Below are 72089 nucleotides of genomic sequence, written 5' to 3'. Positions count from 1 at the left end.
GAATAATTTACAGATTTCGACATTTTCCAATTAAAACTCAGAAAAATCAATACATTCTACAAGTGCAACTACAATTCAAACAGAGAATAAATTACCTTTGTAAAGTTTAGAAAGTATGTACACTATGACAACAGCCTCTATGAGGTTCCTCTTACTCTTCCCATAATCATCTTCCTCTTCCCTTCCATCTGTTACATTTATAAATGCATACGTTCCATACATTTCAAACTTGAGATGAGAGTATCCATCTGGTTCCTTTTCAACGGCGGGAGAACTGTTCAGTTTATGCGACATGGAATGCCCGTTTCTCAATACTTCTATATCATCTTCATTTTCTTTGTCGAAATTTTCATTATAGCCCTGCAAAACCTGCTATAGTCATGTTAAACTGTATTTCCTAGCCTGTACGCTTAAGCAGCAACATTACAGATCACTCAAAAACTATAACGAAACATAAATATTGAATATCTTATGAACGTCTAAAACATTTCAAGTGCAAACCTCTGTATTAGTGCTAACTGCCTTAGCACGCATAGCCAAATTTATAGTATCATTGGCTAATTCAGGATGCAATGAATTCCAGATTCGCAACTTCATTGCCATATTACCAAGATAATTGCAAAACAATTACTTTCCATATTATTACTATTTTGCGTGCAAAAAGGATCCGCATTTGGTACATGCAATTTTACCAACCTAGTGCTATTTTCTGGTTTTCCCTACAAGTTCCCATTTATTTTCTGTGCAGAGGTGGGGTGACAAGAAATTGGAGTTCTGCAAAGATTATCTCTGAAATACAGCAAGATGATCCCACAGATTCACGGGTTGAGAAGTGTTTGGCCCATTCGCCTCAGCTACATTAAGGTCTTTGCTTCGCTGGTCATTTATCAGGGGATTCCAACTTCCAACCAAGGTCCATTTGGCTAAAAGTGGCCTCACATATGGGCTTTGCTTAGTGTGTGGCAAGCCTGAGAGAGTGTAATTTGATCAGGATCAGCATTTCGTCTTGTTTCAGGGGAATATGCATTCCAGAGCAGCACTTTTTGGTGACTCCAGGTATGTGGTACTTTTTCTGGGTTTTGGACTGCTCCAGGTTATGGTGCGCGCATGTTTTTGATACCGAGGTCATTTTCAGTATTTTTGTTGTAACTGACGGGACGAGGCAGGTATGTAATTTTTCACCGAAGGCTTTGTAATGATTAAAACTCTAAAGAAGCCAAAGAACTAGAGTCCGCAATTTATCCCGCTTTTATATGTGCTCTCATGGCACTCAGGAAGAGGATATGATTGTACATTGTCTATTAGATTCCAAGGAATATTTTACCATTTGATTAATTTTACTTTTATTTAATAAAAGATTTTTCCAATTCAGATGAATATCACTAAAATTTGTAGAGGATAAATTATATCTAGAAAATTTAAATCCTTACAAACCTGTCCCGCTTTATTTTTAAAAATTACTAAAATTCACCATCTTTACCTATTTTAGTTTTCTTTTTAAAAATTACTAAAATTCACCATTCCTACATATTTTAGTTTTCTTTTTAGAAATTACTAAAATTCACCAAGTCCTTGACACCTAAAACTAATTATTGATCCTGGGAATTTTCCATGCGCCCTTCTACCTTGAAAGTATTTTTCAAAAGAAATAATCTCACATAACACTCTGCACATTAGGTTAGAGCTTTGAGGATTAGGATTGACACTAACAAATTTTAATCTTAGTGATTTTAGTAGTACAAGTTGTATCACATGGAAACTACCTCTTTCACTTCCAAACTTTCCTAAATTTTCATCCTCATGCAGAATGTCAAAAATGGCCTTTTTCACTAGAGGCTTGTATTAGACTTGCTAAAGGCATCAAAATGGTTATTATGGCCTTAAAATCAAGCTTGATCAAGCATAAGGGTCAAATAATAGGCTCAAAAATTTGGCTTATCCTCCATAAGGGTCATTGAAATACAAGGGTGTGACCCTCAGTTTAATTACAAAAGCATCCTTACCCACCAAACCTTTCATGCGAGGTATCCTAAAGGCCTACAAACTTTATTTTAGATGTTATATCACATTAAAAAATTACTTTACCTAAGATGCCAATTGACATTTCAACTTCATCAAATCTTTAGGTTTCTCTTAATCATGATATCCATTAAACTTTTCCTCCAGAAGAGGCTTGGCCATCTAGATCTTATATGCATATCTATAAATTACTCAAGTAATATGCACTAATCCAACATGCCATTATAAACATTCTTCATGCTTGGAATCAATCTTGAACATTCATAATAAGCACACAACTCTAGTAAACCTATCATAATAAGAGGAATTTCACCTGTCGTTAAATCATGCAACCCTTTACACTAGTAAAGAGCTTGGAAAATCAATCCCATACATATACATACACATAAACAAAATCAAAACAAGGCTCGTTGAGAAAGCACATAATTTTCATCACCCTATTATAACAAGCAAAACTTCATTTTCCATTCAATCCTATATTACTTCCCAAGTTACCCTCTACCCATAATCCAACTTTATTTTCTTTTAAAGAGACTGAGAGAGGAACTGCACATAGAAAATAGCGTATAACCATAAGATAGATTTTCATATCCATAAATTCCATAATAAAATACAGGGGGAACTTATTAATCAATAAGTTGCAATCTCACATCACAAAAATATCAAAACTCATAAGCAACTTTATAAAGAAACCATGATGATATTTACACAATTTAGAGGACATATGGTTAAGTAAGCAAGCAGGTTGGCAGGACTGTAATTTGTTTATCTAATTGATTCTCAACCAAGAATCTAGCTTCCATGGGAATTGACAACTAAAAAATTATCAAACACAAGCTAAAATTTATCTAAAAAATATGTTATATTAATAAATAGAAATTAGAAACTCATGTTAAATCGCTAAGGCAATAGTTAAAAACACCCATACAACCATCCATGTAGAATTCCCTCTCAAGAAATGGTGACATAGTCATTCACCTCACACAACAACCATAAGTAATAGAAATTCATAAACAAAAGCTAGGGTGTAAATAAATTTCTAAGCATGCTGAATAAAACTTATTTGAATTTGGAAGTTATTCAACAAACGAAAGGTGAGCACATTTCCACCCAACCATAGGCTCAATTGCATTGGTTCTTCCTAAAACTAGCCATCGCCTAGCTAGACTATGACATCACTATGATGAATTCAAAAACACTCAAAGGCTAAAGGATCAATTGGAAAAGTCATTCACCTCACACAAGCAAAAGTAATAAAAATTCATAGATAACAAATGATCAAGTGATTAATATTTAGCTAAAAAATCGAAGTGCTACAAATTGCTTAAACATTGAATGACTGCATCCGTCTCGTCGATACGATCCCAACACAACTTGTTTTACTCAAAACGGAGCTCGTATGAGGAAGATATCGCATTCTGTCCGCTTTGCCAAATAAAGGAATTTTGCAAAAAAAAGTACAGTCACTACACAGTCAACAGTCCATATTGTTGATGTGGTAGGTGACTGCACAGGTCAAAAGTGGTCAAAAACACTCAAAGGCTAAAGGATCAATTGGAAAAGTCATTCACCTCACACAAGCAAAAGTAATAAAAATTCATAGATAACAAATGATCAAGTGATTAATATTTAGCTAAAAAATCGAAGTGCTACAAATTGCTTAAACATTGAATGACTGCGTCCGTCTCGTCGATACGATCCCAACACAACTTGTTTTACTCAAAACGGAGCTCGTATGAGGAAGATATCGCATTCTGTCCGCTTTGCCAAATAAAGGAATTTTGCAAAAAAAAGTACAGTCACTACACAGTCAACAGTCCATATTGTTGATGTGGTAGGTGACTGCACAGGTCAAAAGTGGTCAACATCGAGTGGGGTCTCACCAAGTGGCGCAATTTGGTTAGTCAATAGTTTGGTGAATTGGAGTTTTTTTCATTCGTTGGGGAAGGACCAATGAGAAGGTGACATGTGGCAAGCCTGGACGCTGCCACGTGTCCCTCCCCAAAGGTTTGTCATCTATTGCTGCGCAGCGAAAAAATTATGTCAAGTCAGCAGAGTCAAACCCGCGACCTCACCTGCACAAATCCGGAATCTTACCACTATGCCACCAACGCGTTACTTAACATGTAATGGTCACAACTTATATTTAAAGTTTAATACGTTGGAGTTTGGAGGTAAATCGTTAGCAGTAACTCTCGACATGTCACCACACCATGAAAATCGGCAGTCAGTATTAACGATAACGACGCACTTAACGCTAACTGCAAGTCTAACATTAATTAATCCAAGTTTATCCGTTAATTAAGCATAGGTAAGTTATCTGTAATTTTGTCAGAGCCGACAAATTCAGGATTTTCTCCAAAATTGGTGGACTTAACTAGAGTTTCTCCAGTTTTAGTGAAGATTTCCTAGGAGAAACTGTTTTGGCCATACATTTTGCAATTTTCTACCATTTTGGGCTCATAAAAAGTCATTCCTAGATGATATTGATGTTCTGAGAACATTGATGCAGGTTTCAGGAGCAATAGAGCATTGTAAACAACACCTTTTGCTATTTTGAGCTAATACATAGGCCCGAGCCATGGAAGTGAGGAGATGTAACCTAGGAGGGGTGAACTCCTTCATCAAAACACTTTATTAAGAGTTCATTTTGATGGTTTGTTGTATATTTGTTTGTTGTTGTTTATCACTTTATTTACATACTATTTTTCTCATGTATTTGACATAAAACTTGACAAATTTACATGTTACCTTCACAAACACCATAAAGGAAGCCTATGCACATAAAGCAAATGATGAGCAATTGTTTTTAATTTCGAAGTTGAAATTAGCAGAAAAAAACTGACACATATTAGCAAAACCTATGCTACAATTAAATTTTTAAGCATTCTAAATAACACATTGAATTTAGAAGCACTTCAACAAAGTAAGTGAGGGTGAGCATATTTCCATCCCAACTAAAGGAAGCCTATGCACATAAAGCAAATGGTGAGCAATTGTTTTTAATTCTGAAGTTGAAATTAGCAGAAAAAACTAGCATTCAACAACATATTAGCAAAACCTATGCTACAAGTAAATTTTTAAGCATTCTAAACAACACATTGAATTTGGAAGTACTTCAACAAACTAAGTGAGGGTGAGCATATGTGCATCCCAACTATAGGATTCAATTGCAATGCTTCTTTCTACAACTCGCCACCGCCTAGAAAAAATGATAGGCAAATTCAATAGCACCTAAAAGCTAAAGGATCAATGAACTCAAATGCTAAAGGATTAATAAGAAAACTCTTTCACAAGAAAGAGTCTAGCATAAATTTCTTTCTCCATTGGATGTAGGACCTCAAGTGGGCCTCCATGACATCCAATCTATGTTGTACGAGGACCCATCCCCGCCAAAAATCCATCGTACCTAATGTTCTGACTCTCCAAGGACTTTTACAAGTGTTGGTAACATCACCATTTTTTGGGGACATCATCTGGGACTTGGAATTCATCCCATGAAAATTTTGAGGACTTTTTGAGTACTATTCCGCTCACCTCCAAGAAAAAAATGGTTTGAATGACATGGATTAATGTCATATGAACAAATACATGGCTCAATGGGAAACAATTATCAATTATCAACACCGCACCTTCAACGAACTGGCCTCAACACAACGCACTAGTAATTAATATTTGACGTTGGTATTGGAGATTTGGTACTTCTTGTATCGCTAGACAAAACAACATCCAATTGTGGGATGGAAATTATAGTTCCTCCAAAAGTTAGTAATGAGAAAGCACCCAATATTAGAGTTAGCCTTTCCAATTCCCATTCGAAAGTCAATGGATCCTGGAGACGCAAACACAGTGGATGATGAGATTGACCCAAAAGGAGATGAAATATTGGTTATTGATTTTCTTGATCGGCCCCAAAGACGGGTTTCATGCGTTTTGGATAGGTGTAACGCTCACTCCTAAGGGGGCTCACCCTTTCCATTACAGCCACAAAACACCATTTAGAGCGTATTGAAGTCGTAGGCTTAAACCTTAAGGAACATTTTAAGACCAAAATGAAGCGGGGCCACAAGTATGATCCATAAGTTAATTAGATGGATTTGTTATTCTTTTAATGTGCCACTCTCTCAGTAAAACGCATCCACCACCATTACATCACACTTTTTTTTTTTGGACACACATTCATTTAATGCTATACTTCATCTTCTAAAATCCATCTTAATTCTTTTCCCCTATGACATATATCAAATGTCTCAAATTTTCTTTTTGATCATGCAAAATAGAACGGGAAGATGGAATATACACGTCAAGCCATGCATTTCTTCACATGAACAAAAAGCTAAAATTGCTCGATCTTGTGAAACTTGCAACTTTTAGAATGTAATAAGAAACATTTTTTAGTTTTTTTTGGTGAAAAAAAGGATTTTCTCATAACTAAAAACTTTAACTCGAATTTTAGATTTGATATTATGTATTTGGTTTTGTAGTTATTAAAGTATTTTCGGATGGAACACAATGGTGAATTTAAATTAATAATAATATTAAAATTATATATTTAATTATATATATATATATATAGATATTGGTAACATGTTGTCTCTTGGAAAATTTGGGGGTGAGCTCTAGCTATCCTAGAAACTTGTCCCCTTGTCCCTACCTTCCCCCCATCCTCATAGGAAATGTGACATATATTCCACGTGTTTCTTTGTTGGCTTGCATTACACCTAAAGGTATTTTTCATTGCTCTGAAGTCCCTTAGCAATTCCCCTCACTTAGACTTATTGTTTGCACCTAGCTATGCACCCCTCACTTAGACTTATTGTTTGCACCTAGCTATGCACCAAATAATGTCCCTCACACTCGGAAGTTCAAGAAATTCCCTACACAAATTCAAGGCTTTGCATCAAGGCTTACTTAGCTTTCATAGGAAATGGGTCACTCGAGACTTTCCCTACTTTCTCACTATTCTCTTTGCATGCACATATTACACATTTTTTCTCATACTCATGCACCATGCACATGGGATTTGTACTAGTTGAATGTCCCTCATTTTGCCATGCAAATTTCCCTTCAAAACCAGAGCATGATTTCCAAGGTCATGCTACCCAAGGAATAAGCTTCTATAGGATGACAAGACTCTACGCATTCCTCTCATAATCAAGGAAGGTGATACTTCCATTGGTCCAAATAGACCATTTGGTCTAAAACATTTCATAAATCTTTTAGGGTTTCCATGCTACCTATGAAGGTTTTGTGACCTCTTCAACAACCCATACATCCCTATAAACCCTTGGTATCCTTTGTGGCCCTATACCCTCAACGTTATGACATTCAACATTATTATAAATTTATACAACCATGCCCCAACTTAAAGACTTTGCATGTAAGATCTAGAAACCTAAGAGATCTCATTCCAATCATTTCCCAACTTACTTATATTGTTATTGCCAATATAGAATCCCAATAATGCATGGAATGCAAGGAAAAAATATGCATGTAGGATTCAGAAGCTTAGGAGGCCTTATTTCAACCATTTCTCTGCTTATCGACATTGGTATGACCACCATGTCCCTCATTTTCCCATGCAAATTGCCCTTCAAAACCAGAGCATGATTTCCAAGGTCATGCTACCCAAGGAATAAGCTTCTATAGGATGACGAGACTCTACCCATTCCTCTCATAATCGAGGAAGGTGATACTTCCATTGATCCAAATACACCATTTGGTCTAAAACATTTCATAAATCTTTTAGGGTTTCCATGCTACCTATGAAGGTTCTGTGACCTCTACAACAACCCATACATCCCTATAAACCCTTGGTATCCTTTGTGGCCCTCTACCCTCAATGTTATGACATTCAACATTATTATAAATTTATACAACCATGCCGCAACTTAAAGACTTTGCATGTAAGATCTAGAAACCTAAGAGATCTCATTCCAATCATTTCCCAACTTACTTACATTGTTATGGCCAATATAGAATCCCAATAACGCATGGAATGCAAGGAAAAAATATGCATGTAGGATTCAAAAGCTTAGGAGGCCTTATTTCAACCATTTCTTCGTTTATCGACATTGGTATGGCCACCATAGAAGCACAATAATGGATGGAACACAAGGCATAGACCTTCAACAAACTTTGTGTAGTCTCCAAAAATTCCACACAACATTTGAAAGTGGATGATAGCTCATTTTAAAGGATTTTCTATTAGCTCAAAAGAGTTTCTTATAGAATTTGATTTTATTTCCTGATTTAAGAGATATCATCGATTGAAGTCACACATTTCTAAAGCAATGTAATCTCATGCACCTTGAGTTTCAAGAAGGGTTGTCTCACTTGGACAAGAATGATTAATTACAATTTGAACATGGGGTGAAATTGGGGATGTTACAAGATAGGATCAAGAATAAATTGTTTGTGTTTTCTACATCTACCATCTATAACATCAGTCTTGAGCATGCTTGGAATCCATTTTTTTAAAACATACTTAAAACAGTGACACCATTAAGGTCATACTCCACAAATGGGTTTCCCCAAAATTCAAGTTGCAGTTACAAATATGTCCTCTGGTTGATGTTGTAGTTAGGACTGCTTTGTTACTATTGTTGATGAGTACACTAAGAATCAAAATAAAATATGTGATATAAATGAATTCTGGTTATTTTTGTTAAAATTATCTAATGCGTTATTTCTATGTATTACCCATTTCATTATTGTAGTTTATACAGGTGAATAATGTCAAGTTTATATTCTTAATATTAATCTATCCTTGCTCTCTATTCAAGATGAATGTATCCCAATCAGAGTTAGAGGACTTTTGTGCTCAAGCACAAAAAGTTTGAGACATTTCCCCTATGAAAGTGAGTGTTGAGGGGTGAATCTTTTGGTGGGAGCTTGTGGTATGTCACAATGTTAAGTTGAAGAAAGATCGGGAAATATTATGGTTCAGAAATAGAGAAATGATTTGTAGGTGGCATGGTAACAATTTACAAGAGTTTCCTGATAATAGAATTAATTAGGTGGGAGAAGACCATGAAAACCCTAAAACTAAGAAAGAAGGAAAGTTTTAGGGATTAATATTCATAGGTAGATTAATTTCTCATGCCTTTTCCAAAAATAACGATTCACCAATTTCCATTTGTTTTAAAAATTATTCACCCAAATTTTATAGTATAAAACTATTTTACCTTAAAAATCACCAAACATTTTATATTTTGCATGTTAGGGACTAAGATTCACCAGGGTTTTTAAACTTAAAAATAAAATTTCATCCTTAAAATTTTCCTTGTTAATGAATGGGTGAAGAATCAACATCCCATGGACTCAATACCATTTGAAAAGTTTTTTGATTGCCATGACATGTAAAAGAAGCCAAAGGAAGCTAATAGGCCAAATGATGTCATAAAAATTAACCTTGGATCAAAGGTGTGCCCAGAGATCATCAAGCTTAGAAAGGATTATTCCCATGAAAAAAGGAAGCAAATCAACACCGTCATCCATGAGTGTAAAGATGTTTTTTCTTAGACATATGATAATCTAAAAGCACATAAAAAACATCATTTAATGCACATCCCTCATAAGGAAGGAGTAAATAACTTTAGACAAACAAAGGCATATGAATATAAATTTGGAACCAATAATACAAAAGGATATACAAAATTTATTAGAGGCCAAAATTATAGCCCCAGAAAGACATTGAATATAGGGTTTCCACATCCAATTCCTATAAAAAAGAGACATGATATGATAATCTAAAAGCACATAAAAAACATCATTTAATGCACATCCCTAATAAGGAAGGAGTAAATACCTTTAGACAAACAAAGGCATATGAATATAAATTTGGAACCAATAATACAAAAGGATATACAAAATTTATTAGAGGCCAAAATTATAGCCCCAGAAAGACATTGAATATAGGGTTTCCACATCCAATTCCTATAAAAAAGAGACATGTTGAGGTCGGAATATATATAGCACTTGTTAATGAAGAATAATAATCCCCTATCCAAGATGGAGAATCAACTAAAAGGTAATAGGTTCAAGAATTGTCAATCATGCTAGATGCTTTTTTGGGTTATAATCAAATAGAGGATAAAAAAGATGATTTTTTATCACACCCTAAGGAACATTTGAGTATTCCATGATGCTTTTTGGATTATTAATAATGGATCAACATTTCAATCAACAATAGACAATGTTTTTAATGATACCATTCATAAAATCATCCCATGGCTACTTGGATTGACACTGAATGGGTGCACAGTTAAGGAAATCCATGCAAAAAAGTCATATGTTCAAATCCCCTATGGTTGTTTACCTCACAAAAAATTGATACCATGCATAAAATCGAGTTCTATCCTAATTTGATAGTTTTATCAAAGGAAAGAAATATGCATGTCCATCATGTTAGGTAATTATTTTGAAAGTATGACAAGCAGTAGATATCCTTGAATCCAAAGAACTCAACTTTTGAGGTAGACAAAGGAATGCTATTGGCTCACATTATACATAAATGTTATAACAGAAACCCCCAATTCTTGAGATAAAGTCCTAAATCTCAAGCAAATATTTTTTGTAGCAAGGAGGGAGGTCATTGTCACCTCACCAAGCCTCTTCTCTATTTTAGGTCATCTCTAGAGTGGATTCCCAATGATAGGATTGTTAGAACTTGTGAAACAAAGTGCAATGTGATGAGGAGATGGCTTAAGTAGAACAACTTTTTTATGAATTGAGTTAAATAAAGTGGATGAAAGAGCTATAGAGTAGTGCCTTTCCATCGTGAAATTGTGTCAACGCCAAGGATTAAATTCAAAGAGATGGGGATGATCAAGTCATTTCTTAAATGGAAAGATATCCTAACAATGTAAAGGTAACAATTTTCGATGTCAAGTTGAGACTTAAATGGAAAGAGATCTTAATGATAGAAAAGTAACAATTGAAGGTTGTTACAAAAAAACTCACACTTCTCAGGATAAAGTCCAATTATAAAGTGTGAAATCTATTGTACCTAAGAGGGGGCCAACTATCACCTCACCAACACTCTTCGCAATTATGGATGACTCTCCTTCAATGCAAGGGGCTTCTCTCTAGAAGATATTATGGATTTAATGGCCCAATCGAACCAAGTTAAGACCCCTGTTAACGCTTTTGCTTCTATCACCACCAATAAAAGGATTGAACAATTAAGGTTTAAGGAGGATCTTGAAGATAGAGTTTCCAGGGATTTTAGGGTAATTCCTAGGATATGAGTGCAAAAGGGGGGTCCCCAAACAAGAACAACCAAAAAACTACAAGGAGAGTAAAGCCTAATAACGTGGTGTTGACGATGCTAGATCTCGCAATCATATAGGGGATCTCCCCGATATGAACTCCCATCTAGACCTCACACCATTTGGTATAGGAGACCCATCTGCTTATATTGTCCAGCTACGATTTTCTTAAAGATTTTTCTTGGTTTGAACTATCAACATAAGAGAGTACCGCACATGTGCTTTTGAACAAGCAAGTGTGTCTTCTGAAATGTTCAATTGTAGAATGTACCACAGTTCTTTCATTGAAAGAAAATGGAAGTGTGTCGTTAAGAGAAAAGTATCAGTACAAATCTAGTAAAAACCCATGAGCAAATACAAGGAAGGATCGTTAGTCATCAAGTGAAATAATTCACATAGCTGCAATGATCACTAAAAACAACAACAAATATTCGGTAAGATAAGAGTATCAAGCCACCGAAATAGTTAAATTTATTTAGAACATATGAAAGTAAACACACACTATAAACATCCAAAGAATAGTCTCAAAATAGTTACAATATATGTATGAAAATGTGTTGGCCCAATGGACTTCAGATATTAAGTGAAAGTTCCAATATACATTGATACAATGAACACCACTAGATCCAATAGTGGAGCGTTAGAGCCACTACTTTCTCTTCAAAGAACTATCTTTATCTCTCTAATGCCTTACGGGAGAAGCCAAGGTTAAAATTCTCTATTATCAGTAATGAGTACCCTTTTAGAACTAGGGGAATGAATTTTCATATCCTCCTGAATTTTGAACTTCACTCGTGACTCTTTAGACTTCTATTATGACCTTTGGACTTCTAAATAACTCTTGAACTTCTAAATGACTTTTCAACGTCTAATTTTTGGACTTATCCATGTGACCCTTTTGTCCACATATGACTCTCGAACTTCCACATATTTACATTTACAATAATTACATCATCATCTCCATGTGACAACAACATGACATTTCACTAACATTGATGACTTGGACCAAAAGTGAACTATGACATGGACTTTCTTGAGAGGTGACAATGTTGCCACTTATGTCTTCAATTACTTGATGTAGATTTCTTCTTCTTGTTTTTTAATCCTCCAAAGGGTCTTGAGATCATATGGAGTCTTTATATATCACTTTGATCATCTGAATCCAATGTTGTTTCACTTGTCGCAACATGTGTTCTTCGTATTTTTGAATGCTTCCTTAGACTGCTTCCTTCAACAGATCTCCTCATGCATCCTTGGCATGTTGTTATGAGAGAACCTGCAAGTAATATCACTCATGACAAGCAACCATCAGCGCAAAAATATCCTATTTTATGATGTTTCATGCAAACCTTTTGATTTTGATTCAACAGTGCGCTCGAGAAGGGAAGAGGAAGCTTTAGGACACAAGGCACACTATCAAGAGACAAGGGTTGTGTATTGAGCACTCAAACTGTGTTGCACGCTTCGCTGGGAAGAGGAGTTTTGATGGAGGGCCCAAGGCACAGTCTCAAGGCACGGGAAGGTTAAATGTTAATTGTTGATGCCCCATGCGCTCAACTGAGGAGGCCTAAGTCACAAGCAAGCTGAAAGACGTAGTGTCAAGGCTCAAGGAAGGTTTGATGTCCACTGTTGGTGCGTTGTGTGCTCAACTTGGAGACAAGATTGAAAGAGGATGCAATTCAAAAAGACAAGGAGGACTTCGTGCTTGAGAATGCGTTATGTGCCAAAGAGGGGTGGAAGGTTAACTTGAGCACAAGGTGCAGCCTCAACAAACAAGAGGAGTACGACTAAGCCATGAAAGCATGTTGTGTGCTCTCCCTCTCCTAGTGTGCAGGCTTGCAAGGTTGCAAATTTGTCTAAGTATGGACACTGACAGATGGGAAAACACAATGAGTTGGGGGTAAAACTGAGTGCGATTCATACTAACCCATTAGTAAAACTTAGATAGGACCCAATACAAAAAAGTAACCATTGAAACCCCAATTTGCAAACAATCTCCAAGTGTGATAGACAAAGTATGTGCAATTGTGACCAAAACTATCGCTTTGTGACTAGTAAGTCTAGGACTGTGAAATGCCCTGTAGATGTTCTTAATGACTCGATGAAACTTGTATAAAAAGAATGGTGCTTAAAACATGTATATCAACATGAAATGACACTTGACAACCAAAAGTGACACTTGGTATGATAGTGTTGGCTTGATGGGGCCTGACCCAGGTTCGTAGTTATTTAGCCAAACAAATCCCTACACTACTGACCCTTTTGGCATCAGCCCGCGGAGTGCGGACTTAAATCTCACCGAAGCAATATGGGGGAAATGTTGGAACCAAGTTTCAGCACCCTTGAGATGTCTAAGGTGTCGATTTAGTCCAACCGGGCCTACCTTCACACGAGTCACTTCGCGCACTGTTCTGAGCTGCGAGACCTTCACGATCTGTGATAATCGCCTTTCACGCAGCCCTAACCAAGGGATGAGATGCTTTCGAGCTGCTATGGTAGCAATCTACGCTATTTCCCTAAATTACACAGTGTATCTTACTTATCTTCTTAAATACCTTAATTAACTTCACGTAAATAGATACTTTACCTCACATTCATTTAGTTAACACAGTCACATATGTTCACGCTTCATATAAACAGTAAAAATGCAATTCATACCCAATACATTCAATGCAGAAAACAAGAAAAGAATACACAAGAATGATATAAAACTTCTCTTTATTAATTCTTCCAAGTGTTACAGACTCTACTCGCCCTACACACTCGGCTGCAGGGGTCCGCGCAGTCAACTGCAAAGCCTTCTCCTACTCACAACCCAAAACTAGACTTTACACTTCAGATACTCTGATGTGCTTCTATTCCATGATCATCAATCGATTGATTTCTTAACTACTTAGAGCCTCGCTCCATTTATACAATCCCATGGTCCGCAGACCATGGGTAGATCTCTACAGCCGACATTACATTACAAACTTGAGGGCAGAGAAACCTGTGACTCATTTACAAGCTACACGCTCTGCGCCCACAAAATGTGGAGTCTTTACATCGAAGTTAAAACTTTTGACCAAAATCTGGGCTTTTAGCGCCAAAACTTCCCTTTGGGGGATCTCGCGCCCAACAGGCCCCCAACACAAACATTGTGACTCGCCGTCAAGTCACTTTGTCAGTGTGGAGATATTTGAGCAAAGACCTCCCTACTCTGCCTAGATCGCTGCAAGATTGGCAGCGCACTGAGCCGCTTCTTGCTGCACTTGCTGGACACGCTCTTCAAAGACCGCTATAACTAAACTGCTTCCCTGAAGCTGTTCCTGTGTTCCTTTCATATGCACAAAATTTGCTTTAATAGAGGTTGTAATGCCGAATGCCTTATCAATCCATGTTTGTAAGCGCGCCTTCAAAATTGTTTCCTTGTGTCGAGCAGCCTCCACCTGTTCCTTGAGCGCTTTCGCCTACTGCATCAACGTGAACCTTTGTGTAAGGGCAACCATCTACACGGTCCCTTTTACTTCATCATACTTTTGTTGTAGCTCGCGCGCCTCTGTTTCTAGGCGATTTATGTTTGGGTCCTCCTGCAAAGTAGTGAGAACCTTGAATGAGTCTTCGAACAACTTTGTGCAGTCTTTCACTGCACTGTTAACCTCTGCTATTGCGACTGTAATCATGCTAGCGCGCTGTTCCTTGACCTCCAGCGGTGTTGAAGGCTACGCCTTCAATTGTAGCTCGATTATCTGAAAGTTCAACTCCAGCTAAACCTTGGCCATCTCTTCCTTCGCCTCGAGCACATCTACTGCAGGCTCAAATGTTCAATGTTGATGTGCTACTCGCTCATGACCTGGAGCGTGCGACCCTCCCTGGCTCGCAATTCTGCAGTAATTCCGTTCTACAAAACATAGAGCATCTCCGGAGGGAGCGTAACCATGTTTATCCAGACTCCCTTCAGCCCGCTGACCATAGGCCTGTCGACGTCATTTTCTATCACAAGTGCGCTCTCTGGCAGGACTATAGTGTTTGTCATTAGAGCGCGCAGCATTTCCTCGGCCGTGGTCGTGCCTAGTGCGAGGATGGTTGACACAATACCAGACTGTGGAGTGCGCACCTACAACTCCTGTATATGCGCTTGAAGAGCCCCCAACACCATCAGGTGTTCCTCCGCGAACTGTTGGAGGGTCTCCGCGGTGACATCCCGTGTGGTCTCCCCAATGTCGTGCAGATCCCCCTCAATGAGGGTGATCAAGTCGAAATAAGTGTTCGAAGCCTTCGACTGCTTCCGTGGCCCTAACTACTCCCTTGGGCGCTGTCCTTTCCGCTGTGTGGACATTGTCTGCGAGATCGCGCCACCTCTCTATATCCATTTCCTGTTTGGGCGAAGGCGACTTCTGTACATGCGCTTGAAGAGCCCCCAACACCATCAGGTGTTCCTCCGCAAACTGCTAGAGGGTCTCCGCGGTAACATCCCTCATGGTCTCCGCACTGTCGCGCAGATCCCCCTCAATGAGGGTGATCAAGTCGAAAGAAAGTGTTTGAAGCCTTCGACTTCTTCCGTGGCCCTAACTACTCCCTTGGGCGTTGTCCTTTCCGCTGTGTGGACATTGTCTGCGAGACCGTGCCACCTCTCTATATCCATTTCCTGTTTGGGCGAAGGCGACTTCTGACCTCTGCGATCCTTTTCTACTGCCTTTTGCTGCTCTTTTGCCACCTTCGCAGTGTTCCGCGCCTCCTGGGCCTTGGCTGCTGCTACTTCGTTTCTTCGCTTCTCTGATAACTGCGCCATCCGCAATTTTGCCTAATCCTTTTTCCTTTGCACGGCACGGACTTCTCTGCTTCTACCGCAACGCTGGCCGGAGCGCGCCACTCCGATGACTACGACTCAAGGATGGAGAATATGACATCATCTGTCATTAGATAAGGGAGCTCGTGCTAAGTCTTCGCGAGGTCCTTCCCGCCCTGATGTGCACGTGGTGAAAATATTCCTTGGAACTCCATGAAGCTCTATAGACTATTATAGACCGTGGGCAATAACCACGGGTTGCAATTAATCCCCATTCTGATGTTCATCTCTATGAACACCTAGAATATTTTACTGTCCTCGATTCTCTGCGCTTCTCTAGTTGCCCGCAGCGAAGCATACTTCGTTGCCTCCGGAAGGTCCTACGCAATCGTTGGGAAGTAGCTATCCTCAGGCAATTCCCATGCCAGTAGCATGATGGACAACAGCAACCACGCGTAATGAAAAGTCTTCACCTGCTACTATGCCTCGCGGCAGTTCTAACTCTATGCACAAGTAGTTTGCCCAATTAAACTGGACCCCTTCTGCACATTGTGTGGTAAATGCAACCACCGACGCGAGCACCTCATCCTGGCAACACTTCCGCATAACCTTTCCGGCCAATATCTGCGTCGCAACTTTGACTACAGCGTTGTTGATGTTGGAAATCGCGTATTCTCTCTTCTTCTTCTCCAGCATGAACTTCTTCTTCATGGCCTCCGCGATGTCCAAATCATCACTTTTACCCTCCGAGATGTTAGTTGGGTCATCCCCTTTGCAAGGGAGTCAGGTAATTCTGTGAATTAAGTGGTCCGTGATGGGGATGGGCTCCTCCAACAACAAGCACACATCATGCACCGGGAACAGCAGCTACCTGACGACGAAAATAGTCACTGGGGCACGATGCTAATGCGACACCCAGAGCAAGTTTAACAATCTTGCCTTTTCTACACCTCTCAACCACTTACGCGGCTCCAACTCTATAACTCTTGTTGGCACGTCTTTCTTCTGGCACATGAGCTACGCAGTTGCCAAATGTGAGAACTTCTCGTGGTCCGCGAGATCCCAGTCTTCAAATTTCAATATAGTCACTCACCCCAACTGCGCTCTTTCAAAAATGGTGTCGTCAGGGAGCAGTGGAGTCTGCAGAGAGCTTTTGCTCTAATATATGTCTTTGGGCACCTTTGCTTTTCCCTTCCATGGAGGAACATATGCGAGCAACCTGGTCAAAGGATCTGCACCCTGGGATTCCATCTCCATCTCTACGTCATCCTCCTCCCCTATCAGGATTTCTTTAAAGTCTTCCTCCTCCTCATCGACTTCCAAGTTGATAGCCTTCCCCTTTTCTTCCATAGTAAGCCTAGTTCTGAGTGGGTGTCTAGGGGACATGCGCACTGGTGCCATAGGCTGCTTGTCTTTCTTAGTTATTGGCATGCGTGGCGATTTAAGGATTTCTGCAACTATCCCGGCACTTTCTGTGGCTTCTCCTACTGTCATGGCCTACGCGGCCTTCTCAACGGTCATTGCTCCGGTATCCATGGCTTCCTCCAGCGCTGCCATATTGTTATTCCACAATTCTCTCAGCTTCTCAAGTAAGTGCTCAAATAACGACTTCGACTTCAAAAGATCAAACAAATCTGGGTTCATGAATCTCTGGGCGCGCAACAACTCAGTTCTCGAATTGCCAAGTGTTGTTTGTTGGACACCCGTTTGTAATTTATTGTGCCTTTTGAATTTAAATTCGATCGTTCCCCCCACATTCAGTCCATTAATGCTCACTTGGCGACAGATTTTCAAAAATCTAGCCCATAAAGTTTGCCTTGAATGCCTATCGCCCGCTCCATTTGGTCTCAAACCAAGCATCACATTATGAATAGTGACTGCAATAGTCACTTTCCAGTTGACCCGCGCTGCAACGCAACTACCCTTGCACTGTCGCAGACCCTATGACACTTCGCTACTGCGCATAGCCCTGACATCGCAGCTTCCGAGCAGATTAGTTTATACTCTCGTGCCTCCTTTCAACTGCCAGGAGCGCTAAGACTGTGCCTCCTGCAGCTAGTCAAATGGTCAGGCCACCTGTGTATGCCTTTAAACGACTGCCATTGACTTTTCCTGGGAAGAGTTCTCCATTTAACTTTAACAATTGCACCGTGCCACCATTTGTGATCTCCTTAATAACATATGGTCGCAACCAATGCATTCTAAGCTTCCCTGGGAATTTATAGAACCTAATATCATACAACAACACCAAATCATTCGCCTTGAAGGTGCGCAACTTAATATGTCGATCGTGCCAGACTTTTTCGTGCTGCTTTTGCACTTGCTGGTGGAATCCAGCCAAAAATCATTCTACTTCGAGCTCCTCCAACTGCACGAGCCTCTCCTCTAGGGCTCCGCAGTCTGTCATACCTGTGAGCGCCGCTATGCATAGACTAGGAACGATGTACTCCATAGGCATTACCGCTTCTACTCCATAGACAAGCCGAAAAGGTGTCTGTCCCGTCAGTTTCTTGCATGTTGTCCTATAAGCCCATAATACTGCGAGTACACACAGGTCCCAATCACTTTGTTGCGCATTACATACCTTGTTCAGCGCGTTGCATACCTTGTTAAACGCTTTTGTGTGGAAAACCTTTTGTGCGATTGTTCTTCCTAGGTGATTGTTGTTCTTCCTACTAAAGTTCATATGCATCCGTGTAGATTGTTTTCCATTTGCCTGCACACACCTGGCTAGATGCGCGCGCGGATCATCTCGTCCATTGTACTTATATGTCAATCGCATTCTAGGCTTCTCAAATTGCATACGCATCATTCTCCTACATTCGCGCCAGTCGTTAAAGCTCCCTTTGTGCGTACCCCACCACCTCGCGGGCGGAGCGCGCAGTACCCAATCCAAGGCCTGGAAGCATTGCTTTTTCAGCACCTCCCTTTCAAATTTATTCAAGGTGTCTACCTCAATTAGACCATCATAAGTAGGCAAGTCTCTTACTTCTCTCGATACACAGTGCAACGACCTTGTCATCATATTGCAATTCAATGTAGTTACCTCATGTAACCAATTCTGCCATCGCTCCATCTCCTCGTCTGAATCTGAAGTACATGAGCTTTCATGCTCCCATGCGATCCACCCATCTACAGTGTGATTCACCCAGTACTGGTTTCGTGTTGTTATCTTATAGATGTTGTCCATATCATCATCACTTTCATAGTCGTGCACTAGCTGTATATAACGCGATCCTTCAGCAAGGTCCAAGGGTATAATTGCACTTAGTGACTCCTTTTCAAAAATCATTTTCCACTTTTTCAGATTAATCACCCCGTTCATGTTAGTGGTCCAATCAATTCCTAAGAGCACGGGGCAGGGATTATTGTCATCAACAATCTCTATCACTTCAAAGTTTGCTAGCGCCATGGGTATTATTCCCTACAATCACCCCAGTTATTCCTTGCAATCGCCCCATGGGTATTATTTTATGTTGGTTCGCCATTCGCAGTTGAATAGGTGACCATTGCAACGTAGGTCTCCCCATTCGCTCCCATGTCTGCTTCGGCAAAACATTCGCATCTGATCCTAAATCCAAAATTACTTTATCCATTTCATATTCTCCAATCTGCGCAGTTAGTCTCATTTCTCTTCCCATTCTTATCGTGTGTTTAACGATCTTCCTGACTACGTGCGGTTCTCCCGGCGTGATCCCAACGCATCTATTAATGATTTCTTGCAACCCTTTTACAACTTTATTATCACGCAATAACTTCATACATGTTTCCAAGAATGTCGTAAGCATAGATGGCTCCAGCTTCAAATCTAGTCTATCTTTGCTTCCTGAAGTGGAAGCCTCAACGAAGCTCTTCTTGGCTTCCATGAAGGTTTCTCGAGCGCACTCCAAATCAAACTCTACTTCATTCATCGGAGCTTTGCTAACCCAAGTACTATCCTTAAGTTGTTTGCCTTTGTCGTCTCTTGTTGTGATTCCACTTCGAAGCACAATATTTACATTTGGATCTTCCTCGCGCGGCTCAAACTTCATCATCTGCAGGTTCTAAGTCGGGGGAGGCGGTAGCGCTCTTTTTTCGCGTATCCTAGCTATCAGCTCTAATTCACTAAGTGCAAGAGAAATCTATCTTATTAAATTGAAAAGACGTACTATCAGAATTCAATTGTCAAGAAGACGGCTCTCACACTTTTACTTTCTCAATCTTATTCAAACAAGATATTCTAAACATCTATACTTATGGAGTAAACACAATTAGACTATTCTAGATAAAAATCAAATGAAAGAACCATGTTGTACCAGGTAGAAAGCAATTCAAATAGCAAATTAATCTAGGTATAAAGCAGATGAAAGTACTCATGCATACATCGATTCACTAGTGAACTCATCATACTGCATTTCTCACACAAAAACAGAGTATTAGAAGGAATGAAAAGAAATCTAATTGCATTTGGTTAAGGACTTGTCACTATCGTAGGGGCCCTCCATAGATCAATCCATAATCTGCAATCAACGCAATGCATACACACACAATACCAGCGCTATTGCTTGTAAACGGAATTAACAAACTGTCTCAAAATTTCGTCATTCGGTGCGCCCAGATAACAGTGCGGTCATAGATTTTATAACAAGTCTTTCACATAACAATCATGAGTAATTTAAGTCTATATATATTTATTCTAACTAACTATATCGCTAAATCTTCGATTTGCTACTCCGAAAGCAAATCGATAAGGTTTTGATGAAACTCAGATTTCATTCCAGCGATGATCCTATGGTTGACTTGGGTGTTTCACTGTGATATCATGCGCTCATTTTGATGAACTAGTTTAAGGGGATAAGAAGGGATCCATGATGGGATCTTTCCCTATCCATTTGTATACTTCATCACTGACCTAGAGATTCCGAAATCTAGATTCGCTACGAAAACAGACGAATTTTGTAGCTAATTGCATTCTTTAACAAAACAATAGGGAATATAGTCAAACATGAAGAAGAAGACATATTATTACTTACTTCTATCAAAACCTAGTGGATGTGGCATTATTTAGGTGACAAATGTAGGAAAAGAGAGGAAACATAGGCAAAAAGCGATGTCATGGTAAGACAATATTTGGACTCTACAAGAAGCAATCCTATATTTTTTAGCAGAGATGGCAGTGAGTGGACTGAGGAACCAGGACAAATTGGATGGAACATCCAATTTTGCCATCTGGAAGGCCAGGATCCTGGTAGCCTTGGACAAGAATCACATAAAGGACTATGCCTTGAAAGTAGTTATTATTCTGGTCGACGCTAATCCTCTGAAGAAGTACAAGGAAGCCCAGGGGAAAGCCAAGGGCATGAATCTAGATAGCATCAAAGATCATGTGGTCCCACACAATGTTGAGAAAGAAACAACAAGGAGGATGTGGGAGGCTTTGACCACCTTGTACGAGGGGACTTCCGTTTAACAAAAGATGCTATTGGAGAATCAGTTGAAACAGTAGCAGATGCAGAAGCAAGAAGAAATCAATCCATTCCTCATATTGCAAGTCATTTGAGACATGTTAAGTTCTGTGGGGTCTACACCAAATCCTGAATTCATGGTCAGGACTGCCCTGAATGTAGTCACAGAGGACTGGGAGACGTTTGTCCAAAGTATTTTGGGCAGAGATTCTCTCCCCAGTTGGGAGGAGATGTAGGCAGCTCTTCGACAAGAAGAGATTAGGAGGCTGCCCAAGGCAAGGAGTAGTGACAGACGAGCTAGAGTCAAAAAGGAGGAGGAGGAGGAGGAGGATGCAACTCTCACATCATTGGGGTAGCAAGGGCAATGAAAGTGGAAGAAAAAGGATATATCCAAGTTCGGATGCTTCAGCTGTGAGGAACTAGGATATTTCGCCACTCAATGCTCTCGAAAGAAGGGCAAGTTAGAGGCTTCTTACTCAAAGGCTGCTCCGGTGAAAGCTAATAGGGAAGGCATGGACGATGATTGTGCCATGAGTGCTCATGCACCTCTGCAGAATAGGTGGGGCGACATGGAATGGTAGTCAAGAGGATTACATGGAAAAGGGGCAAGATCTTGAGGTGCCCAAACTCTTGGATCACATACGACTACGGGAGCCCTTAATGACAGTAGTAGAATGATGGGAGACGATGCAAGGTATGATGGAGCAACAGTGGCAGAGCTAGAGTACCAAAGTCTAAAGTAGCACATTAGAGGTTGCAGCACTGCGAGAGGCACAGAGCAAAATGTAACAGCGCAATAGTAGCAAAGGGTCAACACATATTAGCAGTAGAGGTAGCGACAACATCACGAGGCATCCACACTGACCAGCGTTTCAGTTTTTGAGTGTTTAGTTGCTTACTTCTCAGCAATTGAGTTGTAGTGCAACAGTTAGCAATGGCAGTGCTATGGGCAGCATGATGCAGCATAATGAGAGTGAGTTGTAGTACAAATATATAAGTGACAGTGACAGTGTCATGGGCAGCAATTCAGGATGCAACAGTGCAATGGATGAAGGGCATCAGGCCATGCATCAACAACACAGAGGACCAATGTAGTGGATCAGTGTGATATTTTTGTTGGGAAGTATTGCTAGAGAACATTCCTCGCTAAGAGGAGGAGTTGATTTTGTGTAGCATCGGATGTGCTCTAGCTCCGAAATTTTGTGTAGCTGCTAGAACACACGAGATCTCCAAGACCCCGCAATCATTTGGAGAAATTCCACCCGGATGATGAGTTATTAAAATAATTAATATTTTTAATGGGTTCCTAAGCCTAGACTTGGGAAAATATAAATATTAATGTGTATTAATAAAAATATGGGTGAGAAGTGATGAGCCTCATCATTGGGTAATTATATGGGCCTTAATTCACCTCCTAGCTTAGTCAAACCAACTACTCTCACAACTTATTGCATACTTTTGATTATATTTTGTTTATGAGATGAGTTAGAATTGGATATTTTGCTTTGTGGTCTAATGTGCATTTAATGTAGGATTAAAGGATAAAAGCAAGGAATTTTGGCAAAGACCTTGGTCAAAAATTGAATGGGACAAGGGAGAGAAATTATAGAAGATAAATCCTCCTCTTTTACTACCCCTCCATTCGAATATTCCCCATCAGATCAGAGTGCAAACAACCAAATCGCGAGGACTAAAAGGCAAACAAGCAAGTTAAAGTCAAAGCACCAGTGTATCTCGAGTTTCGGAGCCAAGCCTCCCTAATTTTAAGGAAGTCGTTGGAGACTTCATATGTATAAGTAGAGAGGCCTATGACCTCAGTAGGATTCAGATTTTTTATTGCAAAACATTACTCTATTTTCAAGCTACAAGACTTGTGATAGTATTTGATGTAATCCATTGCTTTGATAATAAGAATGAGTTTTGTTTGGAGCCAGAACTGAGTTAACTCAGAGGGTTGAAACTCTTGGGTTAGGGCCCAACCCTTGCAATTGAGGCTCCTCTTTATTGTACATGTATGCTAGCGTGGATTCATGGTTTGATCATTCATTTGCTTAAGTCTCTGCATTTCCATTACAGCAGTGTAGCGTAGATTGGTTGTATTCTAGTTTGCTTCCATTTGTGCCTTCTTTCAATTAGCAGGTTAGCAAGGAGAAAAAAATCACCATAAGGTTGTTAGCAAGTGTCTCGGCCTCACCTCCTCCCTCTGGGACCATGACTCAAGGAAGAGACCCTTCAGCAACCCAAAAAACAAAGATCTCTAGTTCTTGCATGAGCTTTAGAGATTGTTGTCTTGATTCAGTACTTGGTTCATTTCATCATCATCTTTTTCCATCACTCTCTGTAATAAGATCTCACTCATAGTCTCCTTTCCTTTAAGCACGAAATGCTTAGGGAGAAGCTAATAAATCACGTCTTAGTCGGATTATACCCGTGGATTTCCTTACTGTCCGATCCACAACAAACCTAGCCAATCATCGTTAACCACACGCCGCACCGCCGATGTATTCATTTCAACGTTTGAATTTATGCACTCCAAATCTCGATTCTCCACCATCAATCTGTCTTGCTTAATCCAAGAGCTATCACATCACTCTCTCACCAACTGACTTGTCCGATCTCCACCATTGATCAATCCCGCATGATCCAATGGCTATCGCGCAATCTCACATGAATTATTGCACGACTGATACCAAACCGAGAGCACATGAGAAAAGTGGTTTTCCCATGCTATGCATCACTCACTTATGCTAATCACGTAAAATTTAGGAATTCCACTTACAGCTTTGAGGCCGCACGAGAAACTGCTTACCACCTACAAAGACCGCTCCATCGTTCTGCATGTTTTTTACCCTTCTGTCGACACTTAATCTCTGCAATAAGATCTTCGCCGCACATCTTCCATTAATCATGTTCGTTGATCGATTCATCCATCTGTTCACATAATCTCCACAATAAGATCTTTGCCGCTCATCTTCCGTTAATCTTGTTCATTGATCGACCCATTCATCTATTCACTTAATCCTAGCGATAAGATCTTTGCCGCTCATCTTCTGTTTATCTTGTTCATTGATCGATCCATCCATCTATTAACTTAAGCTCCTGCAATAAGATCTCCACCACTCATCTTCTGGTTATCCTGTTCAACCATCTATTAACTCAATCTCCCACGTTAAGATCTCTGTTGCTCATCTTTCGTTAATCCTGTTCACTGATCCAACGATTCTTGTGCACTATTGCTTCATTATGTCTCCCTTTCACTAATTTCGATATTCGATTGCTCTTTCGCTTGACTCCTTCCTGAACTGAGCTCTGAGTATGGTTTAAACGCTGCCACTCCCGAGCTTTGATTTGATTATTCAATCAGACTCCCACACTATCCAAACACTCCATAAACCTTCTAGCCATCCTCAACCACCATCCATCCACCTGTCACATCGACAAGAACAATTAAATTTCATGCTTGATTTTACCAAAAAAACCATAAAAGTGAAAACAGATTTAGTTTAGTTTCCTTGCTTACACGTTAGTTTGGTTTGATGCTCTTTACTTCTGTAACTTAGATAGCAGCATTAGGTTAATGTTGATTTAGAAATTCTCCTTAGCATAGTAGTTTAAATGTTTAATTAAGATATGGTGTGATTTAGCATTACATGTTGTTTTCTTCATTACTGCAGTAGAGTAGCTCTCTTGGAATAGATTTGTTCTTCTTCCATCAAAGAATCAAGCTTCTTCTAACCCTATAGAAGTCTAGCTTGGAACCCCTGGGGTCTCTCACCAGAGGAACAGTGACAACACACTGGACCTTCACTTTTACTTGTGAATATAGCAATGTCACCTCCAAGTTTGTACGAACCCCGGGTTGATAAGTAAATCTGGTAGCCCAAGAGTTGCAACATCCTTGCTGCAATACTAGCCCTCATCAAGAAGCTTCTAAGAGATGAGGATAAAGTCTATTTTAATCTTAGCCATTGATTAAAGACTTAATCTCAACCATTGATTTATCAACAGGAAAAATATAAGAGGAAGCATGAGGATAGGTTAGAAATACACCAAGTGATCAGTTAATTCGATTTTATTGGGGCGAGGTTTGCTGAGAAAATCAAATAGGTGATCTGAGTTGTAGTGAGAGGGGCAATAGCAAAGAGTTGGATCGGAAAAGAGTTCCAAGCCAATGAGTACTAGGAAGAGAGTCATTAGTAGCATTAGAGAGGCAACGCAGAGGCCTACGCAGTCCAGGAAGGGTCTTGTGCAGAGCTGACACAGGGCAAGAGGGTCTCCTATAGTGGTAGAGCAAGAGAGTCATGAGAAGTTTAAGATTTTGTTGGGAGTTTGACATTCTAAACCAGGAGCGTTGAAGTCGAAGCTCTTGAGAGCAAAATGATCTAGCAAATAAGTGATGCAGTCTCCCAAAGGCAAGACACTGGCCTACGCAAAGCAAATTGCGCTGGGATTTTCACAGTTCTTGCCGCAGTCAACAACTCAGTGGATTAGTTGTGACTTGGAGAACGAGGTAAACCCTCGTCTGTATTTCTTGCTGCCACTATTTCTCTGAAAGGTTAGACAGTGTGAGAGGCAACCTGTTGTACTCATATTCTTCTTTCTTAATAATACAAACCCTCTATATGTTGCACCGGTTTTCCCACATTAGGATTTTCCAGGGATGTGTTGTCCAAAAATAATGGTGTCGCTTGTGTGTTTCTCATATCTATTTCAGTTAAAGATCTGTATGTAAGTGTAGTCTGCAGTAGTGTTTTTCATTATAATTGAATAACTTGTTGAATGTAAAAACAAGTAGGATATTATCAACTAATGATTGCAGTAGGATTTCTGATGTGTAGATTCAGAAATTTTCACACAAGCCAAGACAACACAAGAAATAGCTCAAGCCAGGGAAAAACCCCAAGATGGAGAACCCCTGGATCAATCCTCCTCCTTATTAATATCAAATGTTTCGCAAAGAGAGAGAGAGAGAGAGAAAGAGTACAATCAAAGTCAAAATTGACTTGCCAATATGATGATCAATACCACTATCCAAATTTCAAACAAACACCCCAATCAAGTTTTCAATTCTTCCTTCAGATAATAGCGCACAAACTCTACCCTAAGCGTGGTCAGCAGTAATCAAAGAAGCTACAAAATAGTCTCCAAAAGCAGCTCAGTCCTAGTTCAATTAATGTGGCATCCTTTGCTAATTATAATGAACCTAAAACAATCCAATGTTAATCAGTCAAATTGGTCAATGTGATGAGGAACTCTATAATTAAAGGTCTACAATTAAGGCTTGTAGTCAAAGAGCCCATATTTCCCATATCTTGTGGCAATAAATGCGACCCTCATTCCTAGGCAATCTGCTCCAACTTCTTGTTATTTAGCCTCCTCCTAGACCTCTAAACTTCTCCAAGTCCTCCTTTGTTTGAGCACTTCAAACCTAAGACTCCTTGTTGTATGTTCTCAACCATCAAACAAGAGGAACAAGGCCTGTGACCTAACTAAAGGTACCCTCCACAAGTGTAACTTGCTCAAGGGGAGGTCTGCCACATAAAATAGTCACAAGACCTTACCAGACTGTACTGAAAAAAGTTATTCCACATAACCAGTGTTGAACCCCAAGCTAACTTGATCCTAAATGATGAAGTTATTGAACATCATGCATCCTAGACATAGGGAGTACGATAGTCCATCTGTGTTGCTATGGTACCTATCCTCTTTTCTCAACTCATTAGATAGATAAGAGGTACTTCCCATGAGTCTCAGACTACATGGGTAGTGTTATCGCTCACACTACCTGGGGTCCTAAGAGGAGATCATATGGAGCAACAACTAGGTCAAGGGGAAACAATGGAGCAACAGCCCATTGTCACCTCAGCTAATGTTTCTTACACTTTAAAAACTTTCAACGATGGGAGGAGCCCCGATATAAGGGGAATCACAAAATAAATGGAGCAACAATAAATAAGGAATGATTCCCAAAGCCTATTCTCAAGAGAGGCTCAAACAAATGGCTTACTTGCTTAAGAAGTAAGGTAACAAGGTCTTAAGGAAGGCCTAAGAGGATACTTGAGTCTAGTTTCGAGGCATATTCCTTGGCAAGGGACCTCCTAGACATAAGGATCCTAATGAAGAAATGGCCTCTGGGTAATCCTTGTGGAATTTGATTTGTATATTTGTGGGACCATAGAGAAGCCAAAGGTATGGATTTGATTAATCGATTAGGGGCTTGACCTAGTTAGGGAAGAGAATAGGATCAAAGGACTAATTTTCTTTTGAGATTTGAACGTAATGATCCTAGTGAGGACACTAACCCAAATCAGCCTAAGGGGAGAGATGTTCACATAAGTAAGGCTTTCTATATCTCGGGATTCCACCATTGGATTGTGCTCAAACTTGTAGGACCCCTTGAGAAGACACCAATAAAGTTGTAGACGAATTTCAAGGTGTTTGGATGGCCACAAATGATTTCAATTGATTCCCTAGGTGACCCTCTAGGGTTAGGGCTAGAATTAGGAAGGGTGGAGAGAAGAAAGATAAATTTGACCACCAAGAGGATGTGAGGATCAATCCCTTGCTTAGAGGGCTTAATGGAGTCTACATACACTTGGATTGAATAATTTCATGAGCTAAGGAGCCCTAATTAACCTTTGCTACCTTATTCAAGGGCAACAACTAGATAATTAGAGATCTATACTTCAAATTTTCCAAAGAGATGAAGTTTCAAGATTTTTCAACCTAAGAAGTGCCTCTAGGAACATTAACCCAATCCCTCAAAGAGCACAACATGCATTAAATCACTTATTCAAGGTCCCAAAAGAATTTTGCGTTACATTAACCCATATATAAGAATAATGATTACAATATACATGCATTTGACAAATAAGATGACAAGAATAGCATTAAAAGTTCACTTACATGAGAGAGAGAGAGTATATCCATTCATCAACTTTGCATTAAAAAGAAGATCCAAAGACAATAGCGAAAATCCAAACATCATAGTGCATCAAGAAACTCCAAAAAGCTTATCCTAGAAAAAAGTGCGAAAATATTTTTGGAGATACTAATCCAATCCAAGTGATGATGAGAGTTTAGAATGAGCCTCTCTCATATTTATACAACCCTAGAGGTCATTCAATTTTCGTAAATGGACTAATTTAACCCCAAATAATAAAATAATAAATAATAATGACATGACTTGGTGACAAGCCTATGGAGATAGCTCAATAATACAAAGAATAACCTCTCAAGAAGGCCAAATAATGAATATGATGAGTTGTTGGGCCATTAAGGAGGCCTAATGGAGTTCAAATGTGCCACGTTGAGTGAAAAGGCTCCAAACACAATGGAGAAGGGGTTGGCCCCTTGATTTCCAAGCAAGTCACATGTGGTGCTCCCAAGTGGGTGTGGGGGCACAATGACATCCTCATGGGTCTCCAAGTGGATCGATAATGCCTATAAACCATTTGTAAGGGCTAGGATGATGACATAAGCCCTCCCTTTGTCTCCTACAGTGAGACACATCCTCATCTGGACCCTAAAACATCTGCCAAGTGTATGGTGCAAGTGTGGAGCCGACTAGGCATGGTGAACCAGGTGCATCATCCTCATCCAAAAGGTGGAACACGAGCAATCACTAAATGGTGTTGGGGATCCATGAAGTATTGTCTGCTATGGTGGAGGCCCATGGCTCTCTACACTCACCCTACAAGTGCCAATGTGACCCTTTGGAGGGCTTGTACCCCGTATAGGGATACCAAATCCCAAATGGAGGCCAAGATGTAATCTTGCATAAGATCAAATGTGTCCCCTTGCCCTCCAATACAACAAATCATTAGAGTAATCTAGTAAAAGAGTTTATCATGGAATCAATTGGGATCTTCATGGTGGCATGCCCTTCCATAGTAGGTTTCGGCATGTACAAGTGTCTCCAAGCTCAATAAGGGTATTAACCAAGGAAACTATTAGGTGGTTTCAGCCTTTAAAGGGGTTGTCATGTCCATGGTACATACATCAATGGGTAGGTGGCATGTGATATAGTGATGGAACGAAGTAGGGATTAGGGGAAGGCTCTAGGCCACATGTCATAGTACAAGGGCAACTATGATGAGGGAAGCCTACACTTGGGTATATGAAAGTAGGAGGGAATAAATCGAAGTACATGAGTTACCCCGACCTTTGTTTTTCCACCATTCTTCATATGTATTTTGCCTTTGATTAATTTTTTTTGTTATAATTGCTTGGGGCTCCAAGGGATGACAACATCAAGTGTAGAATATAGTAGTAGATACCCCGTTTTAAGGTGGGGCAATTCATTACCCACTAGGGGTTGGGTCAATAATGAGTTCCATAGTGAGAAGGGGGCTCATCTAGGGCCCATAGGAACCAAGGTGATGGCCATGAGTGAGGGGTAGAGCTCATGTTTGGCTTTTGCACACATGCCAAATTTGTATGTCCCAACCGTCTTTTGCATTTTGTGGTACATCTCCTGTTCTAAGTGACCAAATTATGCTTTTCTTTTCTTTTTAGCTACATCAACCTTTGGGCATTGTTACAAGACCGACCCAAAGTGTGGACAAGGGGAGGAGGAGGCGGCTAACCCTATGTGGACCAAGTGAACACATGTGGACCCAAATGGGAAAAGTGATGAATGCAGTTAAAATGAGCAGAAGCAAGTGATATGTATGGTGTCAGGAAGCAAGACCATGCAACCAAAATTGGGATTTCCCATGTAGTGCCAACCCTAAAGCTAATGACCATTAAAGGCGATCCCGCGGGACTAGGTTACAAAGTTAAACACCAAATCGGGTATAAGAAACAATAGTACAAACCTAGCCCATGACTCTCTTTTTGTCGAATCCCCCCACCAATCCATGCCTAAAAGTGTCCATGATAAGTAAACAAAATTACTCAACTAAACCAATGAAAATTCATACCTTTGGCGTCTAGAGGCCCACCTTCAAACATATGATCATAACAAGGTGAGGTACCACATGGTAGACTCAGGTGGTAGAGATAATGGCACATCGAGCTATCTGGTGGTTGCAAGGGGTTGCTGTCTATCAGCTGAGGACCATCTTGGAAAAAAAAAAAAAACTCCTAGGGATATCACCCATCAAGTGGTGGGTAACAAGTAGGATGTATGCTGGGACATCCGCAGGACAAGGTGAACCACTCATCTTATGCATATCTCATCAACCATAGGGGAAGGTGAACCACTCACCCTATGCATGTGTCATCCACTAAATGCTCATATATATCTATATATAGATATATGTATGTATGTTACTAGGGTATATACTCACAGGGGAAGGTGAACCTCTCACCTTGTACATAGTGAACACATAGGGGAAAGTGAACTACTCACCCTAAGTCATCTCATCAACTTATATATATCATACTAGGTTATATACTAACAAGGGAAGGTGAACCACTCACCCTATACATGTGTCATCCACCAATGCATATATATATATATATATATATATATATATACTCATAGGGGAAGGTGAACCACTCACCTTGTACATAGTGAACATATAGGGGGAAGTGAACCACTCACCCTAAGCCATCTCACAATATTGCCATCCAAACTCTTCAATTTTTGGTTCACAAATGCGCTACAGTTTACTCTAGGGGCCCTCCAAATTTGAGTAAATCTAACGATAGGATCTCGAGATATTGCAAGACCTAGCTCAAGGACCATTTCTTTCCCTAGGTTTCCCTTAGCTAGTAGCCTCATAGAGGTCATTGCATTAATTTCATTGAAGATTCTTCCTCTGATCCCTTTCTCCTCCCCAACTAGGTCAAGCATACCCTTTATTGATCAACCCACCCCCTTGACCTAATTGTAGGTCCACTTCGTCCTGTGTGGTCCTGTAACCTTTCAAAAACAACTTCACAAAGACTACTTGGAATGCAAGTTTCCACAAATATTTCTTGGACTAGGCCCCTCCATTACAAGTCTCATTTGCAAAACCCTAGCCTTTGAAATCCTCTTCGCCCTTCTTAGACAGCCTTACACCTTTCTTTTCAAGCAATAAAACCAAAATTTGAGTCTCTATTATGAATAGGCTTTTAGGAATCACTCCTTTCCCTTTATTGTCTCATTTATCTAGGCGATTCCCTTCATACAGAGTCTCCTCCCATCGGTGAAAGACCGTAAATAGTAGGGAGCTTTAGCTAAGCTGACAGTGATATTTCTCCATTGTTTCCCTTGACCTAGCAGTTTCCCCTTTAGGATCCCCTACTAGTTTGAGCGGTAACATTTTAAACAAAATTACTCAACTAAACTAATGAAAATTCATACCTTTGGGGTCGGGAGGCCCACCTTAAAACATACGACCATAACAACTGTGTGAGGGACGACACGACAGACTCAGGTGGCAGAGATAATGGCACATCAAGTTATCCAGTGGCTACAAGGGGTTGTTGGCTATTGGCTAAGGATCATCTTGGAGAAAACAATTCTCCAAGGGATATCACCCAACACATGGTGGGTAACATGTAGGATGTATGTTGGGGCATCCACAAGAGAAGGTGAACCACTCATCCTATGCATATCTCATCAGTGGTAGGCGAAGGTGAACCACCCACCCTACACATGTCAACCGCCACAAGGGAAGGTGAATCGCTCACCCTATGCATGTGTCATTCACCAAATGCTCATATATATATATATATATATATATATATATATAATGGAAGGTGAACAACTCACCTTGTACATAGTGAACATATAGGGGAAGGGGAATCACTCACCCTATAGTCACACATAGCTCCAAAAGGTACCCTTGGTCCCCAGGAGCTCCCAAAGCTCAATATTCAGCTGAGACCCTCATATTAGGGCCTTTCCATGACTCCCAACGTCTCTCTAAAGGAAGTTCATTGGAACTTACCAAGAGGCTTTGTGAGGCTTTCGGTAACCTTCACATCCATTCTGAAATAATGGAGCTTGATAGCTCCCTATCCCAAATAAAGTGGCAGTTGATGCCAATATGCTTGGATCAGTCATGGTCATGGAACAAATGGCTCACTGAAGAGATTCCTTAACCAAATGGTTTCATAATAAGACATGCTTGTTTCTTTATACATTCATCCTCAATGGTGCTCCCTGAGCAACACAATTTAGTCTTTAATTCATCCAGAAAATAAAAGTGGGTCCCAAGGGATACAATACCTAGATGTTCTCTTTCCATTCATCACACAGTCAGCCTAGCCAACATCAAAAAATCAATGGAATCTTAAATTCCTGGTAGTATACTTCATACCATAATTAACTAATCAGTTATCCAATATGCAAGGCTCAACCATAAATCGTCACATAGTTTTCGTAGCAAGCTATAAGTTTGATTAGGTGTTTAACAAGAACACCAAGACGCCCATGAGTTGCCTATATTTGGATCAAAGCTCCTCCATTTTATCATACCTTTAAACTTCGGAAGTAGTGTATCAAGGTTAGGTCTTCCATCTTTATTTTAAAAGTCAACTCCCTCTAACATTGATAAATGAGAGAATCATCATCTTGTTAGACAGATATCATCAATAGATGCATCTTCACAAACCAATCATCATAGCTTGACCATAGCTCCCTCTGAATGTCGGGAAAGTGACCTTTCCCAAAACATAATCATATTTTCCATGCATCTTCTCAGCTAGTAGAGATATAACAAATCATCAAAGTTAAACATCAAAGTCATTGGATCAAAATCCTTCATGTAATATTCATTAAGCTAGAAGATTCATCAAGTTATTCTGCCAACGATTTTATAGCTCGATTTGAAGTTGTACTTCAATTGATCATCTAGACTTCATCAGTTTGCTCCTCAATTTTAAGATGAGACATTATCATGCTATAATTGTATCAACAAACTTCCAATTACCAAATCCCGGCAATACACATGCACTGACAATCTTTCTCAGATGCTCTTCCTGTTAAACAACAACTCTGACCAACAATATATTCCATTGAAAAACCTCAACAACAAAATCATATCTACATCAATACTACCTTAATATTGTTGATATCACGAGTACCTCTGACTGTATGAAGATACCAAATGACTTGCTCTGAATTTTGCCTTAAATTGATCTACCATGTTCCTTTTGAATTGTTTGCTTCAAGTCTGATTATGCCAAGGTGTCTTATGCAACACAGATTCAGAGTCCTCGTCCTTATGCGCACTATTCCTATCATCTTCTGCCACACTTTAGATAGTCCAAATAGAACCCAAGTAGTGCATATCATAGATCAAATCAAGTTATGCCAAGTTACTTCTCAGCCAAAAATTTGAACTTCAGAACATGTTATCATAGCCTGGTTTCATGAGGTCAGCAATGCTTCGAATATATATAATTGTTGATGTACTATATTTATTCATAGTTGCAAAAGAATGTGGCACTTAGACAATGTACTTTAAACTATTCATGAAAAATTGACTTATGCCCTCAAGGTTCTGATACTTTGCCATTAGTTGTTGAAAATGAAAAGCTACGAACACTTAGTGTAGCCTAGAATCAGTGACACGGTGTTTATCACATAGTGCAATACAACTTTGACTTATTTCTCAAGCCAATGGAGGATCCAAACTAACTTCTTTAGGATATTTGTTATATAATGTACGATAAGAAAGAGAAGTGATCTGATCATAAAAAAATCTTCAGATGTCCACAATTTTTACACCTTCAGGATTGCTTCTTTGAATGATGCTACTACAGGGCTTCAAGATAAATTTTTGTACAAAAGATTTCAAGGAGACTATTTTTTTCTCAAAATTGAAAGAGGATTAACTCTATTAAAAAATATCAAATTCTTCCACTGCTTGATGCCTGTAGCTTTCCTTCTTTCCAACATGACCAAATTACCATAGCGTTTTAGTATAAACTCTTATTCAATAACATTATTTCCATTGTAAATCAAATCTCCACGTATATATGTATATATATATATGTGTGTGTGTGTGTGTGTGTGTGTGTGTGTGTGTGTGTGTGCCGACCTTGTCACTATAGAAAGTACAAATCATGAATCTCATACAGAGACTTGTACTATCAACATATATTATTATCACTGTAGGTTGCACAAATTCTTTTATCCTTTTATGCTACTATCTAATACTGAGACCAACGTGATGACACTTTACTTACGAGATGATAAATGTCATGATCCATCATCCTAGGTCTCCTTCATGCATAGGGGTCTCTGCTTATCTTCTTCTATGACAAAGGCTTGAATTAAGTTCATTTGAAATGTAATTATGTTAGGCTTCTTCTTTACTAGCCTTTACTTGTATGTTCATAATTTTGAAGGGTAGCTCCTACCTCGCGCTCAAGTATATATAGAAGATCATGTACAATTTAATGCTCAAAATATCCTTCCAACAAAGTCAATTTTGGACTAATTATTTACACAAGTGGACTCAAAATTTCGACTCTTTTGGACATTGTCCTTTACGGTTTATCAATGTGATACTTATGCATGAAAGAGTGCCATTGAATTTTGGACAATGTACAAAAGATTTGCCTCCCTTCTAGGATATGGTTGGCAATAAGAAGGCCTTGAATACCTTGCAAGGCTAGAACAACCCCTTCACAAAACTTTGATAAATTCATTGATTAATAATTATTATAATGTACATACCAAAGTTGTGAAGTTGCTCAGAAATTCACTAAAAGATACATATCTGATGGTCTCTCCTTTATCCTTCGCTTCAATGTCAATAGGTACGACCTCTCATGATGATATATAAGTCCTATAATCCTTCACAACTATATGCCTTCGCTTAACTAAACTAGGTATGTGGGCTTTGATGCATAGATTAGGGATAGATAATGATGTCAAAAAAGCTTCAGCCTACTTGATAATGAGTGCGGTCAAGGGAGGGTTATTAAATTAGCCTTTAGGTTTCCTTAAATAGGGCCGGAATGTCCTCAGAGTGTTGTCGGCAGCATTTCAATGCCTACGGCCTTACTTAAGTGACCTTCTTTCCTTGTTAGATCCTTCAAACTTGTCAACAAACCTCTTAGTGATTGCTTTCTCTCTTGCTTGGGCTTGTCCTCACCTGAGCTCAAACCATGCTAATTTTAGTTAACATGTTATTTGCTTGGGATAATTACTTCAATGTTCCCTATTAGCCCAATTACAATTCCATTTATTTTATTAGCAATCACATAAACCATTACCACATTGGCATTGGCAGTAGTTGAAGAAAGAACATAAAAAATAGATGCAAAAGACAAGCCAAGACAAGAGAACACAAGAATTGGCTCAAGCCAGGGAAAACACCAAGATGGGGGGAACCCTTGATTAATCCTTATTATTATTACTACTAAATGTTCATCATAGAAAGAGAGAGTACAATCAAAGTCAAAAATTGACTTGCCAATATGATGGTCAATACCACTGTCCAAATGTCAAAGAAACATCCCAGTCAAGTCTACAATTCTACCTTCAGACAAAAGAAGAAAAACTTTGCCCTAACTAGTGGTTGACAATAGTCAAAGAAACTATAAAATAGCCTCCAAAAGAAGCTCATCCTGGTTCAATTAAGTCAGCCTCCTTTTCTGATTATAATGAACCCAAAACATTCAAATACTAATCAATCAAACCTGGTCAATGTGATGAGGAACTCTATGGTCAAAGGTCTATTACTTGGGCTTGCAATCAAAGATCACAGGTTTCCCAAATATTGTACTAATAGTTGCGGCCCCCCTTCCTAGGCAAGCTACTACAACTTCTCGTTGTTTAGCCTCTCCTTCTAAGCCTCTAAATTATCCCAAGTCCTTCTCTGTTCAAGCACCTCACACCTGTGGCTCCTTGCTATATGTTCTCGACCATAAAACAAGAGGAATAAGGCTTGCGTCCTAGCTAAAGGTACCCTCCACAAGTGCGTCCTACTGAAGGGAAGGTCTACCACATAAAACAATTACAAAATCACTTCTAAACCAACCCAAAAATTCTCCTTAAGGATGCAACCTTCTCCTGCAATGGCTCAAATTTGCATAAGAGATGAAAGTAACCCAAAACATTCTCTTCGTCCTCTTTGCTTTGTCTCCTAGGGTTGCGGCCAACTTCAAATGAGAATTATTTATGTCATGATGGAACTTAGATGTGTCAAATGAGGTTGAAGATATCCTTTATTAATATGAGATGTAAGGGGTTCAAATTGTCTAATTAACCCCAAGCTGACCTTGACAAATTGCACACGTGTGGGATCGATTCTAAAAACATATTTCGCCTTGTCCAAATTTAGGAATCTTTAGGTCAATTTTGGTCCTCTCGAAAAGAGTAATTCAATGCCATAATTATCTCCTTCGAATGAGCTTCCCAAAGTGGAATTTGGCCCTAGTTACATATTTTAACATGTTTGAACATCTAATGAATACAATTGTGCAATTACACCACAATATCAAAATTTTAACAATTTTCTCATGCTATCATATCTTATCACTTTAGAGGGTTTCCATTAGATACCACTAAAAGCTCAATTTCGTTTCTTTCCGGGTAAAATATCATGAAGAGGTTTGGAAATTATGGGTCATTGTTGGCAATGATTGTAAAAAATGGACTCTTAATACAACATCAACACCACCCATTTGGATTGCAATTGTGGGATTATTCAATAAATTATCCCCAACATTTATCATATTACTATGTTTCTTTCGTAAACAATTTATGGTACATCCATCAACAATAAGTACTGGTAATTTTGGTGTTGGATATGTAATGTCCCTTAATCATAAATAATAAAAATAATAATAATATATGATAAAAATTGTTTTTAAAAGAATCAATATAAGATCTAATGGAAGATGGCATGTTTCTAGAAGGCAATACTTTCAATTAAATAAAAACTCAATTCAAAACCCATCTCCAGTATCTAACAAAAATGGTGTTAAACAACTGAAAAAACAAAACACCAAAGAACCGAAAAACCAGAGAGATCTATGTATCAAAGAAGATGCCCAAGAAATCGAAATACAACCACAAAAGTCAAAGTATAAATTCTTGGGGAAAAAGTGCTAAAAACCCGTGATAAAGCTTGGTGTTTCCTTCAATCTAGAATTAATTTCTTGAAATCAGAAAAGCAAAATTAGTAAGGTGAGTCTGTCAAATCTCATTGAATCGAACAAAACATTGAATTCCAAATTGAAAACTATAAAAGCATTTAGAAGATGAATTTTTGCACATGTAAACATTAGTGCACAGTTAAACTATGTGATTTCCATTATTCTGAATGAAAATACGAATACAATGTCCAGTCAATAACAAAAGCGAATCAATTTTCTCTTAAAAAACCAAGAGGGGTTACTAACAAGCTCTAAGCAGTTAAACCCAATCATTACATGGAGAGTTCATCCAAGCAATAGTATGGATCTATGTGAAATCTAGTGAACATGCGCTACCTTCAAGTTAGAGAGTAAGTGCCGTAGAAAATGGGGTGGAAAATGAGGCGAGAAAAAATGAAGGAAATACCAGAGTTCAAAAGGTAATGGAGCCTCCCTATAATTTTTGAATCTATATTAATAGACTAGTCCTCGCCAAGTACTGTACCTTGCTTGGCCTTTTTTTTTTAAAATTAGTACGTCCATGCATCTAAATTTTATTTAATATATATATATATATATATATATATATATATATATATATATATATATGTTAAAAAGAAAGGTTAGATTTGTATTTATTTCTCTCAAATTTAGTTCGACTAAATTTTTGCTGATCATCACACACAAAATAATTGGAAAAATAATTTAGTATTTTTATCAAAAAAATTTACTTAGAGGTCACACAGAGTTGAAACCCGTTCTAATACCATATGTAACAACCCCGAAATAACAACACATAATTAATTAGATTAATCAAGCGATTTATAATCAACAAGCAATTTGTCAACTATTTAACATTAAATTACAAAATAGGACTGAAGAGAGACAACTTACCTGTGGAACGCTAATTGAACGTTGGTTGAATTCTGCTACCTATAACAAAGCCTTGGGGACGACTCTCCACCCAACCATAGGCTTAGTTGCACAAAATTTTGCTACAACTGGGCACCCTCGAGCAATCAATCAATGTACCACTGTCAGGGAATCTTTTGTCTCACAACACTATTCTCCCAAGAGAATGGATGGTGGAATCATGGAATGATGGAATGCCTTTCATATTCCTCCCCATCTATTAAATAGAACAAACATTGGAAGGGGAACCACATGCACACACTTCATGTGTCAACATGAAACTCTACTGCTTTCTTGTTTTATTCTTTTGCTTTTACTTTTTGATAGCTTTACTGATTTTTACTGCTTTCTTGTTCTATTTCTTATTTATATTTATTTAGAGCATGTAATTATTTTATTATTATTTATTTACTATTACTATTTTTTATTTATTGTTTATTATTTATTTAATATTATATTATATTATTTATTATAAAGGGACATTACATATTCCCCCACTTTAAGGAACTACGTCCCAAAGTTAGGTTCAATTATTTATTATTTTTATTATTTATTATTTATTATTAAAGGACATTACATTTATTTTGTTATTTATTACTTCATGTAACAGTCCCGACACCCTCCGCTGAACTAGTATAACCAGCAGACATTGAAAGTTTTACAACACCCGAGAATCCCAAGGAATCTCTGTCATTTTTCCCACTTTCGGAAAAAGGCATAAGCCTCCTCGGTCTGTATCATAGTCCAAGGCTTGCCGCAAGGCTCGCGCCTAACTCAGACCTCATCTGCCCCCAAGGCCCCAAGGCAGGCATCCGATACAATGCTCAATGTCTCCAGGCATCTTGCAAGGTTGGCCCACTCCCCCCACAACTCACTAAGGTGCACAACCCCAAGCATCGAAGTCCTTACACCCCTACCAGACTTCAACATCCCAATACAATACTATGCACCTAGCCTTCAATATTAGGCACTTGGCCTCCTCAAGATGGTCCCACAGCCTTCAAGAGCTATACACAACAAAGGAACCACTGAGACATGTAGTGTTGATTGATTTTGTCCACAGCGCATATGTTGTTACTTATTCTCCCTCGCGCGTACCCATACGCACGAGATCATCAAATAAACGACCCTCTCGACCCTTCTATGGAGTCCTGTCAATCATCACACCTCAACATGCAACCAATGCATTAGCTATACCATCATAGTATCATAGAAAATAATCCACATGCCAACTTTTGTATGTCATCATGAGAACATTCATCATTGTTAATCGCAACATTATGAATAATAACGAACTGCATGCTCATGCATGTCATAAATTTGTACGCAACTATGACATGCTTCACCTCATGAAATAGCATCATAAGTTATAACATCAACATATTCGCATCAAAGACATATCATGATTTCACATAATAAATGAACCACATGTCAATAAATCTCATATTATAGCATCATAATTCCTATGCCACGTTATGCATATCATACCCATCATGAGTATTCAACATTAAATACCTATCATCACGTAGTATATGAATATGTCAAATACCTCGACATGACATCATAATGCCTATGCATATCATCATCATCATAAGGATACATCATCACTATAAGAACCACATGTGCATCATTAGCCTCCTACGATTATATCACGAAACCTCATGTAACATTATACTCAACATCATAAATATGAGAATCATCTCAATACACATCAAGTATAGAGAAATAATACACTATAAGCATTCTTATCATGAATCAATTTCATATTCTTATATAAACAATGAATATCAACTATGATACAAGATTATTCAACATCCATCTAAGATCTAGGCTATCCCATAAACACTCTTAGTGTTGTGTTCTCAACCAAATGTCAAATGCTTTCAATAATCATTTTCTCTTCTTTCCATAAGAAAGTTCAAAATTTACTAAATAGGCATAGCCATACTACCAGTATGCTATAGTTTTGGTATAATCTCTTTACTTCCAAGTTTCACCCAATAAAGTCATAATCTCTAGTTAAGTTATTCCTAGTCTTACTATCATTCCTTAAATTTTTGTTTCATTTCCAATACATTGACTTATACAATCCAAATACATAACTCATCAATAGCATACCACCTTCTTAATCTTTAGTTATTTTTCCGTTAGTTTTTAATCCTCAACTTATCATGAAATGTATCTCTTTTACCCATGGTTAACAATTATTATATTTAATATTTACCTTCCACTATTGACTTGTCAACGCTACCATTGATTTGAAAGGTGAAGCATTAAACTACTATTACACTTATTCATCCATCAAAACATCTTATATGCTCAGTGTACTTGGTAACTTCTTCCATTAGCCATGGTATAAACTAGATAAATTTCTTCTACAAAAGTCTCATTATATCATCAATCTAGTCATGAAATCATGAATGAAATTTAGTCAAATACACCCTCTATTAATGAATGATTTTCATTCTTTTGTCATTTTATGTGTAATCCTTCTCAAGGTCTCATTATAGAATTTCCAACAATATTTATTCCTACCCTTCATGCTTGATGTTTTCTCATTAGTCTTCATAGTTTATATCCTTTTCCAAAAGTTAAACCATCACTATCCTTGAAACATTTTCCCAATTTAACATTTGTCATTTCTCACCAATTAAAAGTATTTACAATTTCCAATCCTTACACTTTTTAAATTTTGTAGGTCATCACTATAACCCTTACCAATCTTGTTGTTCAATCCACTCATCAATATCATTAAGGGAACTTGTCACTTAATATAGCCCTCATAAATTATCCTAAGACATTAGCACATTGCCACATTTACCTTCCCACTTTAATATTATACACTTTCAAGAATTCTATGAACTTAATTAGCTACTTCAATCCTAAAATTTCATATGATTGTTATAAACATTGGAACCTTGCTTGACTATCAATAATCGTATGCAAAGGCATTTCCCCTTTTTCTACTTATAAAGTCTTTCCAATTTTATTTTTTTTTATTTTTTTTATTTTTTTTTTGTCCTCTTTATTCCACCCTACAGACTGGCATTGTAATCTAAGGTTACCATAGTTCCTACAACTTTCTTAAAAATGATCATCACCATTATATAATCTTTTAACTTCACTGGTTGATTGAAAGTATTGCCTTCTAGAAACATGCCATCTTCCATTAGACCTTATATTGATTATTTTAAAAGTAATTTTTATTATTTATTATTAAGGGACATTACATACTCCCCCACTTTAAGGAACTGTGTCCCGAAGTTAAGTTGAATTATTTATTATTTTTATTATTTTTTATTTATTACCAAGGGACATTACATTTTTTTTATTATTTATTATTTATTATTAAGGGACATTACAAGATACACAAAGCAATTAAGAAGTTTTGCCATTTTGTAATTGATGAAGTTTGGGTGATACCAAATCAATAAACAATATTTACTTTTCCTTTTTGATATATCCTTTTATCTTGAGAGTTTGTTTAGTGTTGATCCGAGCGAATGCACAATGAGATGTTGCTGGAGAAGTTTCTTCTAACACTAGATCTTGTGATGGTTCCAATTCTTAATCTTCTTGATCTTCACAGTCTATGTAGAATAATATATTCTCACTACAATTATGCCCCTTACTGTACTTGTTGTCACAATTGAATCCAGTTTCTCTTCTTTCATCCATTCGTTGAATCCTAAGGTGTTGACCTTGTTGATTTAATATAGTTATTTGTGAGAAATTTTCTAGTAGCCATATTTTTCATTTCAACCTTGCTTGCTAGATTAAAGGCATGTTCTAGAGATTTATGTTCAACAAGATGGACCTCATGGTGAATGCTCTCCTTTAAAGTTACCATAAAGAAGTATAAAAAATTATCTACTGAAATGTTCTTTACCTTCAGACTCAAATTTTTGAATTGTTGAATATGTTCCGTAGTTAGACTTCTTTGCCAAAGATTTACCAATTGACTAAGAATGTATTTTTCTTAATATCTCCATAATGTGTTGTCACTCTATAAACATAGACCAATATACAATAGAATCCTTTTTCCTTTCACGAAGACATTGATACTATACAAACCGATGCTATTCAAAATACATGGATGTCATATTTACCTTTTGTAATACTACCACTTCGAGTAGATCAAAATAGTGCTCCATCTAAAATATCATTTTTTACAAGATTGTTATTATCAAACTTCCTCATATCTATCTTCAGAATGTTGTAGTTACTTGGCTCTTACTCGAAACCCTACTAATGTGTATTTTTGATTGAAAAGTCATTATTATGGTTCTATGGTTTAATATTTGTGCGCTCTAATTGTGATAAAATACTCCCAATGTGTGATTAAGTCTCAACACGGTGTTTTTATTTGGCACTTACTCAAAACCCTACTGATGTGGATTTTGGATAAAAACGTCATGATTATGGTTCTATGGTTTAATATTCGTGCTCTCCAATTGTGCTAAAATACTCCCTGTGCGTGATTGATCCTCAACATAATGTTTTTATTTATGTTCATGATTTCCTTGAATCTCCATATCTCTTCTAGGGAGATTTTGTTCAATCATTATTTCTTCCTTATTTTAAATCATGGATTTTTTCATTTCTTTCTTATTTTAAGTCATGCACTTTTGAATTTTTTCAATAACATTTGGATTTCTTCATTTCTTACCTTCATCCTTTGCTCCATATGTGACAACTGCGCTTCCAACTTTGATACTTGGTACTATACATATTGAATTCTTCATATTCTTCACGAGTCATGGATAAGCTTTCTTGAGGTTTAAGTGAGGAAGTAGCTTTTGAAGCACCCTTAGGAACCATGACAACAAATAATATTGCTACCTTTATTTTCTCTTTATCACAAATTTTTAATCACCAAGAATATCTCTTCTAATTAAGTCGTGCCATTTGTAAATTAGGTACCTTTCAAAACCCTAATTTACAGATTATATAGTTAACTAATCTTTGTAATATATATTTGAAATTTTATCCCTTTTAGATTTGAAAATTTGGCCTACAATACTTTGATATGTCTTCTCTTCAATTCCATAGGGCTGACCAAAATTTGATGTTCCAAGTGAAAGTTACAGTAATTTTCTTAAAACTCATTGATTTTTCCCCTCTTCTCAAGAGGAAACTTGTATAGCATACCACATGTCCAATTATTCAAATCTAATTTTAAAATTTTTACCTAGGATATATTCATATGCCTCCTCAAATCTATGAAAATTTGACAATTTGAAGTATCGTAGAAAAAATATGGCAAAAATTTCATAATAACTTATTTGAAACTAATTTCCTTACCATTCCCAAAAACTAATTTCCAAAGGGTATATCTTCAAAGTTAACATGAAATAAAATATAAAAATTTTACCTAACTTAATTTCAGATGTTTTTTCGATATGCTCGAACTTTCACAGTTTTAATCTTTTGATAAAAATTATAGTGCAAATTCCAAGATCACACATTTGAAACTGATTTCAAAACCATTCGCAACCATAACTTCCACAAGGCATTTCATTGAATATATAGCAAAACATAATCTAAATTTCTTACCAAATACAATTGGATATGTCTTATAAAGCTTCTCAAAATTTCATGATCTAAAACATCCCCCAAAGAATGTGATAGAAAAATAGACAAGATGGTTGCATTGAAGCACAAAATCCTAGGATCATAGCTCTATTATCAAATATTATAAACCAATATGTGCCTTAAAAATGCTAAGAAACTAGGTGTGGTAGTAGGGGGAAGAATTCTTATAAATCTCGGTGGAAAAATGGAAATCAAGTTCGTGTGGGGACTAGGGTAAAGAACAAATAATATAACTGAGTTGTATAATCTTTTCCTCAGCCTCCAATTAGCCAAAATGCAAGACACCTCCTCCATAATCATCCCAGGGGATTCTCTCATAATAATTAAACACCTCCAATTGAGTACTCTCCCTAAAAATAATCTGCTCTCTCTCTTCTTAGGACAATATATGGTATTCCCTAATTATTTTCACAAAAAGCATATTGTCACATCTCCCACAGTCAAAATAAATAAGTTGATTCACAAGTCAACATTACATGTCAGTTGGAAGAAGGCCAACACGAGGTAAATGGTTCCCTTAGATGGATGATCATTCCATGAATAATTTAATTCAAGCTCCTAGTCCGCTGTCTATTAATGGATTGGAATAAGCCATGGTTCAAACATTATTGTAAGGATAGAGGCAATGACTCTCTTCCCAATCCCATGAAGCAAGCTCGTGCGAAAATCACTTGATGCACTCTCTTGCTAAGGTCCTTTAAAAGTCCTGCCATGACTTTGTTGGCTTCAAGACGCGAGACATGAGATGTATTAACACAAACCAAGCACCCCAGATTACATCCAGACCTCAATATTATCCCCTCAGGTTTTGTACTAGTTTGGAAGGACAGAATATGGTGTAATCAAAGGAAAATCACATAAATAGCATCTCTAGAAGCATGGAAACCTCTAAAATTACACTCAGCATTCAAGGACGTTGAGATCAAGTTGAAATTGCAGAATTGGGATTGCAATTATATATATGTGAACCCTTGTGGTCGATGTTATATTTGTGGATTTATTAGTCTGGTTTCTTATCCCTTCTAATAGTCAGTTGGTTTCCTCCTAGGCTATGCTCCCTTCTCCAATCCAAGATTGGGGATCTCTCTTTCCTAGTAAGCCTAGGTCCCACCTCCCACACAAGTTATAGGCTTCAGTGGACTAAGATTGTCAGGAAGCGCTCAAACTTTTCCAAGAAAGAAAAATAGCCAACAAATGCAACAATTGCCAAAAATGTATACTTGCACACTAGACCATCCGATGCTAAAGAAAATTGCATTAGAAAATATTAGAAATTTGAAGATAGCACATTATTACACACACTTCATATTTTATGGATCATAATGATTACATATATAGTATATAGATCACTAACTTCAACAAATCTAGATCCTAAGAAAGTGGATCTAGATAGTTAATACAACCCGCACATAGGAAATCAACTACTTCTAGATTGACATCTCAAAACTCACAACGGCACATGGAAGAATTACTTCCAATACCCTCCCTTAATGCTTACATGTAACAATTATTTAAAGACACACATTACAACAACAATACTAATCTTTGTCATATTTGTCTGATATGGTCATCACTAGCACTCTAAAATCTCACAGTTTCTGATATTTTCATCACCACACTTCCTAGATTCCCACTTGATACATTTAAGATACAACCACTTCCGACCACCATTGACATGCTTTACATAATTGATGCTTCTTGAACTCTTAGAGCATGATGTGCTAGTCTCGACACTGAACCATCCTATGCAACTGCCACCATTTATTGAATCTACGACCCTCCGCAGTTTTCATCAGTTATCTATGATAACATTTTGGGTAGCATGTATTCATCAGACAAATATGAAACTTGACCTCATACAAAATAACCTATAAAGATGCTCTGGTAGCATGATGGTCCACAACATCTTGACCTTATTAAGAACTACCTATAACTAAGGCTCCCGGAGCACGATCACATTAGTTTGTGAAATAGTTGGCCAGTTCTTCGTGGTTCTTTATATAAATCATCTCATAAATCTAGTAGTGACACTGTAGAATTGTGAGACACCCTTCATCTCCTTCATAAATCCATTAAAAATCTACACAACATATTCATAATATTACATATATAACAACCATTCAAAGAAGAATTCATACATTTCAATTTCTACACCATTTACTACTCTGTTGTGAAATAATTATGGAAACCATGTGATAATTCAACCATATAAAGACGAAACTTCAATTTTAACTCAAATTTATATCAAATTCTTTAGCGAACAAGAAAATATTTTGTTGCGAAATTGACTTTTCTTTTAAGATTAATCCATTGTAGACTTTTCTTGAATGCTCAGTCACATCTGAGTTGGAAGAATTATTCTGGCACGAATTCCAAGGGGCATTCCAACTCAACTCCAATTATGTTGTGACAGTCCCACGGACTTCCTCTGTCAAAGATGTCCATGTAGTTTTTAACCTGTTGTGTATGCACAAGTCTGCACATAGCTCGTCAAAGAAGATGCATTCATCTTGTTGTTCCTCATGCCAACTTGGAATAGACTCCCACACTAATGCCTCCTCAATCAATGGAATTATCATCAAATAGAATCTCCTACAACCCCAAGTCCTGCACCTTGGATTTTTGTCCATTGACACAATCCCACTTCATTTCTGACACTATTTCTTCCCGTCGATCTGCCTACAAAGAAAATTGATTTGAATTATGTCTATAATCTCATGCAAATTCTCTGCACGCTTTGCCCACCTTAACAACATTCAGTTCTCGTTGTAGAACATAAGGATTTTCCATATGTGATTCAAGCTCTTAGGCCTATTTGTAGATTATAGACTCACTCTAGACCATGAAAATTCATTTTGCGTTCTATTATGGCTTATATTTGATTGGTGTCTCACGGGCAAATAGAGCAATCTTCATAATGTACATTATTCATTGCATACAAATCTACAAAACCAAGATCACACGCACACATATCTAAAGAGAGAGCAATAAAATCACAACAGAAATCAACTCACACAAATCTTCATATTGACACACTATACTAATCTATATACCGAACAATAACACTTGGGTTGTCACGACTTACAAATATCCCTAACCTTCTCGTAAGAAATTAAGCCAAAACATGCATTGATACCATATTAGAAATTTGAAGCGAGCACATTATTACACACACAACATATTTTATTCATCATAATGGTTACATTATATAGTATATAAATCATTGACTTCAACAAATCTAGATCCTAAGAAATTGGATCAAGATAGCTAGTACAACTCACACATAGGAAAACAACTACTTTTAGATTGACACCTTAGGACTCACAATGACACATGGAAGCATTAATTCCAATAGAAAAAAGGCAAGAGCTGAGGCAAAATGGTTTGCTCATCTTCTTACTTCTGGCAATTAGACTCGTTTCACTGTGGCACTATTGTCTCTCCTACCTTTTAGGCACGAATTGTGTCTTTAAGAGGCCAACTACATTGGGGGACTTTTGAGGTTTAAAATGGGCCTCCTAAGAAAAATCTACAACCAAAATAAAATTTATAAGAACCAATAGGATTCAAGATGATGATTTCAACCATGGAGGATGATTCACCATTTTTGGAATAAAAAAGTAAAAAATATTAAACGATAATAAAATAATAAAACTATTTTTTCAACTCGTATTTTTAACTTATCTCCCAAAGGTTTTACTCAAATTTAGAGTGAGAGTACTCGCTGGATGCAAAATTTAATTCTTCATCCAAAGAGTACCCACGTTGGATACTTTCGGTAGACCCTGCTAAACGAAAAATAAAAAATACATGAAAAAACGCGAGGCAAGTTTGAGGGGAAGGCAAGTTTCTTTTCCCCTATAATGTGGTTTATGGAGGATTATGACATGTTCCAATGGGATTGCAGTTGATTTTCCAAGGAGAATGGTTAATGGTGCTCAAAGCCTGCAGAATGTTCACATCTTTTGAAGACTCACCTATTGAAGAGCGATCCATGTCTGCCTCTAGTTACAAGACTGTCTCAAGGAGTACCATAAATCAGGTTCATGGCAGCCCTATTTCAGTGGCATGTGTGATGCTAGAATACATTAAACAGATATTGCCTTACATTTTCCCTTCCATATGTTATTTTCCTCTATCATTTTTCTACAGGGTTTTTCCTTGTTTTGGATCTTCTGTTTTTAGGGCCTCTATGAGCGCTGCAGACGGATATTCTTAGTGTTTATCCCCCTTGTGGCATTTCACAATTTACGCAAACTAAGTTGGCTCAGTTTAAATCATACATGACTTTTATTAGAAATTTATGTGGAAAATATTCCCTTTTTTGGAGCAGAAGCACAGACTATTTTCACTCTAGAATAGTCCATTGAACACTAATGAGGCGTGCCTTCTTCTCTTCAATTCCTACATTTTAATAGGAAAGTACTACAACCTTTAACCCATCTTAAAAACTACAATATCTTAAAAAGATCAACCATCATCATGAACACAAGGTTATGCAAGGATGCTCTTGGTGCCAAGACGTTGAATGGGCATTTAGTTTCTGTTAAGGAATCAATTCAAGGGAAGTTCTTATCCCCTCCAGGTTTAAGCCAACACATTCCATTCCCCTCTATAGTGGACCAAATGAAGCAAGCTCTATCCATGGAGGTAAAATATTTAGAGTTATCTTCCCTCTTTTATGATCTTAAAGGCTGCAATATCTTAAAAAATTCAACCATAATCATGAAAATTCAACCATAATCATGAAAATTCAATTCCCCTATACAATGGACTAAATGGAGCAAGCTCTATCCATGGAGGTCAAAACTTTAGAGTTATCTTCCTTATTTTCTGATCTTAAAGACTACAATATCTTAAAAACTTCAACCATCATCATGAACACAAGATTATGCAGAGGTGCTCTTCGTACCAAGACCTCGAATGGGCCTTTAGTTTCTGTTAAGGAAGCAATTCAAGGGAGGTTTTTATCCCTTCCATATCTAAGCCAAAACATTCCATTCCCCTATATAGTGGACCAAATGGAGCAAGCTCTAACCATGGAGGTAACAAATTTAGAGGTGTCTTACCTCTTTTTTGATCTTGAAGACTACAATATCTTAAAAAATTCAACCATCATCATGAACACAAGGTTATGCAGGGGTGCTCTCGGTGCCAAGACCTTGAATGGGCCTTTAGCTTCTATTAAGGAAGAAATTCAAGGGATGTTTTTATCCCCTCTAGATCTAAGCCAAAACATTCTATTCCCCTCTACAGTGGACCAAATGGAGCAAGCTCTATACATAAAGGTAAAAAATTTGGAGGTATCTTCCCTTTATTTTGATCTTAAAGACTATAATATCTTAAAAAATTCAACCATCATCATGAACACAAGGTCATGCAGGGGTGCTCTTAGTGCCAAGACCCCAAATGGGCCTTTAGTTTCTATTAAGGAAGCAATTCGAGGGAAGTTTTTATCCCCTCCAGATCTAAGCCAAAACATTCCATTCCCCTATATAGTGGACCAAATGGAGCAAGCTCTACCCATGGAGGTCAAAAATCTAGAGGTATCTTCCCTCTTTTTTGAACTTAAAGACTACAATATCTTACAAAATTCAACCATCATCATGAACACAATGCCATGCAAGGGTTCTCTTGGTGACGAGACCTCGAATGGGCCTTTAGTTTCTATTAAGGAAGCAATTCAAGGGAGGTTTTTATCCCCTCCGGATCTAAGCCAAAACATTCTATACCCCTATATAGTGGACCGAATGGAGAAAAGTTATATCCATGGAGTTCAAAAATTTAGAGGTATCTCCCCTCTTTTCTGATATTAAAAACTACAATATCTTAAAAAATTTGGCCATCATCATAAACACAAGGTTATGCAGGGGTGCTCTTAGTGCCAAGACCTCGAATGGGCCTTTAGTTTATGTTAAGGAAGAAATTCAAGGGAAGTTTTTATCCCCTCCAAATCTAAGCCAAAACATTCCATTCCCTATATAGTGGACCAAAAGTAACAAGCTCTATAAATGGAGGTCAAAGATATTTAGGTATCTTCCCTTTTTTCTGATCTTTACACTCATAAGGCCATTATTTGCAAACTTAATGGATTTTCGCCAAATCTTGAAACATTGTTTCAGTGGGTGTTCACTTCTTAGACATCTAATTGTGGTATTTATCTATGTTCTAAAAGTTTATTTATAGTCCAATTCAACACATAAAAAGACTTGGATTTTGTTCATAATGAAGGATCATGGTTATGGAGAAGAGTTGGTCCATCCATTACTCCATGGTTCCCTGAGTTTGATGCCACAACGATGGTGATCACAAATGTGTCAATTTGGGTTAGGCCCCCAAACCTCCCTCATACTTTCTAGCATCACAAAGTTCTTGAATATATTGGAAACAAATTGGGCAAATTTTAAAAAATATATTCAAAAAGAACAAAAAAAGGACTCTTCACCTTTGCTAGAATTTGCATGGAGATAGATCTTAGCAAAAGGTTACTAGATCACATTACATTGAAACACAAGTTTTTTTTGTGGTATCAAGTTTTATACTTTATGATGTCGTGTATGTTTCCACAGTTCATCTACAAAACACATGTCCACAAGCCAAGAAGATCTCAAAAAAGAAAAAGGGACAACCAGACAGGTCTAAAGGTTTGCAGTGTTTCGGGCTTCCCCTTCAAAAAATGAATAGAAAGAAAACAAAGAGTCTCAACATATCCAAACAAATGTTCAAGTGGATGGGGACGTCCTGGCAGAGTTGGGTTTCATTACTCTTCTTCATAAGGGTCCTAAATAAAATAAAATAAATTAACAGGTTACAGATGGGTATGGAGGCATAAGAGCTCATGTTTCTGAGAGCTCAGATTTTGACAAAGAAATTCCTCATATGGAAGAAGGCTAAGAATTGGCTTTGGTTTTTGTTGAACCAAACTCTGAGGTTTGACAAAAAAAGAAAAAAGGAAAGGCAAAAAGGAAAAAAGATAAGCACTAGTTGTCAATTTTATTTTTCTTTGCTCTTTTGATGGTTTTTCTGAACTTATGCTTTGTAGTTCTATGTATCCAACCGAACCATTATTTGCTTACTACTCACACTGTATCAGGCCTTGTATCTACTACATCTCTTTATGCATACACACATTGAGTGTCTACAAAACATAATTTTTACATTCTTAATAAAAAAAAAAAAAAATTCTCAGAGGCAAAAAAAAAAAATATATGGTAGAAAAAGCTTAACATGCCTAATCAATGATTTTGGTTAGAGTGAAAAGGTACATTTTTGCTAAGATCATGATAAATGACTTCAATAATCAATACCACACTCATCGAGGTACATAAAGTGTTTGGTGCTCTCAATTAAATGTTTATCCCATACCCTCACATGTGATGTAATCCAATAAAAATGTTGAAATATGTTAAGTCTGATGAATTTTGAATGGGCTATGAAATTCTACTTCTCCATATTAAATATGACAAGATTGAAACCACTCTCAAACATCCTAAACCCATTAATATTAATGATAAAATTTTATATAAAATGTTAAAAATGAAAAATTAATAAAACATTACAATTAATTACTAGCACTTTTAGTGCAAAACGAAAATGAAACCCTCCTTTAAAGAAATATTTTGATAAAAAATCTCATTAATTTATAATTAACTTCTAATTAGGAGTTTTACCAAACTTACAAATACCCACAATCAAATTAAGGGAAAATTAAACAACCATTTATTTTTTGAAAATGTGGTATATGAATGTTGAAACATGTTTCAATCCATGCAAAATGTGTTTCCCACACATGAAAAGCATTTCAAGCATGTTTCAACATTTCCATACAAAAGCACTAGCAAGAGGGTGTATATGAACGTTGTAACATGTTTCAATCCATGCAAAATGTGTTTCCAACACATGAAAGGCATTTAAAGCATGTTTCAACATTTCCATACAAAAGCACTAGCATGAGGGGGGCACAGTTTTTTGCAATATAACTCTTGGCATAATAAAAGGTCGCTACATACGAGTTCACGTCAAACTATTACCTCACAAATAATTTAAGTACCATGGCAATAATATGAATTCCAACCATGACATCATCCCATGTAACGATTATACCAGGAAACAAATCATATAATGGACAAATTCAAGCAAAACAAGGAACCAACATCACGAAGATTTTGGCTAACTTAGCTCGAATCACACAAACTCATAACTTTAAACTTTAATTTAAAGTTTCAAAAATGGGTTCTAGCCTTATGGAACTCCAGAAGTTGGACACTGTGTCTGCAAGCCAAGAAGAACTCAAAAAATAAAAGGGACAACCAAACAGGTCTAAAGGTTGGCAGTTTTTTGAGTTTCCCTTTTCAGAAAATGAAGAGAAAGAAAACAAATAGTTTCAACATATCCAAACAAAAGTCCAAGTGGATGCGAATGTCGTGGCACAGTTTAGGTTTCATTACTCTTCTTCATAAGGGTATTAAATAAACAAAAATAACAAGTTACTGATGGGAATGGAGGCATAAGATCTAAGAGTTCAGATTCTGATAAAGAAATTCCTCATATGGAAAAAGGCTAAGAATTGGCTTTGGTTTTGGTTGAACCAAATTCTGAGACTTGGCAAAAAGAGAAAAAGGGAAAGGCAAAAAAGAAAAAAGATAAGCACTAGTTGTCAAATTTTTTTTTTCTCTTTTGACGATTTTTTCTGAACTTATGTTTTGCAATTCTATGTATCCAACTGAACCATTCTTTGCTTACTACTCACATTAGATCAGCCTTGTATCTAAAATACATATCTGTATGCATACACACGTACAAAACATAATTTTTACATTCTTAATAAAAATCATGTTTTTTTCTCTAAGGCAAAAAAAGAAAGAATATGGTAGAAAGAACTTAACATGCCTAGACAATGATTTCGGTTTGAGTGAAAAGGCACATTTTTGCTAAGATCATGATAAATGACTTCAATAATGAATACCACTCATTGAGGTACATAAAGTGTTCAATGCTCTTAATTAAATGTTTATCCCATACCCTCACATGTGATATAATCCAATGAAAATGTTGCAATCATACCATACCCTCACATGTGATATAATCCAATGAAAATGTTGCAATCATACCATACCCTCACATGTGATATAATCCAATGAAAATGTTGCAATCATACCAATCTAGAAATCATACCATACCCTCACATGTGATATAATCCAATGAAAATGTTGCAATCATACCAATCTAGAAATCTGTCAAGTCTGATAAATTTTGAATGAGATGAAATTCTACTTCTCCATATTAAATCCGAAAAGATTGAAACCACTCTCAAACATCCTAAAAAAATATATATTAATGCTAAAATTTTATATAAAATGTTAAAAAAAATTAATAAAACATTACAATTAATTGCTAGTCCTTTTGGTGCAAACTGAGAATAAAACCCTCTTAAATAAATATTCTGATCCCAAATCTCATTAATTTATAATTAACTTCTCGTTAAGAATTTAACCAAAATTACAAATACCCACAATCAAATTAGGGAAAAATTATACAACCAATTATTTTTTGGAAAATGTGGTGTATGGATGTTGAAACATGTTTCAATCCATGCAAAATTTGTTTCCCACACATAAAGGGCTTTTCAAGCATGTTTCAACATGAAACATTTCCATACAAAATCACTAGCATGAGGGGGCACATTTTTTTGCAATATAACTCTTGGCATAGTAAAAGGTGGCTACATATGAGTTCACATCAAACTATGGCTTCAAGTACCATGGCAATAACATGAATTCCAACCATGACATCATCCCATGTAACGATTATCCCATGAAACAAATCATATAATGGATAAATTCAAGCAAAACAAGGAAACAACATCACGAAGATTTTGGCTAACTTAGCTCGAATCACATAAACTCATAACTTTAATTTAAAGTTCCAAAAATGGATTCTAGCCTTCTGGTAGCCTTCTGGAACTCCAGAGGTGGGACATTATCCCCTCACTAACTCTCCCCTACACTTCAAATAGAAGATTTTCTAGTCAATGAGGTTTCGTTAGGCTCACTTCATTTACTATGAGTGAGAGTAAGGAAAACATATTAACAATGTAGATGAATAAAATAATATAAAATGAAATTGGGATGACAAGTGAAAGGGAGGCTAGTGTCTCACCCAGTAGATATATGGATTATTGTAGACAATTTCAAAAGTCAGAAGTTAAGTGTTTATAGGAAACCCTATGATGTGCTCTAAACTTGATTCAAAAATATATTTCGGTGATTAATATTTTATGAAAAAATAGAGGTTGAGGATCACTTAAGATGCCTTTTGAAAACAAGTGTGAGGTAGCACTTACCTGAAATTGTATAATACCCACAACTTAAATATTAGAATATGAGACGTTATGATCTTTAAAAGGTACATGACTATAAATCATAGTGTGAAGCTTAACTACATCACTACAGATTCCTTTAATGTAGCACAGTGCTCATCTATTGTTTAACTTGCTTCTAATATTCAAAATATTACAAAACATTTAAACTGCAAGAATATGCCCTAAAACCATATCCAAAAGTGAAATTACATAAAAGGAAACATCATTTACATAGATAATACACAAATCCCCAAACTTGGAGCTAACTTGCTCATAAATATTATCATTTCTCAACCATTCCAATCAATCTTACCAATGGAGTAAGAAAACCCTTAATATAGGTTTGAGCTCAAACTCAATTCTACAATAAAATATTATTTGTTTTCCTAAATCCACTTTTTTCTCTAATAAATACAATAACTATACATTCATTAACTACTTGCTTACTAGAGATAGCAATAAGTTAATTGAGATCTCAACCTTCTCCAATAAAGTAATCTAAGAAAACAAAAATGCTATTATCTCATATAACTAACTCTAACAACCCATCCAAAAATAGATCCAGGAAATAAGAACCTTGTTTAGGATGAGGGTTTGACCGTCCTTGGTTTCTCAAAATCAGCAAAAAAAAATTAGGGACTAAATTTCAGAAATTGGCTAAATTTCATGTTTTTTCCAAAAGATCAGATTTGTACATTTCCATTTTCTCTAAAAGTGATTTGCCCAAAATGTATATGATATGATTATTTTACCTTAAAAATCATTAAAAATTTATATAAACTAATATAAATTGTTATATTTTTGAATATTTTTACAAAAAATATCTCTTAACATTTTATAGTTTACATATTAGAGACTAGTAATATTCACCAAAATTTCTACACTAAAGATAAATTTCAATCCTTCCCAATTTACTTACTCAAAATAATAAGAAGATAATCACCACGTAAGTGGATAAATATAAAACAAACAACCCTTCACATATGTGCTCATCCAAAAACCACGCTCCAAGATATTGACTAAGAAACCTTATCAAGTGCACAAATCCATGTGTGAAAGTATTCTAGGTTCCAAAAACATTCGCTTGTTTAAGAAACAAGGAGCTCAAAACCATAGACTAAAACCTTAATCCCAAACCATTAGCTTGTATCCATGAAAGTGAAAGGGAAATATTAAAAAAATTACAGTAGAATAAAAAGGGAACGATGAAAAACGTCCCTTGCACACTTAGTATTGGATCACACCTTCCTCACTACTTAGAGGAGTCGGTTTTTTTTCCTTTCAACCACATGGTGAATCGATTACTACCAGTCCTAATCTATGGGAGACCCAGGATCAATCCTCGTAACTACCACTATAACACCAAGAGTACATCCAACTACCGGCAAGTTGATATACTAGGTTCCAAAACCATTCACTTGTTTAAAAAACAAGGAGCTCAAAACCATAGACTAAAACCTTAATCCCAAACCATTAGCTAGTATCCATGAAAGTGAAAGGGAAATATTAAAAAAATTACAGTAGAATAAAAAGGGAACAATGAAAAACGTCTCCCTTGCACACTTAGTATTAGATCACACACTCCTCACTACTTAGAGGAGTCGATTTTTTTTCCCTTTTAACTACATGGTGAATCGATAACTGCCAGTCCTAATCTATGGGAGACCCATGATCAATCCTCATAACTACCACTATAACACCAAGAGTACATTTTTTCCTTTTAACCACATGGTGAATCGATAATTGCCAGTCCTAATCTATGGGAGACCCATGATCAATCCTCGTAACTACCACTACAACACCAAGAGTACATCCAACTACCTACAATTTATACTCAACATCCAACTACCACCAAGAGTACATCCAACTACCTGCAATTTATACTAAGATCTGCCAACATCCAACTACCTGCAATTTAACTACCACCAAGAGTACATCCAACTACCTGCAATTTATACTAAGATCTGCGAAGGCGGGGGTGGGGAATCTTCTTCTCGAGCCACCACCATAGCAGGTCAGTGTACAACGAGATTTGAACTTTTGTCAAACTTATCGTCAAACCACACATCACTGTACTAGAGGAATCGGTTTTTAAGCGACATGAAGTGTGGAAGAAGGGGGTGGGGGGGAAATAGGAGCATGTGAGGAGGAGTCGATTTTTTAAGAGACAAGAAGTGTGCGAGTAGGGGGTGGTGGGAAAAAGAGGGGCATGTGGGGGATTGGGAGGTAAGTGTGGGCATGTAGATTTGGCATCACCCTCTTTCACTCGGGTAATCTTTGCTTTTTAATTTTGTCTTTTGAATTTTGAATTTTTATTTTATTATTATTTTATGTTACATTTATATTTTGATTTTTTCAAATGTCCATAAAAATATGGAATTTTTGTATTCAAGCTTCTGTGATCCATAATCCATAATGAATTAAACAAAGTCTTTCGATACAAATCACACGAGAGAATTTTTTGACCAATGCGTTTAAATTAAAATGATTTTTTCTTCTTTTCATTTAAAATGTTATTTGAAAATACATAATTATTTTCCATATTTTATGGTTATTTTCTCCCTTTCCTTTTCCCCATATATATATATATATACAATCCTTTTTTTTATTATTTTACTTTTTTAAATGGTTTGTTTTTTATGATTCCATTAGTAAGAATATCAATTTTAAAGAGGATGAGTTCATAATAATTATAATTTTATCCCTGTCGAAAAGAAGGATTACTACTAGAAAATTAGTTTTCAATTTGGAAGTTAATTTTAAGATTTTGGTTAATTTTAAGACATTTTGGGCATGGTTTCACATTAAATTTAGCTATTTTTTCACTACCTCCTTTCTTGGAAGAGTCCTCTTTCCAAAAATAGTTAAATGATTAGATACAACTACAAGTCCTTATGGTGTATAGTTTGGTTGTCTTTTATTGTCTTCCTATAAACATCTAGACGTTATGACCTTTTTGTTTTAAACCTTCCCTCTAAACCTAGGGGACTTGATGCTCTAAAGGAATAATTATCTTTTCTTGCAAACACAGTTGAGTTCTTTTTAAAAGGACATCAATATCCTAACTATTGAGGCACAAGGCTTATATATTAGCATTTTTCTCCTTTTTATGACAGGAATTTCCTCATAGTCTTGTTGTTATCTACTTGATGTAACTCTTTATTGCATAATAGAGCTGTCGTGAGAGGTTGATAAATGGAGTTCGTCTGCGCTAGGGTTTCACTGTGTGGGTATGCGAGAATAGGATCAGACGCCAAGATAATTCCCTTAGAGAGCTCACATGGGGTCCCTTAATTTACTTATTGGGTGGGGGCCTGGTCGAGCGTTAAAACCCTACAAGATTGGCCATTTTAGCTTGGCCGAGGATGAGTAAGCAGGCTCTCAATCTAAGGCCGCCATAACCAGCAGGGTGAGCCTGTCGAACTCTAGACAATAGGAGAGGTAAGATGCAAGAAGCGGTCATTCCAGATATGGGCATATGTCATTTCTGAACCAGAGAGATGCTCCTGAGAGAAGGTCCGGAGGGTCTTGCGCTTCCTCTCCCTAATGGTCGAGCCCCCTAAAGGGTCCTAGTGCAAGGAGAGAGATTTATGACTGATCATTATATATGTCATTTCATACATGACCAGAGTGGGCTCATATGTCCGGGTGGGCGTATGTTGAACATTCTAATAGGCAAGGGCAACTTGGATACACACAAAAATTTCAGAAGAAGATGATCATGGCCCTACGGCAGTTTCCACCCTCGAGCAACGAATGCGAAATTGCTCCGTCACGTACGATGCATCATCCTACTCGAGCATGTTGAAAATGGCATACCATTCCTATTGGATTGGTTGAAAATGGTTTTATTGAACAATCTTGTGCAGCTGGTATTGGAGACTCTGAGGAAGGCGTCGGCAAAAGGGTTATCAGTAGCCTTTGCCTACGGGACTCGACGATTCTTCTCCCCGGGACCCCTCTGCGATCACAGTAAACGTTTTGGTCACCGCGATCTTGATCGGACAAATTTCGATTCGCCAAGACATGCAGAGATAATTGAATATCGATAATTCTGCGAAGGTTGGGCGTACGCAATGAACAAATCAGCTCGATGTCACATATCAAGAAAGGTAAAAACTAAATCTGTGTATACCGGGCACAGAACTAATAAGCTCTGTAAGGACAAATGCCCTCTGATCCTAGATTTCCACACCAATTTTCGCTCTGCAACGTCGGATCTGGATCACGGGCTAAGATTTGGCTCAGATGGAGTGACCCCTGTTTCTATCCGCTCCAACAATCGCTCCAAACAGTGTTAACCGCCAAATGGTACATCTAAAGCAGAATAGCATCTCGACAACAAGTTGGACGTAGGCTACAGACATCTGGTAAATCTTTTTCGCTTTCAAATCTTTCTATAAACCCCTGCCAGGAAGTCTTTATTAGTTTGGGTGAATATATCAGAGAGTGATGCAACTTAAGCGTAACATCACACAAAATATTGGATACCCTGCTCATATGCAAAACTTGCTCTACGGGGGAAAATCAGTGCAGGATAATCGGTTCCTAATGGATTATAAGATCCTATCAGCATCCTCCAAAACCCTCAACCTCCGACTAAGAAGAGGCGTTGCGGCGTCCAGTAAAGTAAAAAGTACAGGAGGAGTTTTTGGGAGCGGCACATCTAAAAGAACAGAAGCATATTAATGAAGGAATCTCCTTCAAGAACATCCTACTGGGAAAAAGGGCAGCTACAGAATTATCAAAATAAGTATGTACTTCTCCCAGCCCATACATAGTTGATCAACTGAACTACATTCCAGAGCTAAATATAGACATTCTAGAAACAGATGAGCATTGTGCTACATTTGAATCACACGCCATTGTTTTCCTACTGTTTTCCTACTGTTTCTGGCCAGAACCAACAGATCTTTTTCATTGGATTTTCACTAATTGGACAATACATTGTGAAATACACCTCTGTTCGAAAGGGTTTCTTCATTGTAATATTCTCATCATCGGATGCAACAGATATTATCCTACAGGAAGGACCATGGTTTTGGGGATCCACGGGCCTTTTCATCACGCCTCAGTTTCCAGATTTTGATGCTAATACCATGGTCATCACCAAAATGACGATTTGGGTTTGGTTGCACAATTTCCCTTTACATCTTTGGAACAATCGAGTCCTAGCAAGTATAGGGAACATCATTGAGAATTACATCAAAACAAATACCCAAAAATTGGAGGAAAGAGTCTTCACATTCGCACGAATCTGTGTGGACGTAGATCTCAACTAAGGCTTTACTGGATCGAATACAACTGATCCACAACCAACTTTCAGATGTAGAATCCGAAGGCAAAGAGAGCACCTTCAAAATACGTGTCCTGAAGCCAAGAAAGACACCCAAAGAACGAAGAAAACTGAGAAACAAACCAAAGGTTGGCAATTCCCCCCACCTGAGTCTGAAGAGGAGGACAGCTAAGCAGAGGAAGAATCCATGCCCGATGGGAACAGCCAGACATCAAATTTTCTACAAACACGGGGAAACCTCACAAGACCCAACTGAACCTCGGAGCAATACAGTACAACCAACAAAGATACTGGAAGAAAAAGATACTAGTGGAAACAAACGTATTCATACATAGACAATTCAAATTCAGACAGGATAATGCTAGATCAGAAGTTGGAAATCATCTCTCTCTTGTCTCTTCTCCGTGGTCACAAGGGGAATGGTGCAAGGTAGAGAAAAAGAAAGGGAGAAAAGCCTAACTTTTCTCTTCATTTGTATATTAGTTTGTTTTTTGTATGTTCTGATCATTAGCCATGGGCATACAATGCAATGCTCCTTAGTAGATGCAACATGTAATTTTTTTTCCATTAATAAAACTACTATTTTTTACTTCAAAAAAAATTGTCTATCAGGTAATATGTACTTCATTTCTAAAAACAATTCCTTGTCATATTATAACTAATAATTATATCACATTGCACAATATTTTGCATAATAAGCTCTGCATGAGCATTGCATTGGAGGATAATATCATTGTATTTGTAGATAATGGGTATTTGAATAATGAATTTGCACTTATATTGCATTAGAGAATAACATTATTGTATTTGTTAATAGTACTCGTCAAATCAAACAAATACAATTACATATACAAGAGATGTAACACATGAAGAAAAATCAAGAGCCTTATTAACATATACAAGAGATGTAACACATGAAGAAAAAACAAGAGCCTTATTTGTTAATAGTACTCAACAAATAAAACAAATACAATTACATATGCAAGAAACAAAATTGTGCAAGAGATGTAACACATGAAAAAAAATCAGGAGGTTGTTTCAACAATCAAAGATACCTCCATAGTGAGCTATTAAAAAAAGGCTTAGAATTGATACTTAACAAGTCTGGAAAAAAATTGCCTTTGGTCCTGTGTTTTAGCAACACGTGATATCTGCAAGAATGACCCAAGTTCAAGAATAATGGCGACTTATAGGGTCCTACTGCAAAAAGCTTAGGATCGATGTTTTACAAGCCTTGCAAAAGGAATTGTCCTTGCAAGACCCTTACCGTACATGTTGCAAGCCTTCGAACTAAATAATAATGGAAAATTAAGGATGGCAGAGAGTAGCCATAAGATATGTTACTGAATGCAACGGCATCCTCTCCTTGGTTAAAAATAATAATAAAGAACCCCCATTATTTCCCAGGGAAACAAAAAATTAAAAAGGCCTTTCACATTAATTAGTACTCAGAAAATAGCAACAACAACCACCAAACTTATACAACGAACTCAGAATGTAGAAAAATATCTTGACGAGAAGAATCAACCATAAGAAATGCACGTATATCATAGCTGTTGGGATTCCTTGGCAACAACATGTTAGTTTTCCTAAATTCCTTGGCCTCAACATGTTATTTTACTTTCTGAAATGTTAAAATATGGGGTGAAAGAAGTAAATAGCTCTAGCTAAACAGAAAATGCTCCTAACTTCTCAGAAAATTTCTTTCATCATCCTTCAAATATGTCCACTGCCTATTCGGAAATCTATATGATCCAATAACACTTTAGAACTGTACACGCTAGGTAATCCCTAGACATGACTAACCGAAAATATAGCATGGAACAAAGATGCAGGCGATCGGATGGGAACGGATTAAATGGAATTCCTGCCCCTTGTTTACTTCCTGAAATGTTAGACTATATGGTGGCACAAGGAAATAACTTAACAGGAAATGCCACTCAGTGTCCCAAAGGATTTATTTCCTCATCCCATCTAAGGATCATAAACCCCCGGTTCATTCCCCTAGTTTACTTTCTGAAATATTAAAATATAGGGTGGCACAAAAAACAGCTCTAACGCAACAGAAAATACCACTCAGCGTCTCAGATGGATTTATTTCACCATCCTTGAAAGCATGTTCACTATTTTATGCACCAATGAGCCCAAGGGGATCCTGAGAATGGCACAAATATGCATGCAGTCTGATGGGAACAGATTAAATGGGATTGCAACTATATACCAATAGATATAGTAGTCCAAAGCCCCCATATAATGATCATAAATCCCTGCTCCATTCCACCACCACCCACAAGCCAATATATATATCAGAGGAAACAGAACCAAAAAACCACGAGAGGAACACAAAAATTGCATCAGTTTTATTTTTACCTTAATTAAACAACAACTCGTACCTTAAATTTTGAAAACTACACTAAAAATGGGCTGTAAAATTATGTTCTACCATAGCGTGCAGTGTTTGCAAGTACGGCAGGGAAACATCTCCCCACCTCACACACATATAAGTTCAAGTCTGATTTGGTAGCAAAAGCTTAATGATCAACTTAACAGACATGAGCAGTTTCTATATATAACCAACTCAGACTTGAACTGATATAACGGAAAACATCTTAGATTCCATGCTCACTCCGCCCTAACTCTATGCTGAGCGCCCTCTCTATGTTATGATCCCGTCCATTTATTCCCCTCTAATTCTAGTCGGGCGAATAATTTTAACCGTATGGGCCGACCCCATACGGTATTCTAGTCGACCGAATAATTCTAATTCTAGTCGGGAAGGGGTGGAACTCTATGTGTCGTATTGACTTTCGACTGCTTTAACTGATAATAATTTATCTGTTTGCTTTACTTCACTACTGAATTTCTATCTGTTTGCTTTACTACCATTCCTGCTAGCCATTCACAGCAGCAGAAAAGGCAGCTAGAGCCGAGGCAAAGAAACCAGACAAACAATTGAAAATTTTAAATTAATTGTAAAAAAATACAAAAAACTAGGTGGTCCTTGCATATTCAATCACTACACACTTATCATAATTATTTCATATATGAATTGACTTCTAGAAATTTGGCTAGTTATCTTAAGCAATAGCTGCAGGTTTCTGAATAATTGAGCCTGACCTTGTCCTTCAAGAGGTTTTCGTTCATTATGTCTTCTGACGACCATCTCAGCAGGATATTGACGAATTCATCGGCCACCGTCTCGTATCTGGCACTCTCTTCTCTGTTTTCTTCTATTTCCATGGCTTCTGCTCGATACCAATTGTTCTCAGATCGTAAAATGTTTATCAATAAAACTATAACAAACAACCGGATGACAGTTCAACTAGTGCAACTGAAATAATGCCTGCAACACCATCGAAACTCTCTCTCTCTCTCGCATAGGGAATGCATTGAAGGATGGCATTAAATTTATATCGATGACCTGCACCACTGTTTCATACAAAGTGAGCTGATGCTTTCCATGGTGAGGTGGCGTGACGGGAATGTAGACCTCTACAGATTTCGGCACAAAAAGCAGGAATCTTGTACAGTACGCGAATAAATGTAAGCCTCAACCCGCCGCCTTTGAGCCACCGCTTCGTGCAGTGTATTAATACTGAGGTGATGTTTTCAGGGTGATGTTTAGTAGACTCAATAAACATTAAAAATTTAGATTTGGTTAACAGACCGCGTTATTGAAAAGTTTAGATTTGGTTAACAAACAAACGCATTCCGCGGTCTCATCGAGCATGAATATATAATTTTATATTCAAATTGTATCGGGATAAGCTAAAGGCCAATGATTTGGTCTTTTATTATCACTGAACGTATTCTGGCCAGTGGCCACCGTTTCAGGCGGTGTATTAATATATTAATATTGAGATGATGTTTTCTGGTGAGGACGCTGTTAATGTAATTGATGATCTTGGATAAGAGTAAAATTAAGTATTATAAATATGCTTAAGAGACTGACGCATGCACCATAAATATATAAATTTTTGTTGACATTATACCGAATTAAGCCGAAGGGTTGATGATTTGGTCGTTTATTTGTAGCGATTTTCTGACGATCATTTGATTATTTGGTTCTCTGTTGATACGATTTTATGAAGATCATCTTGTTTTTCATAAGGCAAAACGATATTTCAGCTTAGTAGTGCTTAAGTTGTTTAATTTATTTTTATATTAAAAATATAATTTAAAGTAAAAAAAAAAATATTATTTTATTAAAAATTATATTGCTTAATTTCAATAATAATAAAAATGCTAAAAAAAAATTATCTGATATATTATTTTGACTATATTTCAATATTATTTTCTTAACTTATATTTTTAACACATTTTATTTCTATTACAAATTGTATTGTTTAATTTCAATAATAGTAAAAAAACTAAAACACTCTATTATTAAATACACCATTTTGATTACATTTCAATATTATTTTCTCAATATATATTCTTAACACATTCCCAACACAGAAATATATCCTTTTTAGACCTAATACCCTGCCTTGCATTCAAATAACATAGATGAAATGTCTTCATTGAATTCTAGGCAATCACCACCACCTCTCACCTACGCTTGTATTTTAGAAAATGCATAATCTATTTACCTCATTATTGCAGACTAAAATAGGACAACCTTCCTTCCATTAGTGTTTTTTAGTCCCTGCCATCTGGCAATGGCCAGGGACTATAGGAATCAGTTTTGTTTAATTTAGCATTAATTCGAAGTAATGTTTCGGTGAATGCGTTGGTTTAGATCAAAGTTTAAAAATGCCGTGTGCCCTCCGTGCCAGGATGACCAAGGTGCTCTGGACTACCATCTTATTTGGCCTCTTCCCGAGGCGGGAGAGGCCAGAGCTTAGGCTAAGGGAAATAGGCATGTATATTATCGCTGACCGTCAGAGGAATTCGGGTATTAATGTTAGCGTTTCTTAGCATTAGTTTGGAGTGTTTGGAATTTTAATTGTTACCAATTTTGATTTGAGCGTATTTGATTTGAGCGTATTTGCAGGCAGGTGTTCTGCATGCAGGGGCAGCTGGCAGGGGCAGCTGTCAGTGCATGGAGCTTAATCTGGATCAGGTAGGGTATAACCTTGCGGGCGGTTTCACCTTGCTCTCCCGATGGTCTTCGTGCAGGTCAAGTTATCCGGGGTTGCTTACCATCAGACTTCACTCTTAGCTGTTTGCGCATATCATAGGCATCCTCGCCATCAGCATAGTACTTAGCCTCAATATCGTGAATTTTATAGCCCAGTGTTTGGGTATACAGGTGAAACGCCGCCCGGTTGCTCTTGCGGACATGGAGAGAAACATACTCTGCCCCAAAAACCTTCTGCATTGCCTTCTGGGCTGCGGTCATGAGCTTCGTCGCAAGGCCCAGTTTGCGGTGCGTACGCAACACAGCCAGAGAGGTTATGTGGCCGTGGCATTCCGTGGACTCCTCTTCCATTTTCGCCAGAACATAAGCCACAATTTTCTTGTTGTAATCCTCGGCCACGTACAGAAGCTGCGGCCATGAGAGGATGTGGTAGAAGTAATACTTCATCTGGTAATTCTCCGGCAGACACATCAGATTGCATGTCTGCATTGCCAGCAGGTCATCTATAGTGGCTTGACGAATGCAAACCATGGCTACAAACCACGGTGGGTATTAGTGTTTTCTGTTAGATACTTCTTCTCCTGGTTTTTTTATTCTGTGAAGATGGAACACATCTCAATCATCTGTGTCAAATTTGCACTAAAAACATTCTGTGACTATTGATTGTATTTCTTACATCAGGCAATTTACAAGCTTCTAACAACCAAAATCCAAGCAAACAAACGAAAAAAAAATTCTCGACTTTGCCTCAATCTACGAAGCTAACGCAAATGGCATAAATTACGTCAAGCTTCTTACCTTTAATTTTGCTTGCTCCCTCCGGTTATCCCAGGATAACTGCCACTGAGGGATCAGACTTCCGCTTTGCAGGATAGGGTTTCACGAAGACGAACCTGCTTAACCAAAAGGAATGGATCATTTTCTAAATGAAATTTACACATCATGTTTAATTAATATTTGCTTTACTTGATATTAGCATCGCCTGGGGTTTTTGGGCAGCCTCAGTTCTGCTACTTGTATCTACTGTAGCCCCAGGTTTCCGGTCAGCCTCGCTTTTGCTTGTAGTATCTGCAGGCTTCTGGGCAACCTCCATTGCCCATTTTGCTTGTAGCATCTCCCGCAGCCCCAGGCTTCTGGTCAGTCTCTCTTCTGTTTGTAATATCTGCTACAATCGCGAGCTTCTTCTGGTCAGCCTCGATTTTGCTCGTCGTATCTCCCATAGCCCGAGGCTTCTGGGCAGACTCAACTTTGCTTGTAGCGTCTCCGGCAGCCCCGGGCTTCTGGTCAGCCTCGGTTTTGTTCGTCGTATCTCTCACAAGTCCAGGATTCAGGGCAGCCTCCATTTTGCTTGTAGTATCTCCCGCAACCCCAGGCTTCTTCTCAGCCTCACTTTTGGTAGTGGTATCTGCCACAGCCCCGGTCCTCTTGTCAACCTCGGTTTTATCCATACAACTCCAGCATTCAAGTCGGAAGTAGCAGTGCTTACGAGTGAGGATGCCCAGTCTCGGAACTGAGATTATGAATCTGAGCCTGCTTCCTCAACTGCCTTTTCTTTTGCTTTTGTAGAAGACTGGCAAAATGGTTGACCCCGACTTAGGCAAAATACATAAGCAAGGTTTGGTAGCATTCGGTAGCATGGTCTGGTTCTCTTTGTCACCTCTACTAGAGACGAGCGAATGACTGGTTCCTGGGATTCTGAAAACGAGACGAATGAATAGTTCTGGTCCTTGTATAACAGGATAACTCACAAGGGTGATCAGGTACCGACCTGCAAGCACATTCATGCCGTTCAAGGAAGCTCGGAGAAAAGTACCGCCCTCATCAGTTTTTTCATTATTTTCAAGTTCCACAATACCAATAGCATGGTCTCCCCAGTACTCATTTTCTTCATATTCTTCTTGAGGATGTCTCTTCCTTTGAATGAGCAGGGGTTCCTTTAAACCTGTATTTGAATTCTCCATCCCATTCGCTTCAGGCAAGTGTTCGAATGGGCTGGGAGTGTTGGCAGCTGGATGAGACAAACCTAGAAGGCCATGAAATTGAAACTGGTGCACGTGCAGTGGACAGTTGGATTATCCTTCTGCCTCCTGTATTGACATATGACCATGATACAATGTTAAGTGGCATGGTTTAGTCCCTCCATGCTATCCCACGGAGAAGGAGGTGAGCCATGTGGCCCTCATGGGGCCCACATGGACGTGTTTTAATTTTTAGTTTTCCAAGAGCTTCGTTTCCTTTTAATGCTAAATTACATCACTAATATACCCTCTTTGGTCATTTCAGGTTATACTTCTTTTACTCGTGTACAACTACCTGGTCAGGGTTAGCTATCGCTGCTTTTCGGTGCAACTAAATATATCTACGTCATGTTTTGGTCTCTGTCTCATTTGTTTAAACTAATCTTCACTTGTCTGTTCTCCTGTATCTATAAAATCTCTTTCTTAGCCCTCAGAGATTGCAGTGGAAGAAAGTTGGCTCGGAACTGAGAGAGAGATTGTGTTAGCTTGCTATGGCTGTGCAAAAGGAAACAACCAATGACAGTTTGAGCTCTTTGCTTTGCAATGGGGAACGTGATTTCCTGATCAGAAATAATGGAGACAAGGTACGATTGTTATACTTATAGTCTCTGTTATCATTTATTTTGCTGCAACATTGCATTTTTGTATTGAATCCAATGTAATCTACAGGTGAAAGTTGGAGAACTGGAAGGGAAACAAGTGGGTCTGTACTTTTCTGCCCATTGGTGTCCTCCATGCAAGGCTTTCACCCCCGTTTTGTCTGAAATCTATAAAAAGTTATTGGAGAAGGGGGACTTCGAGATTCTCTTCGTTTCTGCGGATTTTGATGAGAAGTCATTCGAGGAATACCACCACACCATGCCATGGCTTGCCCTGCCATTCTCAGATGGTAATACAAGGAAGAAGCTTAATGAGGCCTTCCAGGTTGATGGCATTCCGTGCCTTGTTTTTCTGGACAGAGAGGGCAGAGTTATAACGACTGAAGGTGTGGAGATCATTGAAGAATATGGGGTTGAGGGATGTCCATTCACCGCAGAGAGATTTGATGAGCTGAGGGCGAAAGAGGAAGCCTTAAGGGCTGCATAGACTGTAGAGTCTCTTCTGGTGTCTGATGAACGAGATTTTGTCCTTGCCCATGGAGGAAGAAAGGTGGGTGTTTTCCCTTTTTGGCTTGTGTTTTTCTCTGCCAGCAAGTCTGGATTTGGGTTCTTTATGAGAATGTAGGTATGATTCATGAAAGCATGTATTGAATTGGGCTATTGAACTTGAAAATCTAGAAATAAATTATGTATTCATTAAGTCTATTGAATACATGTATTGAATTGGGCGATTGAGTTTCATTGGCTCCTGTAAGGGTTTAGGAAAAATAGATGCACAGATTTTATTTCATGATGGCCTTATTGTCACATCTCTCAGGGTATGAATTTGGGTTGTTTTCACGGTGGATTCTTGTTATTAACTATTAAACCACAAGTAGACATGGACTCTAGTAAAAACTCGGTACTCTTGTGGGTGATGCTAATCATTTTTTCATGTTTTGATTCTTGAAACGGGTCCCGATAGCTGAGCTTGTGGAGAAGACAATTGCTTTGTATTTCTCTGCCCATTGGTGCCCACCTTGCCAAGCCTTCACACCAAAGCTTGTAAAGGTATACAACGAACTCAAGGAAAGAGGAAAAGACTTTGAGATTGTTTTCATCTCTAGTGACAGGGATGAAGAGGCTTTTGAAGATTACTACAAAAGCATGCCATGGTTAGCTCTTCCATTTGGAGATAAAACTAAGAAGGATCTCATGCGGCTTCTCCGTGTTATAGGCATTCCATCGTTGATTGTGGTGGGACCAGATGGAAAAACTGTCGGACTGCTACTTATATCTGCCTTTTCCTGTATATATAGGTCATGTCTATTTTCCTCTTTGTAGCTCAAACGACATAGGTAATAAATAGTGATATGTAACTAGTTCAAATCCCATAGTAGTAAGATGAGCTATCCGTATGTCTGCATCTAAGTGCACTATTCTTTGTACTTCCCTCAGTCAGCATGCTAACAACACTCAATGCACGGATATTCTTGTTGTTACATTCATTCTGCTTGGCATTTTTGCAATTCTTGGTTTGGATGTCCACTTCCTGGGTCAGAGTGACCAGAAGGGAGTCATCAAACAAAGAACAGTTGTCATTTATGCTAGACTCGCCAACTGATTCTTCAATAATAGCAGGTCCAAAGTCTGCTTCCTCTTCTTTATGTTCCTGTTGATTGCTAACTGTTTCCTTGGCTGATATCCCAGCAATAGTATCATCCCTAACTTTTGTACATGCCTTTTTATTTCCACTATATTCACCTGGTGAGTGACCAGTGCTACTCTCCTGACCATTGCTACTCTCCTCTTCATTAGAACTCAACAGAGCATCTAAATCAGCAGTGTTTTCATGTAGCTGAGTCTGAGAATCTCCAGAGTTTCCTTTGCTAAATACACCACAGCTCACACGAATTGCCTATTTTCCTCTGTTCCCTATGATTCCCGTAGGTCATTCACTAAATACACGCCTAATATAGTCATGTCTATTTTCCTCTTTGTAGCTCAAACGACATAGGTAATAAATAGTGATATGTAACTAGTTCAAATCCCATAGTAGTAAGATGAGCTATCCGTATGTCTGCATCTAAGTGCACTATTCTTTGTACTTCCCTTAGTCAGCATGCTAACAACACTCAATGCACGGATATTCTTGTTGTTACATTCATTCTGCTTGGCATTTTTGCAATTCTTGGTTTGGATGTCCACTTCCTGGGTCAGAGTGACCAGAAGGGAGTCATCAAACAAAGAACAGTTGTCATTTATGCTAGACTTGCCAACTGATTCTTCAATAATAGCAAGTCCAAATTCTGCTTCCTCTTCTTTATGTTCCTGTTGATTGCTAACTGTTTCCTTGGCTGATATCCCAGCAATAGTATCATCCCTAACTTTTGTACATGCCTTTTTATTTCCACTATATTCACCTGGTGAGTGACCAGTGCTACTCTCCTGACCATTGCTACTCTCCTCTTCATCAGAACTCAACAGAGCATCTAAATCAACAGTGTTTTCATGTAGCTGAGTCTGAGAATCTCCAGAGTTTCCTTTGCTTAATACACCACAGCTCACACGAATTGCCTATTTTCCTCTGTTCCCTATGATTCCCGTAGGTCATTCACCAAATACACGCCTAATATAGGAAGAATTGGCATATCAATGGGTATACTACTTCCTTATTTCCATAATAGTATTGATAATATTAGCTTGTACATGATGGCCGACTGCTTGTATTACTCTTATTAAGTAGATATAGCAATGGTAATACATAATGTTTATACATAGGATATAAAAGCCGGAGCTTGCTTACTGTGAACTAAGAGCTTGGTTGGTAGGGTATACTAATGGTAATACTTTACCTTAGTGAAAGGTGATATACTAGAGATGTCAAGTTTGATCACTACCTAATACCGATTGCTGGTTGACCAAGGGGAATAGAAGCAATATGATGTACAGGTTGTAGCTCAAACGACATAGGTAATAAATAGTGATATGTAACCAGTGCTACTCTCCTGATTACACATATCATAGTTTCCACCTGCTATACCTTAACCACTCAGTCCAAGCCATCTAATCTGTATTGTCACAATTGCCGTGGCCTTGACTACACAGTTTTTGGAGACCTGAAAACTCTAGATGTGAAATGGAGGTCTACGTAATAGCCTGAAAGTAATAATCCTGTCATCAACAACACATACATGTTAAATAAATAAAGTTACATGGATTAAAATGCCTCCAATGGCTATCCCCATCACAATGGCATTTCATTAAGCCTGCAGACAATTAAAGTTGCATAAAATTTCACATGATTCAGACAACAATATTATTCATAACAACTACTCACAAAGTGTTTGACATCATAGCATTCTAGTTCTAGCTCTAAAACTGAGAGAAACATAGTCTCCAAGACTACTTGCTCAGTAGCATTGATTTTCTCTTTAAGGTGGGATTTAGGTAATTTGACAATACCTTTGGCTTTGGCCCCATACTACAAGGTGCTAATTGTTTTTTGAATGTCATATCAGACATATTATTAACATAACATATAGATAACACAAGCACTATGTTTCACGTAAAGTAATGGGCTAAACTCTGAGTAATAAACATACTAGCAATCACAGTCATAACGTAAAGTAATGGGCTAAACTCTGAGTAATAAACATACTAGCAATCACAGTCATAAGTATAGGAAACAAGTGTAATCAGGCTGATCCTAGTTTTAACTTGACGCAGGGACTTGCTACCTCGCAGCTTCCCTTGTTTTATATAGAATAAAGCTCCACATACACCCCCATTGTTTAGGTATCAAATTGCCATTGTGATTCACATTGCAAGTTTTATATATACTAGCGATCTCACCTAGTTGTGTAAAGGAACCTGAAAAGGAGGCGCTGTAGAAGGAAACTATCTCTTTGTGCTACTGTTTTTTTTTTTTCATAATTTCATAAAAATTAATCAAATCAAATAAATTTTTAAAAGTTAATAGGTTAATTTTTATTTTGTTAAAAGTTATTAACCTAAATAATTTTATAATATAAAATTTGTTTACTTATTAACCTAAATAATTTTATAATGTAAAATTTGTTCACTTTCAAAATAGTATATAAATTATTAAAAACAATTAAAAATTTTAATATTTTTTTATAAATTATTAAAAACAATTAAAAATTTTAATATTAAAAAATATTAAATATTTATTACTTTGTATATAAAAAATAAAAAAATAAACCAAAATTTCTAAACTTTTAAATAAATTTTAATTCATAGATATTTCCATAACCCAAAAATTAAATAGTAACAATTTTTCTAAAATATATTTTAAATTTAATAATACTTATATTACTAGTCAAAACTAATAATTCATAAGCACAATTACATTATCAAAACTTCATGAATACAATTTACACAGTATATGCATTATGCATCTAAATACTTAACAAACCCTGCTTCACCACATCTGAAACCCACTTTTGGCAATTGAATGGTATATATCAAGATGTGTTTTACAATGTTCCACTCTCCCGCTGCAATAACATTGTTTTCTCACAAAGAACTGGATTTAATACACTGCATTTTACTGCAATAACATTGTATTTTGAACATCTTTCATCTATTATTTTATTGTGTCGGACTACGAAAGGTGAAGAGAAACAAAATACGCAGTTTCAATTCTAAGGCAGTCCATTTTCCAATTTATCCACCTTACCTATGTAGAG

General features: G+C 37.6%; 2 pseudogenes across 1 annotated transcript; one reads left to right on the top strand and one right to left on the bottom strand.

Annotated features, from left to right (window-relative positions):
- Positions 1-17556: 17556 nt before the first annotated feature.
- On the bottom strand, positions 17557-65328 carry LOC149214146 (N-terminal acetyltransferase A complex catalytic subunit NAA10 pseudogene; annotated as a pseudogene).
- Positions 65329-67290: 1962 nt separating this feature from the next.
- LOC149214145 (putative nucleoredoxin 1 pseudogene) lies at positions 67291-68190 on the top strand (annotated as a pseudogene). The gene is made up of 2 exons (XR_016250056.1): positions 67291-67383; positions 67469-68190. The product of XR_016250056.1 is annotated as a putative nucleoredoxin 1 pseudogene (transcript).
- The last annotated feature ends 3899 nt before the right edge of the window (positions 68191-72089 follow it).

This window comes from Pinus tabuliformis, chromosome 1_1 (genome assembly GCF_031772625.1).
Source record: "Pinus tabuliformis cultivar Carrire ecotype Pingquan chromosome 1_1, CPIR1, whole genome shotgun sequence".
Taxonomy (NCBI): domain Eukaryota; kingdom Viridiplantae; phylum Streptophyta; class Pinopsida; order Pinales; family Pinaceae; genus Pinus; species Pinus tabuliformis.
This window is presented reverse-complemented; position numbering and strand designations above follow the sequence as displayed.